The sequence below is a fragment of the Macaca fascicularis genome, chromosome 4 (assembly GCF_037993035.2).
Source record: "Macaca fascicularis isolate 582-1 chromosome 4, T2T-MFA8v1.1".
Lineage (NCBI taxonomy): Eukaryota > Metazoa > Chordata > Mammalia > Primates > Cercopithecidae > Macaca > Macaca fascicularis.
Window position 1 is genome coordinate 161,454,757 of NC_088378.1, and position 72,089 is coordinate 161,526,845.

The 72,089-nt window shown below is 41.0% G+C and overlaps 1 long non-coding RNA gene across 1 annotated transcript; it reads right to left on the reverse strand.

Annotated features, from left to right (window-relative positions):
• Positions 1-17,285: 17,285 nt before the first annotated feature.
• LOC141410170 (uncharacterized) lies at positions 17,286-49,002 on the reverse strand. The gene is made up of 3 exons (XR_012434246.1): positions 45,871-49,002; positions 37,914-38,096; positions 17,286-17,653 (listed from the first exon to the last, which is right to left on the reverse strand). It is a non-coding gene; the product is annotated as an uncharacterized lncRNA (long non-coding RNA).
• Positions 49,003-72,089: the final 23,087 nt, after the last annotated feature.

The following is a 72,089-nucleotide window of genomic DNA, read 5'->3' on the forward strand; positions in this document are numbered from 1 at the left end:
ATGTGTGTGTGTTTGTGTGTGTGTGTGTGTGTGTGTGTGCGCGCGCGCACACATGTGACAAAGGCATATTTAATTCATCAATGAGGGAACCAGCAAGATGAAGAAAGAGAAGAAAAATTACTATATATAGTTAATGAACAAAAAGAATGCTGGAATAAGATTGCAAGTTAGATTGAAACTGGTAAATTATGAAACAACAAAACTATAATCTGTAGGATTTATATTTTCTACTGGACAGAAATGAACTGCAACATAATGATCTTCCACAAGTTAACATTTAACTTTACAAGAGTCTCACGTTAATCAATAGCTAATAATCAAAGTAAATTTCTTCCCGTAAAACTTCCCAACTGGGGGAACATTTGCCCTCTCCCCACTCCAGAGATATTTGACAATGTCTGGAGACATTTGTGATCATCACAACTAAAGGGATGAGGGAGTGCTACTGGTATCTGGTGGGCAGGGGCCAGGGATGCTGCTAAATGAGCCATTATGCCCAGAACAGCCTCCAGAGCAAAGAATTACCCAGACCAAAATTTTAATAGTGCCAAGACTGAAAATCGTGTATAGATGACACTTTTGATGGCTTATTAGGCAATGCTGTAGTATGACATTAAAAGGGCATAAGAAGAAGATCTTTAATATTAATTTCTGCTTTCACTTAAATGTAAAATTGGGATAATGATAGAAGCAACTTCATTTAGGGTGAAGGATATTATTAAATAAAACAATTGCGGTTGACTGTATTTTTACAAAGATGATGCACAAATATATATCCCATCCCACATGCTCTTCTTCTGATGTGACACTGACATTCCTATATTGAGGGGTGGAGGCTGTGTTCCCTTGCCTTGAACCTGGGTAGACCTTTGCAACTACCTCCATCAACAGAACACAGCAGAAGTGACACTTCCTGACCTCTGAGGCTGGATCATAAAAAGCAACACAGCTTCCTCCTGGCTCTCTTTCTGGGGACACCACCTTGGATGTTCTGAGCCAACATCAAACAAGTCTGGTTATGCTGGAGAAATCCTAGAGAGGGACTACATAGAGACCGAGAGAGGCTCCCACCCAGCCTGTCCAGTCTTATCAGCTCAGACACCAGACATGGGAGCGAATGAGGCTTTACAATAACTCCCTAGTACTGTCTGACTGCAATCTCCTGTGAAAGAAGCCTCCAGGTAGAACCACTCGACAGAGCGGCTTCTGAATTCCTGGCCCACAGACACCGTGGGAGATCAATGATTTTGTTGTCTTAAGCTTCTCTATTTTAAAATGATTTGTTCCATAGCAATAGACACTAAAACAACAATACAAACATAGTCCTTAGCACCCTGCATGGAAAGTGGGTTAACTGGTCACTCTTTTGGGGTAGTTTTAGTATTTTTAAGTAGTATTTACCTAGCATGTTTACTGTTTCCGTGCGCTAGAGGGCACACTGTCCATTGACAGCCCTCATACATGGAGGTGTAATTTTCTAACCAAAGCACCAGGTGGAGCCAGCCCCTAATTTTTCACTGTCCCTTTCCGAGGGTGAACTTGACAAAATGGAAAAAAGGCTTCAGAATCAAAATGCTAACATGTTTAGGGAGATGTGTTAGAGAATGCTCAGTATTCTAAATTCTCAAATTCTAAAACACAAGGAAGCTTATTTTGATGAATAACTCATCCCTAGGCAGGGTGTGCACACATAGAAAAAGAAAATCCTTTTTTTTTTTTAATTTTTTTTTTTTTTACCTTTGTCGCATTCTTGTTAAATGCAACAGAGAAAGTTATGTTTTCTTTAAACCCTGAAAAGGAGAAGAGATCTGCAAGCCTATGATTTCTAAACAATACTGTACTTAATTTTAGCCATTATCTAGACACATAGCTAATGCAAGTCTGTTTGCTGTTTGCTTCTGACGGTAAGACGTTATTTCTGAATACTGATTTATAGGACTCAGATAACATCTGTACCATCATTTTAGCTTAAACATTTTTAAGTTTGCATGTTTTCTAGTCCTTTATTTTGTATACACAGAATTTAATGCTCTAGTGGCTGTGAAAATGGGCCATGATTCCGATTGCAGGAAATCTGGGAACCAGATCCCTTAAAATGAATTGGGTGAACCAAATACATTGTATCTCCCTCTCGTCTGAGAAATTCAGAGCAGACTTTATCCATCATCATTCACTGTAACCTGAGCAGGTTGGCCACCCGTGCTTATTATGACGATCTGCCAGTGTCTGTGTTACTCCTGAAGGCTGATGCCTCTACCCTGAGATGGCTCAGGGATGGTTAGGGCAATAGAGCAGTGGTCTTGAGAATAAAGATGGTTTGTGATCCGCTAATCGGATTAGAGGTTTATATTATAAGGTCAAGGCTTCATAGCCTGGTAGGGGATAAATCAAATGGTGGAAAGGATGGAGGCAGCTTGAACTCTGAAGAGCTGATTCTGTGAGGGTATTTCTACAACTTTTGGCTCCACCCAAACCCTAGCTGACTTGTTACCTTGCTGATTAACCACAAGAACTGAGGGAGAAAGTAAGGTGTGATCAGCTCAAACCCTATCTATCTCATGCTGGGACTGACACAAAACAAAGCCAAACACAATTATATGGTAAGTCAGTAGAATCATGTTCCTATGTAGCGTGTCTGTCAGGGATGAGACTGATTCCCTATGGCCCTGTCTCATCACTTTCTGCTCACAGAATGTATATGTAACGTATTTTTCTCTGACACACTAGTACTGGCAAAGGCTGTCTTCTTTGGCTTAACCACAAATTGTAGAGCATGAGAGCCTCAGAACACCTCCAATCTCTCCCAGCTACTTTTGGAAATTCCCAGGGACAATTGTGCACATGCTCTCAAGAAGTTCCCCTGGATCCTCAAAACAGCCCTGTGAATCCACAGTAGCAATGGTGACAAGCCTGCTGCAACCCTTTAGAGGGTACTTGGCTGGGTCCCCCGGTCACTGATACTGACAGCAGGATTTTCAGGTCACTACTAAGCACTTCCCACAAATGGCCATGACTTCATTCCATGCCCTTGGTAGCCTGTCAGTGCAGGGGCTGGAGCGCGATGAGGTAGGCAGGGAGGCAGCCTCTGTCCCTGTGACTATTATCCTCCGTTGCTAGGCTGTCTTCTTGGGGATCATCTCCTTAGGGTCCCTTATCAAGTCTATGAGGGGCTGGTCAGGCATACAGCAGTATGAGCAGCCATTCGTCCCACCCAGCCTCTCCAAGAATGATGAAAAACCATGGTGTGTGGCCCAGATCTGGATACTCTACCTGGGGATGACTTCTTTCTCATAAGTCATTCCCTCCTCGGGCAAATAACATACTATGGTAAGCTAAGCCCACCCTATTACCCTTGCACCCCAGATGCACCCACATTAGCAGGCTCAGCCCATGCTAGATCTCAAACGGACCTTGGATTACTCAAGCAACTTTAAACCCAAACCTACAAAGCTGATGTGTAGTTCACAATTTGATGACTATGCAAATTACATCCTGAAATGTCTCTACTAAACATGTGACTGGACACATCTGAATTTACAATGGGCACACGGCATCTTGGCTTCATAGGTGAAAGACTCTGAATCAGGACCTTTTATGCAATAGTTCAATCTGAAATGGATTAAGGCAAGATTTAGAATCTTTAAGCAGGGTAGTACTTTTTTCAAATGGGCATGTGTCCAAGAGATGGAGTCACTGGATGGAGTTTTCCAGCATGGCAGGCCTTCTTGGGTGGAGGCAGCTTGCTGAGATCAGGAGGGATGTTCAAAGCAGAAGCCGGCTCCAAGGTTCTGCTCCTTTTTATAACAAATTAGCATAATTCACACCCTCCCCCTCTACATGCCAGTGTTAGAATGATCTCACAGGCAGGCCAACTCCACCCCGTTCTGTACCTCTAGACTTCCATTCAACTCATAGAGCTATGCCCTCTTCCTGTACTTTTGCCAAACAAGGCCTTGCAAAATTATTCCATCACTCATGGGTGCTAATGAAGTGGATCAGAAATTGACTACCTGGATACAGAGAGTTTACTCAAGGCTACTGGAGTCATCTTTTCCTTGCCTGGCCCCTTTGCTCACATTCTTTCTCTCATCTCTTTAAAACAGTAACCAAACTGGCCGGCCACGGTGGCTCATGCCTGTAATCCCAGCACTTTGGGAGGCCGAGGCTGGTGGATCACCTGAGGTAAGGCGCTCGAGACCAGCCTGGTCAATATGGTGAAACCCTGTCTCTACTAAAAATACAAAAATGAGCTGGGTGTGGTGGCATGCGCCTGTAGTCTCAGCTACTCAGGAAGCGGAGGCAGAAGAACCACTTGAACCCAGGAGGCTGAGGTTGCAGTGAGCCGATTGCGCCATTGCACTCCAGCCTGGGCGACAGAGAAAGACTCCGTCTCAGAAAAACAAACAAACAAAAAAACCAAAACACGCACACACAACAACAACAACAACAAAAACCAGCAACCAAACTGTGCTTCACTGTGGTTTGGTAAAGTGGAGCATGTGTCTACCAGTTTTTCATGCAACCTGCCCAAATGGCCCTTTCAAACTCTTAACGGTGTGAGAAGCTCAGCTCTGGTAGGGGAGTATACATTTGATATTTCTCCCCTGTTGCTTACAAGTTCAAATGCTCTGACAGCAGCAGGAGGAGGAAAAGCCAAACACGGTGGTGTTTACTAGAGGAATCTGTCCTCTGTAGTTGTAATTAAGAGGTTTGCTAGACCATATGGGACTGCTGACCAAGTACTACAGCAGCTATGTCAAACACAACACCAGTGGTTTTATTTACAGCCAGGAAACCAGTGTGTTTCATGTGCTATCCCAACAGGGACCATCTCCACATCTTTAAAGAACAATGTGCTGATAAAAGAAGTAGAATGAAGGATTGCAGCTCCCCCCGCCCCCCCGCCCCAGCCCCCTAAGCCTCTCTGCCTTCTGGTGACAGATGCATTTTAATCGTCACCATCTGTAGAAAATGTTCTCTTCCTCCAGACAGGAATTCTACAGTGTGGGATGGAGAAGTATTTGGAGATGATGTGGTTGCAGTATCTCTCAAGTTATTCTGGAGAGGCCATTTTCACTCTTCCTATACTTTGTGTTGCCCTATTCCCAGTTTTACTTCACCATGTTTTGAGACATGTTTATGAGGTCCCAATCCTACACCCACATAATCTCTCTCTGCACTGCCTTTCTCTCCCTAAACCTGTGGCTACAGCTCCCCGCGCCAGTAGGCTCAGCCCACACTAGTTCCCAAACCAACCTGGGATTGCGTAAGCAACTTTAAACCTAAACCTACAAATCTAGTGTGAAACTCACAGTTTGATGACTCACAGTGTGCAATGACCCCAATTCTTGGCTGCCGTGTTACATCTTGAAATATCCTTACTACAGATTTAGGATGGGATATCCCCGAGGTATCCATTGAGATCCTGCATCCATAATAATAGTTGCTCTCCACAGGGAATTTCTGATAAGAGCAATCCTTTAATCCTGACAATAGGGACTTTCACCATCTTTGTCTTCAGGGGCCTGAAAGAGGCTATGTAACTTCCCCAAGTCAGTGTCAAGCTGGGACTAGAAGATGAGTGTTCTAAAAATTATACGCTGTGGGCTGTGATTCAGCCTCGAGGGACTCTACTTGGAACCACTGTCTAGTCCTCCAATTTGAGACTTGTTCTGAGCTTCTTCCTCTACCTGAGTCTCCAACCAGGTTCCTTCTTGGAAACTGAATTAGCTTAGTGACCAGGACCCTGGTTCTGGACCCAGGTTCATCTTACCTGGCATTCTATCATTCACCAAAATTTCTTACTGCAATGTCTCCCTTCTCTTGGGACACATGACTGCTTAACATAGGCTTTTAATGCGTGGCTCCTTGTCTGTGAGAGTTGGGAGCGAAGTAGGCCATGGGCATGAGGAAGGCTATATTGTAGCAGCCTTGCTATCAGGGTCAACATGGTGCAGGCAGGCAGTCGGTCCTCTGCAGCCCTGGAGGACTGCAATGCATACCCTTAATGACTCTCAGCACACACATGCGTGCACACACCACACACAACCCAATACACATCACATACACACACTCCACATACACCACACACTCACACAAACATACCACACACACCACACACACATCACCCTCCACATGCAACCCTACACACATCTTACACACACACCACATACACAGCACACTCACACATATATACCACACACCACACACATCCCCCACACACACAACCCTAAACACATCACATACACACACACCACATACACAGCACACTCACACATACTTACCACACACCACACACATCACCCCACACACACAACCCTACACACATCACATACAAACACCACATACACACCATGCTCACACATATATACCACACACCACACACATCACCCCCCACACACAACCCTACACATGTCACACACACACCATATATGCACCACGCTCACACATACATACCACACACACCACACACACATCACCCCCCACACTACTCTACACACATCACACATACACCATATATGCACCACACTCACACATACCACACGCACCACACACACAACCCTACACACATCACATTCACGTACGCACACACCACATACACACCACACTCACACATACATACCACGCACATCACCTCTGTACACACAACCCTACACATATCACATACACTCTGAATACACACCACATACCCACACATACTTACCGCACACACCACGCACATCACCCCCCCACACACCACCTACACACCACACACACATACATACCACACACACCACACACATACATACCACACACACCACACACACATCACCCTCACACACAACCCTACCCATATCACATACACACACACTGTATATGCACCACACTCACACATACATACCACACACACCACACACACATTACCCACACACACAACTCCGTACACATCACACACACATATACACACGACATATACACCACACACAACCACATACACACCACACCATACACAAACAACCCCATACACATCACATACACACACACCACATGTACACCACATTCATACATACCACACATACCACACATCACCCACACACACACCACCCTACACATATCACACACATATACTCACCACATATATACCACACAACCACATACACATCACACACACCATACACACACAACCCTAACACACCATACACATACAACCCTAATGTAGCAGCAAGTTGGAGGAGAGAAAGACACACACATATACACACCACACACAAAACTCTACACACATCACACAAATATACATATACACATCACACACACACCATATACATACACAACCCTACACACATCACAAACCTATGCATACATACACATACCATATATACCCACACACACAACCACATACACAGCACACACACTACACACCATACAAACACACACAACACATACACACGACCCTACACCCATCACACACATGCACATATCACGTGTATACCACACACACCATCACATACACATCACACACACAACTATGTACACATCACACACATAAACACGCATATACACACCACATGTGTACCATACATACAACATACACAGCACACAGCACATGCACCATAAAAACACATTCCCACACATGCACATACCACATACATAGCTTATACACTACACTCATATACACACATGCTATGCATGCACATAGACGCACACACACACATTTTCTTCCTAGATTCCCAAGTCTTACACTGCACTCCCACCTCTCCTGACTGGGATAGAGGGCTGATTGTATCAAAGCCTGGCTGAAATGAAAAAACCTGGTTCGTTTGGTGGCTGTGACAATGGCATCATCAGGCATCTAAGCTGCAGTCGATGTTCCCGAGTATTCCTCTCTAGATATAAGCTCCTTTGCTTCTGAAGCAATCTCAAAGCTCCTTTACAGTCTGGGTGAACGAATTCGCACACTTGTACAACGTTCAGTCCATAAGTAGTGAACATCAAAGCCAACAGAAAACCCTAAGCATAGGTCCGTCTAGTCAGAGATTATCTCAGTTGACAGCAAGTGACTTGACCCACCCAAACCAATGAGTTCCATGACGAATTCTTCTCCAGTACCTAATATCTTCGGGATAATGCATTCATTCACTGAACAACTCTTGGCTGATTGCCTGTGTTAGTTAGGTCACTGAGGGAGACGTACATCTATGATTCATGTGACCTCAGCCCTCCAGGACCTACCTTCCAGTTTGCTGAGTGTCATAGCAGATGCAGTAGGCAGCCTGCTTGGACCAGCTCCACATCCATCCTCCATTCATAAGAAAGGCTTCTTGCTGTGAGTACCTGCAGTTCTCTGCTGGAGGGGTTTTCTTTACTGGCCAAGTGTGCCTGTGCTGAATGCAGGACAAAATAGAAATACCCAAGAATGATTTTCCCTGGAAGCCCTCAAATAAATAATGGGCAAGGCATTGGTGAATAAACATTTTAGCCTCCCTGACCTTGGTTGGGATAACTGTGTTCAACACTGTCCTCCAGTGCGATTGAGGTCTAGTCCTCCACATCAGTAACTGAACTGATAATACATCCTTAATTGATTTCCTTCGCCTCCCACTTTTACTAACCCCCTCCCCTACTGATGATTCCTGGGATCACCTCTCAGCTAAACTACTCAGATTTGAATCCTTGTCTCAGAATCAGCTTCCAGAAGAACCCCTACTAATTAAAGGGCTAAAATACATGTATAGATAGTTATAATTCTAGAAGAAATGAAGTAGATGACATTAGAGTGCTTTACTTAAAATCCTGTAAGAGTTCACAGGAAGAGTAAATTACTTTTGAGTTGGGAAATTAGATTCATGAAGGAGAGTCCTTCCATGGGAAGTAGGATTGGGGTGTTCAGTGATGGAGCAAAAGACACTCTAAGTGGGGCTGGGTAATTGGAGGCATGACAGCAGGAATTGAGTATGGTATGTTTGAAAACAGTTCAGTCTTACAGAAGCATTATATGAGGAAAACAGCAGCTGAGGAGCGAGGTAAAGATAAGATTTTAAATCCTAATGCCAAGGCGAGAAATGTTTGTCAGGCTATCTAGCACAGCTCTGTCCAATAGAAATTTCCAGAATGATGGAAATGTTCTAACTATGAGCTGTTCAATATGGCAGCCACTAGATACAGGTGGCTATTTAGCATTTGAAATATGGCTAGTGCCACTAAGAATTTTTAATTTAATTTAATTTAATTTTAACGAACTTAAGTAGTCAAATGTCTGAGGGCTACCATTTTGAACAGTGGATTTCCGGGCAGTGCAATATGACAGGATCAGAAATATGCTTCAGGATAAGTAATCAGAGAACTGACTCTAAGATCGATTGTATGGGAGGTGATCTGAAGATAGAGACCAATGATGAGGCAGAATCAGTAACTGGATAAGTGTCGTTTCTTATTAAGGTTAAAAATAAAATATTTTCTTCAAGTAAAAAAAACAAACACATAAATAAAACAGATGAAAGTGGAGCTAACCTTGTTAAAATGAAGAGAAATCCCTGAGGAATCTCCCTGGAAATCCCAAAAGCTGCTCAGAACTCAGCTCATTAACTACTAGGCCAAGTCAAAGGTGGTGAAGAGTTCTACCAAGGTAATAAAAATGAAGGAGGAATAAACCTGGGAGACATGATAGAAGTGGAGTTAATCTCTCTTAGCATCTAATTAGGTATAAGAAGTAAGCCTTCAATATCTACACATTTATTCTCTTATTCACCTAAGCCCAAACCCTGGTGTTATCCAAAATTCTTCCCCATTACTCAGTCATCACAAATATATTCTTCCCCATTACTCAATCATCACAAATATACTAGGTGCACAAAAATAAAGCTTATTGAACAAATTTAACATGCACAGTGTGACATAGATAGTGAGTATTGAGAAAAATCAGGACTCACATCCAGATTCATTGATGAAAGGCTTTCCCTGGGGTTTGCTGCCCACCCCCAGGATAATGCAGTCATAGAAGCCAAGGTAGGGGCCTTTACAAGTAGGGTTGTCAATCAGTAGTTTTAAACACAGCAGCAAGTTGGGGGAGAGAAAGACAAATGGATATTAAAGTTGGGAGTTAATTTCAGTTAGAGTTAAGAGAAAGAAGGTAAGCTCTCAGATGTCAGACTGCCAGGATTTCAGGGATATGGTAAAGAAATGAAGTATAAAAAAAGTGAAGATGCAAAAGTGAAGGCAATGAATATAAACTACTCTTTAGCTTTTTAGTAAATGGAAGAAAAGGATGGAATACCCTAGGAATACTCAGTGAGGTGCTTGCTGACTTGCATTTTCTGCATCTATGAAATCTTAAAGTATCAAGAACACCTAATGTCTGGTTTTTTTGGGGTTTTTTTGTTTTTTTTTTTTTTTTGAGACCGTTTCTCTCTTGTTGCCCAGGCTGGAGCCCAGTGGTGCAATCTCGGCTCGCTGCAACCTCCACCTCCCGGGTTCAAGCAATTCTCCTGCCTCAGCCCCTTGAGTAGCTGGGATTACAGGCATGTGACACCACATTCAGTTTATTTTGTATTTTCAGTAGAGACACGGTTTCTCCATGTTGGTCAGGCTGGTGTCGAACTCCCGACCTCAGGCTATCTGCCCGCCTCGGCCTCTCAAAGTGCTGGGATTACAGGCATGAGCCACCGCGCCTGGCCAACCCAATGTCTTTTCAAAGAAAGTCTTTGGTCATCTCACTTTACTTAAAACTAAGTGGCCTCATCGTCAGGTTGATAGGACCAGAGGTAAACAACTGAGGGAGTCATCTCTTTTAGTCTCACTTGTGAGAATGGAATGGCCTGGTAGAAGAGTTCTTTCCAATAGAGTCAGGGTGCACTGATGGCCAATTGTCCACAGCACTCACCCTCCCTGTCAAAGAGTTGGAACCCACCAAAGACACCAGAGAGTTGCAGGTAGAAGCAGGGAAAGTAGAGCCAGAGACATAAATGGAGGATCACTTTGTCTCCTCAAGTCACCTGAAGCAGAGAACAATCAATTTATTCCCTGAAGAAACAAGAAGACCAGATGCGTGCAGCTTCATGGTGTCTTGAACGATGTTGCATTCTCCACAAAGCTTTGCTGAAAGTGGCTGAGATCTTGCCTTCCTTATCTTCTCTTGCATCCTTATGAAAAAAACAGAACACGACAAATTCTGTCTTTTGCAATCTGAAAGAACATAGCCAAGGCATGGGATAGTCCTGAAGACAGTGAGGTGAAAGTGTTGATGCCCTTCAAAAAGTAATCCTAGAAAATTCTCATAGGCAAGCCTCTTTCAAAAGAGTTTCCAATGGCCATAGGCGCAATGGTCTCATTTTTGAGAAAGTACAGAAATTTTAGGTTTACTCACAGACTCTCTGGAACAGTGCCCTCTGCCCTACAGAATAGCTTTAAAAAACAAACAAACAAACAAAACGGAGTCTTGCTCTGTCACCCAGGCTGGAGTGCAGTGGTGTGATCATAGCTCACTGCAGCCTTGAACTCCTGGGGGACTACAGGCCCACACATCACCATGAGCAATCCTCCTGCCTCAGCCTCCCACAGTTCTGGGATTACAGAGATAGGCCTCCATGCTGGGCTTGGAATGGCTTTGTTTTAAAGAGACCAAGGTTACAGATAGCTGAAAAGTACAACTTCAGTCCTTTGCAATCTTTTCTAAACATAGCAGGCTGAATCTTCCCTGTTAGTATTGGAAAGATAAATTAATAAAAAATCAGTACTTGAAAGAGAAAAAATTCCAGTAACTCTGGAACGGAAACCAACCTTGGAGATTATTATCTGAAGTGTATCCCTTCCCAAATTTGTATGTGGAAGTCCTAACCCCTAGTTCCTCAGAATGTGACTGTATTTGGAGATGGGGTCTTTAAAGAGGGAATTAAGGTAAAATGAGTTCACGTGGTGAGCCAAAATCCAACCCGACTGGTGTCCTTATAAGAAGAGGAGATGAGGATGTAGACATAACAAAGGGAAGACCGCGTGAGGACGCAGGGAGAAGACGTCATCTGCAAGCCAAGGAGAAAGGCCTCAGGAGAAACCAGCCCTGTCAAAGCCTTGAGTGAGGACATAAATTTCTGTTACTTAAGCTGCACAGTGTGCAGTACTGTGTTACTGCGGCCCGAGCAGGCAGAGACCATGCAGCCTAACCTTTTCACTTCACTCTCGAAGAATCTGAGTTCAGAATCACACTGCTTGTATTAGCACTAAGTGCAAGCCTCAAGGGTCTTCAATCTCAGCCCAGAGGCCTTCCCACTTACCATACCCCTGACTTTGACAGACGTGGTTTTCCAGAAAGGAGAGAGGATGATAGAGAGAGCAAAGACACAGGGATAGAATCTAGTTAATCATGAGAAAGGAATGGATGGGAAAATGACTCCCTGATTCCATAGCTTCACATAAAAGCCTGTAACTCTTGGGCTACCTTCTTCTTAATGACTTTTGCTTGTTTTGCATTCTTATGCTCAGTCCTAACTTTGTTCTTAACTGGGGCAAATGACTGGTTGCAAACATTCCAAAGTGACTCCAGCATGAATTTTAACTATCTGAAGCCAAGTTGGACTAATGGGCCTAAACTTAACCAAGAAAGTCTTATTCTTTCCTTTGGTGTTTGTATCTCCTACCTGTTGATTCTCTTCCAGCACCTCCTTTTGTGAGAGACATCCAGGGCAGCTGGGAAATTTATGAGGGGGTGTGCGTTTAAGTATTTATAATTACATTTAATTTAGATTTAGTTTCTGGGTTTTTTTTTTTTTGGAGCAAATTTTTTTTAGTATTTTTTTAACACTAGGTCCTCAGAATGTCAAACTAATTTTCTTTCTCAATCCTCTGTTAGTTTCAGATGACAAGCTTTTAAAAGCACAGCTCTGTTAGTTTTAGGGAACCTTAAGCCTCATTGTCTTGGAGCCTTCCTGTCCCCTGCTATACTGTTGTTGTTGTTGTAGCCCAGGGTGTCCTAAATCTCTGATTTCCACCCCCCTGAGTGGTTGTCTTCCATGTATTTTATTTAGAGATAAGGCCATGCCTTTGAGTTTGAATGAAGCATGGCTAACTGAGCTTGGTTTATTGGGAAGTATCTCTGGATCATCCCAATATCCCAAAAGAAGGAGGAAATGGCCAGACAGTATTTCGGCCTCTGTCAAAAAACCCATCATTTTCCCCATGATGCTATGGGTGAAATTCAAGCTTCTCCTCTTCGTTTCCATGGATTCATGTAACTGACACAATGCCAGGCATTGTGCTGTGAGCCTGGTAGCTTGTGACCTAGATTCTGCCTGTCACAGATACCGATATACGCAACGGAGACCACCAATCCAGTCTGCACAAATTATCTGTGGTTATTATGCTCGTGAACACTATAGATCAGAGCTCTGGTGGCCATGAATTGTGCTTCATATTCACTCTCAGTAAATACAGAATCATAAGAATGAGTAACACAAAGGTAGTGCTCAGTTAAAAACAGGATCCAAAACAAAACATTCTAACCAAGGCTTTTACGTTGGAACCATAAAATAGTTTCACTGCCAGGAAGGATGTATTATAGAACAAAATACTGCTTTTAATTGGTGGGTTCTTTTTTATTTTTCTTTTGAAACACAACTTTAGAGCATGTCTTAATTTAAGTTATAGCCCCAGAAAAATTTTCTCAGTTATAAAATTATCAGCAAGTGATACATGAGTTAAATAATAATACAAGCTTTTCAAATTAGCTATTTAATAATAATAAATGTGTGCACTTTTTTCCAGCTAAGAAATAGGTATTCTTCATTACTGAATTTCTTTTATACCACTATACCGAGACATGAAAACAGTCCCCGTCCACCTAATTTCTTATTAATGTATGGGTTTCTGCCCCAGTAAAGAGAATAAAGTGAAGCTGTGAATTAAACCAAGAAACTGCCTTCCTCAGGTTTTATTAATCACGGCCTTGAGGGAAAGACAGGCAGAGTTCTTGTTGCTTCTATCTGCAATCACTCAAGCGACTTTTGGAGAACTTTCTTCAATGCATGGCTCAACTTTTTGGAACACTGGAGAGCATTCAGGAAAAGAGAGCAAGTGATAAATAGTTTGGAAATGAAGATCAAAAAGAAAGCATTAGGAGAACTAGGAATGTTTAGTCTAGAGAGAAGGAGAATGAGTAGAGACGTATTTTTCCTTACTGTCATAAACAGGACAAAAGCAATTCTTCTTTTTCACAAAGGGTAAGGAAATAAGAACAAGTGAAAAGAAGCATAAGCAAGGAATTTGACTTTTTTTTTTTTTTTTTTTGAAACAGAGTTTAGCTCTTGTTATCCAGGCTGGAGTGCAATGGCACAATCTTGACTCACCACAACCTCCGCCTCCCAGGTTCAAGCGATTCTCCTTCCTCAGCCGCCTGAGTAGCTGGGGTTACAGGCATGAGCCACCACGCCTGCTAATTTTGTATTTTTAGTAGAGATAGGGTTTCTCCATGTTGGACAGGCTGGTCTTGAACTCCCAACCTCAGGTGATCCTCCAGCCTCGGCCTCACAAAGTCCTGGGATTACAGGTGTGAGCCACTGTGCCCAGCCTGATTTTAATTGATATAATTTCTTTCTTTAAAACAGTAATGGAATGCTTAGGAACTTGGGAAATTATCCTGGAATAGCTTCAGAATGCTATTCTGCAGGTCAATCTAAAGATGAAGATATAGCGATATCTATCAAGGGGAGTGGAGAATTAATGTCATCCGTATAACACAGAGTCAAGAATACTTTGCATGGATAATTGCAGTAATGACAGTGTTTACTTCTAACTTTAACATTCATCACACATTGATCAAATGCCTTTTCAGGCCAGACACTGAAGCATTCATGATCACAAGCACAGTGTGCTCACCACATGGGTACTTTCTAAGTGCCTTACACACAAGTTAGTCCTCGCCACAGCCATGTGAAATAGATGCCGTTCTTTCCCTACTTTTGCAAATAAGGATACTAAGGCTGAAAAGAATTTAATTATTTGCCCAAAGTCACACATTGAGGTTGCAAATAAGAGTCAAGATTTGAACCTGTGTCCTCTGAGAAGCAAACACCAAGATGAGATGAGAGATGCATGAGCTTTATTGGGAGCAACACCCATGGAGGATAAAGGGAGCAGAAACAGGAGGAGGGGGCAGGAGAAGCCTTCAGACTGAGATGCAGGTGTGAAATCTGTGAAGGGAGAGAGGGAAGAAAGGACTGGGTAGGAAGAGCCTCAGATGACTTCACAGATCTTCTTGGCTGGGAGCAGCCTAGAAGTTTGTGTTGCCATGAATGCTCTGGTGAGGGGCAAAGCAACATTTGGGGTCTTGGCCTATGTAGTAGGTTCTTGTGAAGGGAGGTCTGAGTGGGGCAACACAGAACCCAAGACATCTGGCACAAAGCCATGCTTTCGGTCACTCTGGTGGGCTTTTTCTGTGGGCCACATCCTTTAAGGGTGTGTGGTGAAAGATGTAACCCTGTGGTTATGAAAGATCCAGGTAGTAAAAGGGGATGCTGCATTACAAAGCTCTACAGAACCCTGTTCACATAGTGTACAGTGTCTGCAGTGCCTGCTGAGTCCAGCAAGCGGTGACCGGTAGTGAAGAGTTTGATCATAATCTTCCAATCCAAACATACTTGTAAGTTTTGCTCTGGGACACCTTCATCGCATAAACTCTCATAAAACTTCTCAGCCAATGTTTAAATATTTATGCAGCACTTACTAAATACAAAGCACTGTCTTAAGTGCAGTGGGAAATACTGTTCTAAGACCTAAAAGCCTCAACCCTTCCCTCCAGTGGTTTATCCACTAGAGAAGATGTCACTCCTATACATAACCAGAGACATTTGAGGTGAAGAAAATTGCCACATTGGGTACAGATATGGTGCTGAGGAAGTTTAGGGATTAGAGGGCCTACTTCCTGTTGGAAAGATTGGGGAAGATTTCATGAAGGAAAAAAGCAATGATATAATTTCCTCAAATACAAATATGGTGCCTGGGAGAAGCAATATTTAATGCAATGGGAGGAAGACACGTAAGGCTGTCACTGACGTAGGAAGCCAAGCATTAAATGACAGTATCATGATTATCATAAGTATAAGAAATTTCTCTTTTAAAACTTCAGACCCTAAGGGAGCTAGAAATCTACTCATCTGTTTTAGTATATGCAGAAACAAAGAGATTTACTTTCTATCTCTAGTCATTTTTTAGGGCCGTTATAACAAAGTACCACAGAAAGAGTGGCTCAAGGCAACAGAAACTTGGCGAGTGCGGTGACTCACACCTGCAGTCCTAGCACTTTGGGAGGCCAAGGTGGGTGAATCACCTGAGGTCAAGAGTTCAAGACCAGCCTGGCCAACATGGTGAAACCCCGTCTCTACTAAAAAAATACAAAAATGAGCTGGCGTGGTGGCGGGCACCTGTAATCCCAACTACTCGGGAGGCTGAGGCAGGACAATCCCTTGATCCCAGGAGGCAGAGGTTGCAGAGAGCCAAGATCATGCCACTGCACTCCAGCCTGGGTGACAGAGTGAGGCTCTGTCTCCAAAAAAACCCAGACACTTACTGTCTCACAGTGCTGGATCCAAGATCAAGATGTTGGCAGCACCATATTCCTCTAAACCTACAGGGAAGGACCTTTCTCTGTTTCTTACAGTTTCCAGGTAGTCCCAGATGTTCCTTGACTTGTAGAAATGTCTCGCCAATCTTTGCCTACATCTCGATATGATGTTTTTGTGTGTCTCTATCTCCATGTGGCCATGTTCCTGCTGTGTCTTTGTCTATTTGTGAGGACACCAGTCCTGTTGGATTAAGGACTCACCCTAATCCAGCGTGACTAACAAAAACTGTGCTGTGCCTATTTATTTATTTGTTTATTTATTCATTTATTTATTTACTTACTTATTTTTGAAATGGAGTTTCACTCTTGTCGTCCAGGCCGGAGTGCAATGGCGCGATCTTGGCTCACTACAACCTCCGCCTCCCGGGTTCAAGCTATTTTCCTGCCTCAGCCTCCCAAGTAGATGGGATTACAGGTGCCTGCCACCACACCCAGGTAACTTCTTTGTTTATATTTTTAGTAGAGACGGGGTTTCACCATGTTGGCCAGGCTGGTCTCAAACTCCAGACCTCAGGTGATCCACCCACCTCAGCCTCCCAGAGTGCTGGGATTACAAGCATGAGCCATGGTGCCCGGACACTGTGCCTATTTCTGAATAGGATCACATTCTGTGGTTCAGGGGCTTAGGACTTCAGCATGTCTTTTGGGGGGTACACAGTCTGACCCATAACCTTATCCTATTCATTAAACTTTGGCACCATTCTTTGTTGTTTTATTAAATTTAATTTTGCATGAGCAACAGTTTTTTCCTTGGAGTTGCTAGGTACTGAGAGCTCTGCAGTGAAAACAGGCTTGAAGCCCTTCATCTTCATATCACTAAATTAGTATACATCTCTACACACTACAATATTGAGACTTCTGAATAAAGTTTTAAAAAAATACAAATAGTTTTCAGACATTTGACAAAAATAGACATCATCATTGCTTCCTGCTCTTCCCCAATCAGTCCGGATTCACACTCAAACACGCTGTGAACGTTTGCTATAGTTTCAGAGCAGATTCTTCATGTAGAAATTTCCAAGGTAAGAGTTGAGGTGCCCTTTCAGGTCATAAGAATCTGTCCTGTCTTTCCTGAGAAACAGAAACAACAAGATATCCTTTCCGACTCCAGGCAGCTGGAGGATACTAGGAATAAGGTCTAGATGCAACTTGGGACAGGCCAGTAAACTGGTTTAAAGATGAAGTTACCCACTTTTGGCAGATCGCATTTCCCAAAGATTGCCACAGAAAAACATAGCCCATCCCACATGCTCTGTTTATAATGTGAGGCTGGCACTCCTCCATTGAGAAGTGGGAGTTTAAATCCCCCCTCTTGAATATGGGCAGGGTTTAGTGACTAGCTGCTAATCAACACAATGTCCTGGAAAGAAAGCTAGGTGACTTGCAAGGCAAGGTCACAGAAGCTGATATGGTTTCTGCCTTGTTTTTCTCTCTCCCTTTTCCTCCCACTCCTCCCTGCGCATCTCCCTCTGTTCTCCCCACTCCTCTTTTGCTCTGTCTCTCCCGATCTCTCTCACCATGCAGAGCTCAGGCACAAGCAGAGGCCACACATGGGTATGTGAGCCGACTCCAACTACCTTCTTGGCCATCAGCCAGTGTCAGGCTCCCAACGAGGACATGAAGGAGCCTTCAGATTATTCCAGCTGAGCCCCCCGACATTAGGAAGCAGAGATAAGCTGTCTGCATTGTGTTCTGTATACATTCCTGTCCACAGAATCCATGGACTTAATAAGTGGTTGCTTTATGCTACCACGTTTTGGAGTAACTATTACATAGCCGTAGTCACTGGAATACCATATATCCAGCAAAATAACAAGTTGTGAAGCTAGTTTCTTAGGTGTCATATTTGTTGATGTTTCTAGGATGTTCTCCTGACATCTGAGAAAGATAAGCCTTTAGAAGCAAAGGGGAAGGAGCAATAATGCTTAAATGACCTTAAAGCCTAAGAAGTTTCAGGCTGTCAACGTGAAAAAGCATTTCGTACAGATACCTCTCCCCACAGGGTCCCATGGCCTAACTACTGCTTCTTAATCTGTGGTGGTCCAGGCAAGCGCTTAACGCCCTTGAAATGAATTAATATCAGTTTCATCTCAGGTAACCACATGCAGAATATTTATTAATCATTTTTACAAAGAGTGTAGCTTGCTAAAAAGGTGACTCTAATTTGGGAGATTTTAAGCTTGTTGGGATAGCTAACATTCTCTGTCGTCCTGTTAAGAAAAAGTGTGCTCTCTTTTTCCTTTCCTCCCTCCTTTCTTCCATTTCCACCTCATCCCCCTTAGTTCCTTTTATTTATTTATTTATTTATTTGAGTGGTTTCTATCTGCATACAAAAAGCAAAGATAAGTGAACAAAAGGTAAGGGGGAAGGAATAAACTTATTTTCTATTAAAGTTGGTGTTAATATGTTTTTGAGTTTATAAATCACCTTTTTGTGGACCTTACAATTTGCCCCCTTTTCTACCTGGATGTTATTGAACTTTTCAGTTGAAATAACACATTCATCTCAACCTTTCATTTGAAATGTATAAAACCTCCTAATTAAGTGCAATGATGCATTAACATGGAATTCAACAGTTCCTTTTAAATCATGGTCTCGACATCTGCAAGGTCACCACCACTAACGCACTGTAGAATGATAAACTGTTAAAAGTGAATAAAAACTCAGAGGTTGTCTAATTAACCCCTTTATTTTACCTGCCATCAAAGCGAAGTTATTTGCCCAAGATTAGAAATTTGAAGCTGTCTTTAAACTCTGTATCTATCTAGTTCTCATCATCTTATGCATCAGTCTTTGGGAAGCTCATGGAGACAAATACCTTAGGTTAGAAAGTTTGAGTTCAGATCTTAAGATTGAGAACAGTGACATTCTGGTGGTAGTGGTGGAAGGCTGGAGGGAGACCAGAGATGGGAAAGAAAATATAACAGTCTGACTACTTACCATTTTCTGTAGCAATAGTAGTAGTAGTAATAGTAGTAGTAGTAGTGTCTAATCCTGGAATTCATTTTAACATCAGAGTTATGCTTCAAGAAAGTGCCACATTTAATATTCACTGCACCTGAACTGTAGCAAAAATGTGTGATTTTCTGTGCCTTCTTTAGATGCTGTATAATACACTTTCTTGTTTTTTTAACATTTATTTTAGGTTCGGGGTACATGAGAAAGTTTGTTACATAGGTAAACTCGTATCACGGGGGTTTGTTGTACAGATTATTTTATCACCCAGGAATTAAGTCCAGTACCCACTGGTTACCTTGTCTGCTCCTCTCCCTCCTCCCACCCTCCACCCTCAGCAGGCCCCAGTGTCTGTTGTTTCCTTCTTTGTGTTCATAAGTTCTTGTAATTTAGCTCCCATTTATAAATGAGAATATGTAGTATCTGGTTTTCCGTTCCTACATTAGTTTGCTGAGGATAATGACCTCCAGCTCCATCCATGTTCCCACAAAAGACACAATCTCATTCTTTTTTATGGCTGTGTAGTAATCTGTGGTGTATATTTACCACATTTTCTTTATCCAATCTGTCATTCATGGGCATTTAGGTAGATTCCATGTCTTTGCTATTGTGAATGGTGCTGCAAAGAACATTTGCCTGCATGTATCTTTATGGTAGAATGATTTATATTTCTCTGGCTATATACCCAGTAATAGGATTGCTGGGCCAAATAGTAGTTTTGCTTTTAGTTCTTTGAGGAATTGCCATACTGATTTCCACAAAGATTTAACTAATTTACACTCCCACCAAAAGTGTTCCCTTTTCTCTGCAATCTCGCCAGCATCTATATTTTGACTTTTTAGTAATAGCCATTCTGACTGGTATAAGATGATATCTCATTGTGGTTTTGATTTGCATTTCTCTAATGATCAGTGATATTGAGCCTTTTTTCATATGCCTGTTGGCCAAGTTTTCTTTTATATGTTTTCCTGGTGGCTCAGTGGGATCTTCCCAGGTCCAAGTTTCTCTCTTCTTCTAGTGAAATAGTGATTTTAAAAACACATGATTAATTTGTCAGAAGTTGTTCCGTAATTTTTTAAAAAATGTAATACATTTTGTTGATTTTTTCTTTTGTGTGTTTTTTTGTTTCCTCAGCTGAGTTTATATTTAATCAGTCTCTAAACTTAGAGCCATTTCATTCAAGGAAAAAAATTATTTTATTTTCAGACATTTCCCAAGGTGAGTGAGGATCTAAGTATAGGGAATGGCATCCTCTTGTATTTCAGATTAAACTTTGAAAAAGCATTAGCAACTTTTAGATCTCATCTCTTCTCACTTATGAGCTACTACAAATAAGTAGGAGAAATGAATATGGTATTTATGAAGCTTTGAATATGAGAGCTAAAGATTCTTCTTTATATCATTGCTATATGATTTTAGAAATTTTAGAAGATAAGTTGTAGCACTTTGATTCAGATTTTATATTTTTATTACAGAAGTCAAAAGATGTGTCTTAGAATACAAGTGTCAGGCTTGGATGTTTCCTACGTTTGAGAACTCCTGCTCTCATTTGGGTAGTGTAATCAACTCTGTTATTGAGGGCTGGCTCCACTTCTGCAATTACACACCTTCCTGCACCATCAGCCCCACTAGGTCATTCTTCTCAGCATGCTCATATGCTTCACTGTCTCTCATCTTTAAACAGAACATGCAAACAAACCAAATCCCTCCTTTGACCCTACATCTTCTTCTAACTGTTGCCTCATTTCTCTTCTCCCTTTTCTAGCAAAATTCTCAACAAAGTCACTCATGGTCTCTGGATCCACTTCCTTACCTACTGTGATGGGGTTTTGGTCCCCATAACTCTTTTTAAATATTCTTGTCTACATCCCAAAGAATTGCCACGTTGTCAAATCCAATTGCCCTCTCCAAGCCCTCTTCTTACCAACCCCTTCAGAATCTCTCTGCACAGCTGATCACCTGCTTTATTGAAACCTCTTGCTTCTTTTCATTTGTATTCATCTGGTTTTCCTCATACCTCTCTGGAAGTTTCTTCTGTCTTCTCTGCTGGAGTCTCCTCTTCAGCTTAACCTCGAATATGTTGAAGGACTCCCAGGACATAGCTCTAGGCCAGCCTCTCTACTTACATTGTCTCTCCAGTGAAATAGTCTGGTCCTAAGGCTTGAGATGTCATCAATATGTCAGGGACTCCCAGACTCTCCTTTTCATCCCTGGCCTCTCTCCAGGGCTCCAGACTCAGATATCCAACTCAGTATCTCCATTAGGTTCTTTAACTGGTGTCTCAAATATGAATTCATTCTCTCCTACCTTCTAACCTGTTCCTCCTCCAGTCCTTTCAGTCTCAGGTAACAGAATCGACTACCCACTCAGGGACTCAATACTTGATTTTTCCTTTCTAATCCATCAGTGGGTCTGGTGGCTCTGTCTTCAACGCATATTTCAAATCCACCTGCCTCACCCATCTCCATTGCTGTCACACTGATCTCAACCACCGCCATCACTTCCTTGGATGACCACAATTGTCTCTGCATGTCCTTCTGCTTCTACTTTTCCCTCCACAGTCCATTCCCACACAGCAGCCAGAGAAGTGTTTTTAAAATATAAATCAGATCATGTCGTTTCTGTGCTTGAAAGCATCCAGATATTTCCTTTCCAAAAGCACTTAAAATGCAATGTGCAGCTTTCCCCCAATTCACAGTACTCTAGTTGACTTAGACCCTATGAAACTCCATTTCACCTTGTACCATTTGCTGCCCCCTCCCTGTATCCCAGCCATTCTGACTGTCTTTTTGCTCCTCCAATATGCCTTCCACTTCTGGGTGCTTGCATATTCTTTCCCCTTTGCATAAAGTTGGGCCCTTCTCATTTGTCAGATCTTAGTTTAGATGTCACGGCCAGCTCCTTGGAGCAAACTTCCATGATGACTCTTTCAAAGCAAGTGCCTCCTCTCATCACCATGCCTGGTTCATTCCCATTAAAGCTCTTACCGTAATTATAGGCTTATTTTCTCATTTATTCTTGTCCATCCCCCGCAAGAATGTGAGCCCCATAACAGCGTGGACTTGCTTGGTCTTGTTCATCCCTGCATCGCTGCTGCCTAGAACAGTGTCTGTCCACACTAGGCATTCAATAAACATTTGTTGAATGGATCCATCAGTTTTTAGATTACTCAAGCCATTTGTTTTTCCTTGATTGCTTGACAATCTACTTGTTGGCAAAGTATCCCTCTATTAGAGGAAATAACATGCTTCATTTTCACCTTAAACGTGTTCAAAGAGGACATAGGATTGTAACAGGTTAGAGGGAGATCTTCGCTTTTAAGTCTGAGCTTTTAAGTAGTATATCCCTTAATGATGGCAAATAATTAAAGATTAAGTTATGAGACCAATCAGATTTCCACTAGCAAACATCACCAAATATTTTCTATTTTTCATCCCTTTTGTGAATTTTGTTTTATCTGACTATAAACATAGTCATAACTATGAAAGCTGTTGCTTAAATATAATTTTCAATTGTTGGCATTCTAGAAATGCTACAAAATTCACATTTGTGATTATTTCAAATTCATTAATCTCAAGACTATGTGATGCTAACTCTTATTCTCAAGAATTATAAAGTAAAGATGATGATATGGAATGTATTGCTACAATGCCTTGGGATATGAAATTGTATCTATAAAACACTGATGTAATGCTATGAGCTCATATTATAAATAGATACTAAATCATCTGTGCTTTGTGGAACATTGTATCTTTATAATATCTTTTGTATATAATTCTAAAGAAAAAATAAAACAAAGTTGCAACTAACAGGTGCGTTGCTTCAAACATACAACTCTTGGCATTCCAACATTCTGACTCCAGGAAATGCCTGCAAAAGCTGGTAGTCAGCTTAAGATAGCACATTTAGTAACAAAGTAATTTTAGAAATCAATTTCAGAGGAGAAATAGAAGACAACATTTTCTGTAATATGCCATCTTGCTTCAGTATGAAGTGTTGACATTGTTTTATTTTTTAAAGTGAAAGCAAAGGATGGAAAATAAGTATGTTGTGAAAATCCAACAAAAAATACATTGAAAAATTTTAAGATAAATTTTAAGATAGCATGTTTAACACTCTAGAAAATAGAAAAGAATAAAGTACCTCTAAAACGTCTTGGGGGAAAAAAGGTAAATGTAAAACTTTGCTGATCAAGATAAAGATCCAATGTAAACTACTCTTTTATTGGAAGAAAAAAGAAAAAGAGAAAAGAAAGGGCTAAAGAAAGACAGGGTTTGATTAAGCAGTGCCACGCCTGAGCTAGTTTAAGTGGTTGAACTCAATCTCCTGAGCTGTGCAATCAGAAAAATCATAGTCTTTGTTAACCATTTTTCTCTGTGTTTCCATATTTTGCAGGAGTCTTCAGCCATGAAAAGTGTGAAAGCATGGTCAGGATTACAGGTACAGCTGGAGCTCAGCGAGGAGCTAAGGTCAGAGTGGACTGGAGACGTTGGGGACTATTTTCTGGGAGGGACTGGTCTGCAGCTAAATCCTATTGGATGCACACTGATTTTGATAGAGAGAGAAAGAAGTGGGTGGTGAGGCAAGATGGGAAGATAGAGACACGTACAAAACAAAAAGCAGTTAGAAAAACTAAGTTAGACTTTCCTACCTCCAGGAAAAAGGGTTTAAAAGGGCACTCCGAAGGAAACAGGCAACATTTAATATAGTCATAGAAGTGGAATGGGATGAAACTGTGGTGGGTTTTGAGTTACAGCTGGTACGGACAGGCAGTAAGAAGCTACTGGAAACGTCAAGCAAGGGTGGTATCAAGGGGGTGGTGTTTCAGGAAGGGAAACGTTTGTCTGTGTCAGGCTAGTTGCAAGGACATAAGCTTGGAGTCATTCCTTGATACCGTTTCTGCAACTGGGATGTGAAGTGTAGTAAACTGGAGATCTGCATTCTGATGGTAATAATTTTAATAGAGATAAAGGAGTAATTCCAAGAGGCAGTATATGGTATTTTACTTAATTCTCATAATAGCCCCCTCCAAATAGGTATTATTATTCCAATTTAGAGGTAACTGAGTCTCAGTGATTTATTAAATAAGTTACTCGAGGTTAAACAGTGGAAGCGAGGTTCAGAACCGGCAGATTCAATGAGTGGTGGATGAGGATGAACTGAAATGTTTTTATTAGCATGTTTTATAAAACTGATTTTTATTTTTTATTTTCCTTATTTCTCCTAGGCCTGGGAGCCTAAAATTGGTTTCTGTACGTATGTATATCAAAGACAAGTGCTGGGTAGGTAATGCCAAAAGTGAAAAAGGATGGCCAGGTATTTTTTAGTTTGAAACTAAGTATTTGGTTTGACATAAATCAAAGATGAGTATCTGATAATAAACAACAGTCTAATAAAGACTGATAATAGGCGATTACCATCTGGTTAAGGCAAGCACCCTTCACTAAGTTTGCTCCAAGTGTGTCCCTCTGGGTAATGGTGACTCTGGGCTGAGAGTAATCGCAACCAGAGGTCTCAAGAGCACCTACTCTGAGCAATATTGCAGTGCTGAGGGGAACCCGGGCAGCCCACCTGGCTAATTCAGAAGCAGCACAGCATCAACTTGCAACACCAGGGTGACAGGGCAAAGCTGAGCTGAGAGTTGAAAACACAGCTCAAGTTTTAGAAATCCAGATTTTTAAAACTGGGAAGCCCTCTTTCTAAAGAAAAACAGAAGCTCGCAGTTTTGTTTCATTAGCCACCGGTGCCTTGGAGCCATGAACTTTCCCCCACTTCGGAAACGTCTCTGGAAAATTCATTTCATGCTTGTCTACTCCAGTAAAATCCTTGACTGAACTGTTACAAAACAGGAGGCTTGGTCCTGGGAATGTGAGAAATCACCCGATACGGTGGAGCCAGTTGGCATCCTCGGGAGCCCTGGGCTTCTGACCTTGGGTTTACCTGTCATCTTGGACCATGACCTTCTCCCAGCAGAGGTGACTTTCTGATTGTTCCCGTGCCACGGGACAGGGAAGTGGACAGAGCACATGTATCACATTCTTTGACACCCTAGAAAATATCCCCTAGCCGAGGGAGGGCTGTCGGTGCCCTGGCTTCAAGGCTCTGCATTCACCAGCATCTGAGCGGCAGTCTTGGAGACTTACTTGGTAACTATCAAATCTCTCTGAAGGCCTCACCTTGTGTTTTTTCTCGTATAAAGACGAGTCTTCATCCATTACCTTATTGCTGTGAATGCTGCTCTTAAAAGAATGTAGTGAACATCCCTGTCTCCTCTGGTGTAGATTTTTACCCAACAATCTTTGAATAGATTCTTGGGCAGCCACCTGCTGATTTCCACCACACTCGTTTCAGAACTCAACTCCTCAAGTTCTCACCCTCGCACTCTCAGAAAATGATTGAATTTCTACTTCCCTCAAGAAAAAGTGTGGATTCTCAATAAGAATGGATTGAGCATCTGCTAAGAAGCAGGAATTGTGCTAAGTTCTCAGAATACGGAGAAAAGTAAACGTCATCTCTGCCCTGGATGGGCTTATGGCTTGGAGAGGGAATAGGCATGAAGACACATACTGGTGTCAAACTTTGTAGGTGAATTTAATGGATAGAAATACAGGGGGCGGGGCCGGGCGCGGTGGCTCAAGCCTGTAATCCCAGCACTTTGGGAGGCCGAGGCGGGTGGATCACGAGGTCATGAGATCGAGACTATCCTGGCTAACATGGTGAAACCCCGTCTCTACTAAAAATACAAAAAAACTAGCCGGGCGTGGTGGCGGGCGCCTGTAGTCTCAGCTACTTGGGAGGCTGAGGCGGGAGAATGGCGTGAACCCGGGAGGCGGAGCTTGCAGTGAGCCGAGATCAGGCCACTGCACTCCAGCCTGGGAGACACAGCGAGACTCCGTCTCAAAAAAAAAAAAAAAAAAGAAAGAAATACAGGGGGCGGGGTAGAGGAGGGGTCGCCATTTCCACTTAGGAGGGGAGGACAACCTTCCTAAGGACTACTTGGGATGAACATCCTAAATTCCCTTCCCTCTGCTCCCTAAATAATCCATAGCTGTATGTTTTCCTAACATCTTTCTCCCTGTCTTAGAAGAGGTGTCTACAGTTTCCTAAGGTTAACCCTTTACGTATCTCTTAAAGATAAACTTCATCTTCTAATGTAAAAGCGGGGCAAAAATTACAAAAGTATTATCAACAACAACACAGAAAAAGTTAAGAAAGAAAAATATCTACCATTACCCAACTGACTTTTTAATAGCCCTGCCATGGTTCCTTTTTGTCTGTTTTAATCTGTGTTTTCCTCTATGGTTTTAAAAAGCTGTAACCAGAACCGCCTGTGTTCATTGCTCATCCTCTATGCCCTCCTTTGGGACCTGACCTGACCTCCTGACCTTGTGATCCGCCCGCCTCGGCCTCCCAAACAGTGCCGGGAGTACAGGCGTGAGCCACCGCACCCGGCCAATTCCTTCGTTTATTAAATCTTTTCTGCTAATTAAAATGGAGTAGCAACACAAGTATCCACTGATGGGAGAACGGATAAGGAAAATGTGGTCTGTACATACAATGGAATGTTATTCAGCCTTAATAAGGAAGAGAATTCTGACCCATGCTACAACATGCACGCACCTTGAGGACATCTCAACCTGTTTAAATCAAAGGATTTAATCCGCACTGCAGCACACAGCTTATTTGTGATCATTAAGTGAAGTCGTGAAGAGGGGAACAAACGTGTACTCAGAGACGCAGCCAATGTCATCCCTCTGTGAGACGTGCTTACTGGCTTGTGTGTTAAAGAGTGACTGGACCCCTATTCCTGTAGGCTGAGGTTTCTCTAAACTCCAGTTCTGCCTTCCCAATCAACAGAGGCTAAAGATACTAAGCAACATTTTTCGTTTTGTTCCTCTCTGTACATAGTCTTTCAGGCACCCAGGTTTTGCAACTTCACTACCTCTTCTTTGCTATTGTTACGAATAAATATCAGGGAGGTGGTAAGGGGACCAAAGAGCATACTGAAAAGGGGATGAGAGAGGAGAGAGGATGACAGATCCAAAGCTCGGGGTGGGGAAAGAGCTTACCTGAATGATTTAAGACCCAGAAAAAGATGAAGACAGATGCCCTGGGTGAATGTATCAGAGACTAGAGGCTGGTGGATCACCTCCGGAAAACCTGTGCCTCAGGCCTGAATGAAGCAGAATTCCTAAAGTCAGCCAAAGGAAGACCAGTCTGATGGTTCACAGAGGTGACCCAAGGAGGCAGCCGGCACAGAGGCCAGGTAGGAAGTGCCGCAATACTGGCTGGCCCCTGGCAGTGCAGGAGAATCATCTGGAGCTTTGGGAGACTGCCAAGGCCTGGAGAAACACATATCTGTTATGAAGTTCAGAAACAGGCAGAAGTAAATAATATATGTTTTAGATATACATACATTTGCATATAGGTATAATAAAAGCATTTTCAAAACAAAGACGTAAAAATTCAGGGTCATGTTTACCTCTGGTGTAGGTAAATGAATGCGTTAGTTGAGGATCACATGGATAATGAACTAATTATGATGTCCTGGCTCTTAAAGCAGGTGGCAGGTTCACGGGTATTTGTTACATTATTAAAATCGGACTATATGAAAGATGTGTCCATGCAGTGGTGATGCCTGTGCCATGAATCAAGATTCGAACTTTTCCAGTTCTAAGCACCTGAGATCTGATTTAGAAATTTACTAATGCTACTATTAAAAAAATTAGGACGGCTACTATTAGGCCATCCTAATTTGGATGGCTACTATTAAAAACATTAGAAAATAAGTGTTGGTGAGGATGTAGAGAAGACAGAACCCTCATGCACTCTTGGCGGGAATGTACAATGGTGCATGCAGCAGTGTGGAAAATAGCGTGTGATTCCTCAAAAAATTAAACATTGAATTACCACATGCTCTAGCACTACCATTTCTGAATATATATCTAAAATAATCACCACGCGCAGTGGCTCATGCCTGTAATCCCAGCATTTGGGGAGGCTGAGGCAGGTGAATCACTTGAGGTCAGGAGTTTGAGACCAGCCTGGCCAACATGGTGAAACCCCATCTCTACTAATAATACAAAAATTAGTCAGGCATGGTGGTGGGTACCTGTAATCCCAACTACTTGGGAGGCTGAGGCAGAAGAATTGCTTGAACCCAGGAGGCCAAGGTTGCAGTGAGCTGAGACTGCAGCACTGCACTCCAGCCTGGGCAACAGGGTGAGACTCTGTCTAAAAAAAAAAAAAAAAAAAAAAAAAAAGTAAATAAAATAAAATAATTGAAAATGGGGTCTTTTCAAGATGAGAGAGTAAGACTTCCTTTATTCAGGGTTAGCCTGGTCCCCAGCACAGGGAGTCACCTTCTTGACGAGTTCAATTGTCTCTGGGGTTTCTGTCCATGTCCCGGAAAAGCTGTGCTCTCTAAAGACCAAAGAAGATGATGGTTGAAGTGATCTGCTTTTTGTTTGCCTCTTGGGGAAATCACATGAGTCCATGGGAAGAGAGTTGGGATATTCCTTCCTGTGGTTCTTTGGTTGTAACATTAAAATTTCCCCCCTCCCAGTCAGGTCTATGTGTCAGGAGCTTTCCAGTTCTACCAAGGCCAAGAACAAATGGACAGACAAGACGAATGAATTGAAATGAAATGTTCTCTATGCCATTGCATTGGGACCCAGAGGTTGAGTCCGCTGAATAAATCTAAAAGATGGCATGGGCAGGGTGCAGTGACACTCTGTGTTTAAAAAAGACAAAAACAAAAAATAGTATGATGTTTGTAAGTAAAGAAAAACTCTCAGTACTCACAGTGAATTTTTTATGGTTCAAATGAAAAATATTGGCGGGGCGCAGTGGCTCATGCTTGTAATCCCAGCTCTTTGGGAGGCCAAGGAGGGCAGATCATGAGATCAGGAGTTCAAGACCAGCCTGTCCAATATGGTGAAACCCCATTTCAACTAATAATACAAAAATTAGCCGGGTGTGGTGGTGTGTGCCTGTAATCTCAGCTACTCAGGAGGCTGAGGCAGGAGAATCACTCAAACCTGGGAGACGGAGGTTGCAGTGAGCCAAGATTGTGCCACTGTACTCCAGCCTGGGCAACAGAGCGAGACTCCATCTCAAATAATAATAATAATAAATAAAAATTAAAAAAGAAAAAAAGAAAAAGAAAAATATTATAACAGCTTAGAGTTAGTCTCAGAAAATAAAGAAGGTTCTCATTTGAGAAGCAAACGTTCACTATTACTGGAGTGAATTGGAAATCAGAGTTAATTAAACTGTCTTCTTGGAGGCTTCAATCTATTAAATAACATTTAAACATAATTTCTAGGCTGTGTGCGGTGGCTCATGCCTGTAATCCTAGCACTTTAGGAAGGTGAGGTGGGTGGATCACCTGAGGCCAGGAGTTTGAGACCAGCCTGGCCACCATGGTGAAACCCTGTCTCTACTAAAAATACAAAAATTAGCCGGGTGTGGCAGTGGGCGCCTATAATCCCAGCCACTCGGAAGGCTGAGGCAGGAGAATCGCTTGAACCCTGGTGGGTGGAGGTTGCAGTGAGTCGAGATGATGCCATTTCATGAAACTCCAGCCTGGATGAAAGAGTGAAATTCTATCTCAAAAAATAAAAATAAAAAGTAAACATCATTTGTAGGAATTTTTAAATCCCCAAATTCTTTCCTGTGACACCCAAGCCACCTACCAACCTGTTCCTTAGGGTTTTTAAGCAATAAAGTCTTTTTTTGTTTCATAAGTTGGGTGACCCCAGTGCTCCCCATTTCTCCCTCACACACGTGCTCTTTGCGGAAACATGCGTATGTCCTACATCCATACCCACATGGCTGGCCTGTCCATGCCCTGGGTCTAAAAGAAACCCTGGCATTTAAGGTTGTTTTCTTTTTCCTTTAAATCATTATCTTAATGTTGAATCCAAAGCCCAAACAAACATGATGCCAGGGCGAGGCACAGCAGGGCCATTTGAAGGGATTAGATTTCTTTAAATTACAAAAACAGTAAAAGCAGGAGGCCTTTAAAGTCAACATTTAATAATTTGAGTCATGCTCATGTTTTTGCTTCTTGGCTTAAAAAAACAATATTGCCAGAGTTGACTCCAAACCTCCTTAGCAATGCCTGTGACAGTTGAGAGAGGTGTGCAAACACCAAGTAGCATCTAATGAAGGGCCCCCTGCCCTTTGGATCTTGGCCAAGGCTGGAAGTTCTGAGACTCTTGAGAATAATGTTTATTCTCTTTGCTCACAGGAAAACAAAGAATAGTGTATTAAATGATATTTTTATTTAATAGTTTTTAAAAGGTTGTCTTAGTCCATTTGCATTGCTATAGTGGAATGCCTGAGGCTGGGTAATTCATAAAGGAAACAGATTTATTTGGCTGATGGTTCTGCAGGCTATGCGGGAAGCATGGCGCCAGCATCTGCTCAGCTTCTGGTGAAGTCCTCAGGAAGTTTCTACTCATGGTGGAAGGTGAAGCGGGAGCAAATAAGTCACATGATAAGAGAGGAGGAGGCCAAAGAGAGGGGAAGGAGGCAGCAGACTTCTCTTAACAGCCAGATCTTGCAGGAGCCAAGAGTAAGAACTCACTCCATCTTGTGAGAATGGCACCAACCCATCCCAAGGAATCCACCTCATGACCCAAACACCTCCCACCAGGCCCCACCTCCAGCACTGGGGATCACATGTCAACATGAGACTTGGAGGGGACAAACATTCAAGCTATATCAAAGATTCACTATTCTGAACAACAAAAAAAAATGAGGATAAGTGAACAGATCTGCCAACAACACTCTACCAGCAAAATTGTCTCTGAACTATTTAGTTCCAGGAGCAGCGACATCAGCATCACTCAGGAAGTTGTAAGAAATGCAGATTCTCAGGCCCCTGCCTGGACTTACTGAATCAGAAACTCCAGGGGTGGGACCCAGAAACAGGTGCTTTATCAAGCCCTCCAGGTGGTTCTGAGGCAAGCCCGAGGCTGAGGACTGTTGGTCTCACACAATTCACTATGTGAAAGACCCAAGGTGTCTGCGTATAAGCCAAGCATAAGGCACTGCTTCATTGCTTACTGATGAGACAGGTGAACCAATAGGATCTCAGAGAACCTGACCTATATTGCTAGCATTTTGTTTGTTTGTTTTTGTTTAATTGAGACAGTCTCGCTCTTGTTGCCCAGGCGGAGTGCCATGTCACGATCTTGGCTCACTGCAACCTCCGCCTCCTGGGTTCAAGCGATTCTCCTGTTTCAGCCTCCCAGGTAGCTGGGATTACAGGCATGCGCCACCATGCCCAACTAATTTTGTATTTTTAGTAGAGATAGGGTTTCATCATGTTGGTCAGACTGGTCTCGAACTCCTGACCTCAGGTGATCCACCCATCTCGGCCTCCCAAAGTGCTGGGATTACAAGTGTGAGCCACCTCACCGGCCTACCATGTTTTTCATGCCAGAGGAAAGAGAATCACGTGGAGGTGAATACACTGTTTCATTTTGTTGTTTTCAACCAAGGCCCATTGGTGTAAAATATATAAAATCAACTGAGTGTCACAAAAAGGTAAAAAACAAAGCCACTTAGATGATCTTTTTTTTCTTTGCAATAGGAAATGTAACATACTTAATTTTCTTTCTCTTTTTCAGTTAACTGTGAGAAACATAAGACAAAGCCAGGAAAGATTACTCAGTTTTCTATCATGGTTAATTAAAAGAGAGACAACAGATTTTACAAAGGTGCTGATTTTCTTGAAGGGCAAAGACTTTCATTCTATCTCTTTAGTATCCAGCCCACTCTTTAGTTTGAAATAGTTGTCCAATAAATATTCACTGAAATTATGGCAAAATGTAAATAAGAGCAAGGAAACAAGTAAAAAGAAAAAACATAGAAAAACAGCCCAGAGAGAAATATAAACATGAGATAAAGAAAAAAAAATGATAGAAACGTATACAGAGAGAAAGAAGACAACAAGGGGAAAATAAAGAAAAAAATGACAGAGGTAAAAAGCAAAGAGATGACACCTTGAGATGCAAAGGACTAAACTGATTTATAAATTATAGGGGCAAGGCTCATGATCTTCCAGTTCAATAATCTAGCAATGCAGTATTTCCCTTTTAAAAAATTATTTATGAAAACTCTTGTCCCAAAATGCTGGCCAATGTCAAAGCCCAAGAAGTAGATTCTTAGGGGCTCTCCCTACTGGGAGGAGCACGTTTTGTCAAATGGAGATACTGGATCTGCAATGAGTTGCTGTCCCAGGGTGATCAAACCAAGGAGGGTGACTAGCTATGAGAAATGGGGCAGATTCTTGTATGAAGAGAAGAGAGGAAGGGAGATTTTGGTTCTTTTAAAGTATTCCACTTTGCGGAGAATATTTCTCAGAGTTTCAACTGCAGCTGTTTCACAGATCTGTAAGCATGGGAAACATGGCTCAGTGGACCAAAGTCTGTGAATTCTCACCTTGAACCGCAATTCACTGCTAACCTCTCAGCCAGTCAGTATCCTATCTCATGCTTAGTTTTGTCTCTACAATGGGAATAGACTCTAATATTATAAGGTGCAGAATAACCAACAAAATTGGTCCTGAGAACTTAGAGATGCAAATAGTAATTACGTTTTAAAATTTGTGAATAGTGTTTTATAGCAGTAACCTAATAGTTCAAGAGTGATTGTAGGCAGAGTTGGCCTAAGGGAAAAATATGATCTGATGTAAATGTTGACAGGAGACATCCAGTCACTCCAAAGGAGGGATATGGTTGTTCAAGAAAAGATCATCAGAGCCAGGCGCGGTGGCTCACGCCTGTAATCCCAGCACTTTTGGGAGGCCGAGGGGGGTGGATCACTGGGTCAAGAGATAGAGACCATTCTGGCCAACATGGTGAAACCCCGTCTCTACTGAAAATACAAAAAAAAATTAGCTGGGCATGGTGGTACGCTCCTGTAGTCCCAGCTACTTGGGAGGCTGAGGCAGGAGAATCACTTGAACCTGGGAGGCAGAGGTTGCAGTGAGCCAAGATCACGTTACTGCACTCCAGCCTGGTGACAGAGCAAGACTCCGTCTCAAAAAAACAAAAAAAAAAGAGAGAAGGAAAAGATATCAGAAAGCACAAACTACCATAATACACAACAAGAGCCATGTCTTAAAAGTTGTAGGACTTCATCCGTTTCCAGGTAAGGGAAGTTTTTCCAGTTAGCACTTTCCTTCAGTAAAGCACCAACCCTCCATGCAGCGTTACTGGAGGCTGGACATGCATTTTGCCAACTGGAAATCAACAAGAGAGTCCAATGAAGAAAAACAACCCACACTTCCATTCCGACCTTTCACACTCAATCAAATGTCCTTATCTCTCTGTAGGCTGGAACTTCCAATAATGTGGATAACAACATATTTCATCCACAAACAGAAAATAGAATCCATCTTATAGACAGTTCCATAGCTTCTTAAGCTTTTTTGAACTTTACGATTCTTTTGATATTTAATGGAAATCAATCACTAAACATCATACAGAGGAAACAAATTGAAGAGTTAAACTTTTTGCTCAAAGAAAAACATTACAAAGAAAAGGTAACAGTGAGAAACAACATGGAAATATTTGTTGTCTACACATGTATGGAGATGCAAGTATATCCACATAGAGAAATATGCTATCCTTTAATCTCAGTGAAGAAACTTCTTTATCTTCCTTTTAAGAGTGGCAGATCTGAATTTCTGTGCATCTCACATTGGTCTCTTGGTGGCTTACTGTGTACATCTTCAAAGCAAAGAGTACAGGGGCACTGGGAAGACATTTTTCCTTGTGAAACATTATCCTAACAAGTGTGGCTATTATTGAATCAATTAAGCTTATAAGGATCATTTTTGAATCAACTTATCCAACTGTACAAATAATATCTAAGCTTCCATGTATTATTTTTTATCAAAAAAATGTACTTATACCATTTTCTATTGATCAAATTGTTACACTATTTTTAAAAAATAAAAAGAAGAGGCAAGACTTTGATTATGTGATGGCTAAAATGTAATGATGACCTTGGGTGAAGCCTGGGAGACAGCACTTCCCTTGCTGACTTATGACGAATATTCAAAGGCATGGAATTCTGGGGCGAAGGGAAAGAGAATGTAGGTTTAGCTCATTAATAGAGTCCCTGTCTTGTCATTTAAAGCTCTTTCTTCGCTTGAAGAAAATACAAGGTTGATTTTACTAGGACCTATTGTTAGGTTTCCAACATCACATGTCTCTTGCATTTGTGAACAGATTTTGGCAGAATGCAAAAGAGAGAGGAGGCAATCCAAATGTTAAGTTCCTCGTACACGAGGAAAATAAAGTGGTAAGTGTTCATATTTAATGGCAATAATTTTAAAAAGTGTTTATGCAACATATGCCTTTATGAAAACGTATTTCTGTTTTGTTTTTGTTTTTTTGAGGCAGTCTCCCTCTGTCTCCAGGCTGGAGTGCAATGGCACGATCTCAGCTCACTGCAACTTCCGATTCCCTGGTTCAGGCAATCCTCCTGCCTCAGCCTCCCAAGTAACTGGGATTACAGGCACGGGCCACCATGCACAGCTAATTTTTGTATTTTTAGTTTCACCGTGTTGGCCAGGATGGTCTCTATCTCCTGACCTTGTGATCTGCATACCTTGACCTCCCAAAGTGCTGGGATTACAGGCGTGAGCCACCACACCCGGCCAACATATTTCTGGTTTTTGAGATCATATTCTTCTCTTGCCCCAAAAGACTGAAGAGAACTAACATTTATTGAGTACTTACTATAAGCTAAGCACTTTACAACATTATTTTCTTAATTTTCCACAACTGAGTTATGTGAATATTATTATTCTTATTTTCACATAAGGAAACTGAAGCCAAGAGAATAAAAACTTGGTCACTGTTATCAAACAGCCGCTGGCTGAGTTGGGATTCCAATTAGTTGTGTGCAATTTAAAAACCAGAGGACTTTCTATTTTATGTTGTTGCACCATTTTTAAACAATATTGATTTGGAGTTCTAAGATGTCTCCTCTCATTGTTGATTGTCAAAAAACCCGATCATGCACTTTCTCAGATACATCTATCCATATATATCCCCAGTGTCATGGTCAAGTGCGTGAACTCTGGAGTGAAACTACCTGCATTCAAACACCAGCCCCGACTGACTTCACACACTAGGCAAGGGACTTAACCACCCAGACTCATTTTCCCATTTGTAAAACAGTTATGATGATGATAGTGTACGTAGCTTAAAAATGAGGTCTAGAACATTTTAAACACTATGCAAGTGTTAGCCACAACTGTTCTATCAATAAGGGTGGAACTTTTGGGTAATATTCATTCAGTGTATCTTGGCTGGAACAGTCTGGGCAATGAAAATTTAGTGGTAAGGAGGCCAAGATTTAAATTTACATCAACTTTTAGACTGGTTCCCTTTCTTTCTGCTCTATGCCTACAGATTCTCTAACTCCACTCAGCTATATTAATGAGTATCATGGGTCTAAAGGGATCCCTGAATTAGAACAATCGTATGCTGTCTACAAAACACGTGACTTATTGAGGATCATAGAGTGGGTTAGTCATGCAATGGAATATGAGCCTTTTAGTGTTAGAATTAAATACACTGATTCTATGCCCCCATTCATAGCAGCATCATTCACAGTCTCCAAAAGGTGGAAGCACCCACATATCCATTGACAGGTAAATGGATAAACCACATGTGGTATATTTATACAATGGAATATTGTTCTGCCTTTAAAAGAAGGGAAATTCTGACACATGCTACAACATGGATGTACCTTGAGAGCAAAATGCTCAGTGAAACAAGTCAGTCACAGAAGAACAAACACTGTATGATTCTGCTTACATGAGGTACCTAAAGTAGGCAAATTTGTAGAGACAGAAAGTTGAATGGCAGTTGCCAGGGGCTGTGGAGAGTGGGAAATGGGAATTGCTTAACGGGGATTGAGTTTCAGTTTTGCAAGATGAAAGAGTTCTGGAATTGGTTGCACAACACTGTAAACATACTTAACACGACTGCACTATACACTAAAAAAATGGTTAAGATGGTACATTTTATGTTACGTGTATTTCACCACAATTTAAAAATATTGTTTAAATACTGATTTCAGTCAAACCAACTATGGCGGTCACAGTGGCCACCAATTAGCGGGAGGGTATTCTGTTGTTAGTGGTCTATGAGACCTGATGAAATTATCAATGCTTTTCCCTATCAGCAGCCAATCTCAGTGATATGCTGCAGCTGTTGCCTGTACTCCCCAGTATGAGAAAGAGTCTGGGCCACCCACCTTTGGCCTTTGATTCTTTGCTAGAGGAGCCACACATAGGACCCTTGAATTAAGGAGGATGTGTGGAGAAAATGCGTGTATGCCTCCCTGAGAAGGTCACCCTGCTGAGCCACTTTACGTATGGGAGAATGAGCGGCAGTGTTAAAACCTTCCATGTAGGTCAATAGTGTCAAATCTCATGGTTGTCAAATGGAACGTTTCTGTTTCTGATGACATCTTTGGAGCTCTAGGAAATAGCCTAGGGTCTCTGTGTTTGAATCCATGTTTTTTCATGGCTTATGAATGTCAAGTCTACAGTTTGGAACCTGGGCAATTTCCTCAAGCAGAAAATGGTTGCACTCTCTCATTAATTAGGACCTATTTAGAGATCTATGATCAGTAGTTTCGATATGAGCCCTTTAGGTTAGAATTGCTGCCTATCAATTCTTTTAAAGTGTGTTTAAATTACACTAGTTTTTGTGAGTTGCAGATCTTTCATGTTTTCCAGGTGAGAGGGAGAAGGAGAGAGGACAAACATTTCATGTTTCAACACAAATGAGTCTCCTTCAAGTCCAGTGTATTAATTAACAACTGGTTAACCTTAAAAATTGTAGTATAGTACAAACAGGAATCTATTTATTTCCACTAATTAATTCATTTATTTAGACATTAGTATGAATTCTTTATTCTTCCCTCTCTGACTGCCTACACACTTCCACTCACACACACACACACACGTACAAGGAAATTTAATTTGTATTAAATTATCCATCATATATTACAAGGAAATTTAATTTGAAACAACCACAACTTACACCACTAAAAGAGTAGACACTTTATCTCTGATACCTTTGACACCTACTATTACAGGCTTATTTCAAGAACACAATTTTCAAATACATTGTAGTTGGCTCTACAAAAATCAAAATGCAAAATGACAGGTTTTTTTTTAAACCTCAAATGTCTCATGATTCAAACCCTCTTGAACAGTGTAGGCCACTCTGAAGATCAAGTGCCACCTGTTACGGGAAAGGGTACAAAAGACCTTTGACCTGTCTGCTGCTGGGGAGTTTTGGCCACATCTGGGATTTCCATCAGCACTCACCTTCTTCAGCCCATGAAGAGGCCATGGCAGGTGTTGGTTAAAGAGGGGAAGTTGCTTTCAAAAGACTGAGATGAAAGAACTACTGGAATCAAATAGCTTACTGTAAAGACTGATTTTCTTTTGCACAGTCCTAAGAAATGACCTGTCCTTGGCCTTCCAAGATCTTGCTTCCAGAATATTAACCTGTCAGGACTGGAAAGAAGCAAAAGCAGGTGAGACCATCCGAGGCGATCAGAGGGTCTTGATGGCAAAAACAAAGTGACTGTGTCCCTTTCCCAGACCCCAGACTCCCAGCTATGGTGGGACTAAGAATGCTGAATGCTGGTTCTCAGGCCAGTGAACCTAAGAAACTGAAGAGCGCGAAAAGTGCTCTTGGCAGGAACTATTTTAGTAGTGCTCAAAATACTTTTAATGAGAAGGGGAAGCAGGAACTTCAAATAAAGTTTCTCTTTTGCATTCCACCAAGAACAGATGTTTGCTTTATTCAAAGAAAAGTTTCATGGGGGTGATTTCATGCATAGCTAAGAGCAGTAGTAGGGTTTTTTAGCTGTTAGAGCTGGGGTTGATTTACATAATCAGGGTATTACCACTCCTGTGGCTTTCTACCTATATGCTATTAAACATATGTGTGTGTGTGTGTGTGTATATGTGTGTTCATAACGCTGGAATCAAGTAAAAGATCCACCATTATTTCCTCATCATTCTTGGGAATATTTACAGTATCAGGGCTGCTCTCTTATCCTGCAGTTGTAATAAAAGCAGCACTTTGTACAAAACATCTCATTTAATTATTATGACAATCCTATGAGATAGGAATTACTGTCCCCACTACATAGATGGGAAGACCGATGCTTAAAGAGGTTGAATACACATGCTGAGGTAGCATAAACAGGAGGTGGCAGAGTTGGGATCTGAGCTGAGAAAGTCCAGGGCTCTCAATTGCACTCCCACAAGATAAAGAGCATACATTGTACAGGCTGCACGAAGTCATGAAGAAATCTTGGGTAACCATCTGCAAGCCCATTTACTGATTTTCCTCCCTTTAACAGGACTGACCCACAAGCCCACACAGTGTGACATCCGCTGTTCGCTACCACTTCACCCTGCGTCTCTCTACTTATGCTGATTTCCGTCCTTTCCAAGATTAGCATTTGGCCTGCCTTCTCTCTATGGCCTTACTGGCCAACCCTGTCAGCAGTGTGCCCTGAATAAAATAATCAGGCATAAAGTCCTTGTCCATCTTTCCTAGTAGAAAGGGGATTCCTCCATGGACTTATGGAGCTGCCCAGTTTATGTAACCATAGCTGACTGCCTAGTCTCTTCTTTCACCGGAGCTCCATGATACCATATCCTGTTGAAAATGACACAAGAAGGAAGAAAAAGTCCCTTTAGCTGGTAGTCATCAACGTTTCCTTTCCACCCCCTCCAGTATGTCTTCATTCTTTCTCTTTCAGCTCTTCAATCTACTGGATTTTTAAAGAGGCTGTGCTGTGTTGCTATGTTCCAGATAGGTAGGTAGGTAGGTAGGTAGACAGATTAGATAGATGGATGGATAGATGAATAGATTAGATAGATAAATAGTAGATACATAGATGAATTGATTAAGTAGATGAATAGATAGGTAGGTGGATAGATGAATATATTAGATACATGATAGATAAGATAGATAAATAGATTACATAAATAGACAAATGGAAGATAGATGAATGCATTACATGGATGGATGGATGGATGGATGGATAGATGTAGATAATAGATGGATGGATAGGTGAGCAGATAGATAAATAGAGAGATGCGTATTCTTGGCTTGGGTTACCCCAGAAGCAACCTGAAATAAGAATTCACATGCAAGTAGGAAACACTGGTAGGGGAATAGAGAAGTGAGAAATAGGCAAGGGAAGAAAACACAACCAAAGGAGAATAATCAAGAAAGTTACCATTGAGGGCAAATGAAGCTTCATTCCATTGGAGGATTCTGAGAGACAGTGTAGAGCTTGCTACTCAAAGTGGATCATCATCATCATCATCATCATCATCATCATCTGAAGCTCTACCACAAATCCACTAAATCAGGATGTGAATTTTTAACAGGATCCCCAAGTGATAAACTTTGCAAAGTACCAAAGTAGAATATCCCTCAAAGTTAATCAGATGAAGGGGTGAGAAAACTGTGTCATTACTAGCTTCCCCCTTGATACTGCATGTGAGCTGTTTCTGAAGTTAATTCCCCTAAACTCCTGGCTTAGCCTTTGTATGAGCAGGGCATTCATGCCCCAGTGGTCAGAAAGAAAGTCCCCAGACTGAAAATCAAAGGTATTAGCATAGTAGAAAGCAGCCCTCAACATGTGCAGCTATTATGAGTTCAGCTGTTAAATAGTTAGATCTAAATATGATATTAAAACTGAGGTTAAATTATAATAATAATAACAGCCACAACTCTAATGCTGATTCAATGTTAAAGATACATTAAATAGATTGAAATAAGCAGGATTTCATTTAGGCATTTATTCTCAATAAAGCAGTTGATTTACCTAGTAGAAAAATAACCATTATCACAATTAACTTTAGGAGAATTCAAGTAAGATTAACATTATTTCTTACTCAGTAGTTATTTCAGGCCCTCTCAAGCAGGCCATGAGTGAGATCATGAAATATGTTCCCATATTTCATTGACTTATTCTAATTCCTAATATTAACCCCCAGGAGGGGTGGGGAGGCACATGACTGAGGTTTTGCATTGCAAAGACAAACTGTGTACTACATTTATTAAAGAGTACGTTCAAGATCTGAAACTATAGTGGAAAAAAAAAAAGACTTGACTCCTATTATAATGCTAAACACTGGTAAAGACATTTGGAGAATATCCAGAAAAATCAGTGACTTCTCCCAGACACAATATGCGCAATAAGGTAACTACAGAGGAAAAGCAGTTTCCACAAAGATGTTAGCTCTGTTACCTGATACTTGTATTTTAAAGGAGTATCAGAGTACTTTATAGCACACAAAGAAAAAATCTATTCCTTCAAAAAAATTTAAGATGCATTCAAAAATTTCTAAATCAACTTGGAAAAAAATTAAAATAGGAACTTCTTAGAAACATTGAACTTAAAAAAAGTTCCCAAGAAGATTTTCATGTTAAATAATAGGACTATAGAAAAGTGTAAATCCATCATTTTTAGGCATGACAGGATATATTAATTGATGAGCACGAATTATACCTTCACACTTGAACTTCATGAAATATAATTGAAAAGAAAACTGAGCTCTATATCCTTTCATAAATTTTTTGCTTGAAAACACCAAATGAATTCTAAAATATTCTAAATATTATAGTATAAAATTATTGCTCATTTATTAACCAAATACCAAAATCAAAAAACTTTTGCTCAGAAAATGAAAAGTTAATGCATACAGTATATTCTTAATATACCTAATTAATAAAATCCTACTGAATATAGTCTTTTTTATATATATACTTTAAGTTCTAGGGTACATGTGCACGATGTGCAGGTTTCTTACATAGGTATACATGTGCCATGTTGGTTTGCTGCACCCAGTAACTCATCATTTACATTAGGTATTTCTCCTAATGCTATCCCTCCTCTTACACCCCACCCCACGACAGGCCCCCAGGTGTGATGTTCCCCTCCCTGTGTCCAAGTGTTCTCATTGTTCAATTCCCACCTATGAGTGAGAACATGTGGTGTTTGGTTTTCTGTCCTTGTGATAGTTTGCTCAGAATGATGATTTCCAGCTGCATCCATGTCCTTGCAAAGGACATGAACTCATCCTTTTTTATTGCTGCATAGTATTCCATGGTGTATATGTGCCACATTTTCTTAGTCCAATCTATCAGTGATGGACATTTGGGTTAGTTCCAAGTTTTTGCTATTGTGAATAGTGCTGCAATAAACATATGTGTGCATGTGTCTTTATAGCAGCATGATTTATAATCCTTTGGGTATATACCCAGTAATGGGATTGCTGGGTCAAATGGTATTTCTAGTTCTAGATCCTTGAGGAATTGCCATGCTGTCTTCCACAATGGTTGAACTAGTTTACACTCCCACCAACAGTGTAAAAGCTTTCCTATTTTTCTACATCTTCTCCAGCATCTGTTGTTTCCTGACTTTTTAATGATTGCCATTCTAACTGGTGTGAGCTGGTATCTCATTGTGGTTTTGATTTGCATTTCTCTGATGACCAGTGATGTTGAGCATTTTTTCATGTATCTGCTGGCTGCATAAATGTCTTCTTTTGAGAAGTGTCTGTTTATATCCTTTGCCCACTTTTTGATGGGGTCATTTGTTTATTTCTTGTAAATTTGTTTAAGTTCTTTGTAGATTCTGGATATTAGCCCTTTGTCAGATGGGTAGATTGCAAAAATTTTCTCCCATTCTGTAGGTTGCCTGTTCACTCTGATGGTAATTTCTTTTGCTGTGCAGAAGCTCTTTAGTTTAATTAGATCCCATTTGTCTATTTGGACTTTTGTTGCCATTGCTTTTGGGGTTTTAGTCATGAAGTCCTTGCCCATGCCTATGTCCTGAATGGTATTGCCTAGGTTTCTTCTAGGGTTTTTATGGTTTTAGGTCTAACATTTAAGTCTTTAATCCATCTTGAATTAATTTTTGTATAAGGTGTAAAGAAGGGATCCAGTTTCAGCTTTCTACCTATGGCTAACCAGTTTTCCCAGCACCATTTTTTAAATAGGGAATCCTTTCCCCATTGCTTGTTTTCTTCAGGTTTGTTGAAGATCAGGTGGTTGTAGATGTGTGGTGTTATTTCTGAGGCCTCTGTTCTGTTCCGTTGGTTTATATCTCTGTTTCAGTACCAGTACCATGCTGTTTTGGTTACTGTAGCCTTGTAGTATAGTTTGAAGTCAGGTAGCGTGATGCTTCCAGCTTTGTCCTTTTTGCTTAGGATTGTCTTGGCAATGTGGGCTCCTTTTTGGTTCCATATGAACTTTAAAGTGTTTTTTTCCAATTCTGTGAAGAAAGTCATTGGCAGCTTGATGGGGATGGCATTGAATCTATAAATTACCTTGGGCAGTATGACCATTTTCATGATATTGATTCTTCCTATCCATGAGCTTGGAATGTTCTTCCATTTGTTTGTGTCCTCCTTTATTTTGTTGAGCAGTGGTTTGCAGTTCTCCTTGAAGAGGTCCTTCACATCCTTTGTAAGTTGGATTCCTAGGTATTTTATTCTCTCTGTAGCAATTGTGAATGGGAGTTTACTCATGATTTGGTGCTCTGTCTGTTATTGGTGTATAGGAATGCTTGTGATTTTTGCACATTGATTTTGTATCCTGAGACTTTGCTGAAGTTGCTTATCGGCTTAAGGAGATTTTGGGCTGAGGTGATGGGGTTTTCTAAATATGCAATCATCTCATCTGCACACAGGGACAATTTGACTTCCTCTTTTCCTAAAGAAATACCCTTTATTTCTTTCTCTTGCCTGATTGCCCTGGCCAGAACTTCCAACACTATGTAGAATAGGAGTGGTGAGAGAGGGCATCCTTGTCTTGTGCCAGTTTTCAAAGGGAATGCTTCCAGTTTTTGTCCATTCAGTATGATATTGACTGTGGGTTTGTCATAAATAGCTGTTATTGTTTTGAGATATATTCCATCAATACCTAGTTTATTGAGAGTTTTTAGCATGAAGGGCTGTTGAATTTTGCCAAAGGCCTTTTCTGAATCTATTGAGATAATCATGTGGTTTTTATCATTGGTTCTGTTTATGAGATGGATTATGTTTATTGATTTGCATATGTTGAACCAGCCTTGCATCCCAGGGATGAAGCCAACTTGATTGTGGTTGATAAACTTTTTGATGTGCTGCTGGATTCAGTTTGTCAGTATTTTATTGAAGATTTTCACATTGATACTTATCAGGTATGTTGGTCTAAAATTTTCTTTTTTTGTTGTGTCTCTGCCAGGCTTTGGTATCAGGATGATGCTGGCCTCATAAAATGAGTTAGGGAGGATTCTCTCTTTTCCTATTGAATGGATTAGTTTCAGAAGGAACAGTACTAGCTCCTCTTTGTACCTCTGGTAGAACTCGGCTGTGAATCCGTCTGGTCCTGGACTATTTTTGGTTGGTAGGCTATTAATTATTGCCTTGATTTCAGAGCCTGTTATTGGTCTATTCAGAGATTCAACTTCTTCCTGGTTTAGTCTTGGGAGGGTGTATGTGTCCAGGAATTTATCCATTTCTTCTAGATTTTCTAGTTTATTTGCATAGAGGCGTTTATAGTATTCTCTGATGGTAGTTTGTATTTGTGTGTGATTGGGGGTGATATCTCCTTTATCATTTTTATGGCATCTATTTGATTCATCTCTCTTTTCTTCTTTATTAGTCTTGCTAGTGGTCTATCTATTTTTTTGATCTTTTCAAAAAACCACCTCCTGGATTCATTGATTTTTTGAAGGGATTTTTTGTGTCTCTATCTCCTTCAGTTCTGCTCTAATCTTAGTTATTTCTTGCCTTCTGCTAGCTTTTGAATTTGTTTACTCTTGCTTCTCTAGTTCCTTTAATTGTGATGTTAGGGTGTCGATTTTAGATCTTTCATGTTTTCTCTTGTGGGCATTTAGTGCTATAAATTTCCCTCTACACACTGCTCTAAATGTGTCCCAGAGATTCTGGTATGTTGTACCTTTGTTCTCATTGGTTTCAAAGAACATCTTTATTTCTGCCTTCATTTCGTTATTTACCCAGTAGTCATTCAGGAGCAGTTGTTCAGTTTCCATGTAGTTTTGTGGTTTACAGTGGGTTTATTAATCCTGAGTTCTAATTTGATTGTGCTGTCTAATAGAAACCTAACGCGAGCCACAAAACCAAGTCACTGTGCAGTTTTAAATGTAGTAGCTCCATTTGAAAACTAAAAAGAAGCGTTACAACGCTTTTAGAATTTAGAATTCTAAATTCTAAAGGACTAGTGTTAGAATTTCTGGCAGGTTTTTGGGTTTTCACTGGAAAAACCCCATAGGAAAATAAAAGTAAAAATAAACAGTTAAAATTATAATAGCATATTATTTAACCCAATATGTACAAAATGCTGTAGTTTTTAATATTTGGCTTTCTTGTTGTTCATTAGTCTTCAAAATCAAGTGGGAATTTTACATGTACAGCACGTCTTAAATGACCCAAAGCCGCCCCACGGGTCAGCTCAGGTCTAGACAATCTATTAAATGAACCAAATTGCCTTTAAAATCTTTACAGGATTTTTAATAGCCAGATCAAAAGCACTAGCTGAAATCATGAAGCTAAAACTGCATTTTTATCATAATGAGGTCTGACCCCTTTCATTTATACTTAGATTCCAACCACCTAACAGGCTTTCCCTAAGGATTATTTTGTCACCCAATTCAATTTCACAGGCTCGTTCATCTAAACTCATGTTATGAGCAGCATCACGTTCCTCCACACCACCCCCATGCACCACACACGAACACACACACACTCCCGTGCCCTCTGCAGCATCCCATCCTCTAGACCTTAGGAATTGCTTTAAAAATTATGAAACTACTTTAATTCTGATTCGCTTTTTAAGTACAAAAAGTATCAATATGTTCTGCTTTAAAATGTGATTTGCCTAAGGTGCAGCAAAACCCTTAGGTCAAAGCCTCATCTAGGTATTTGTGTGGCCACAGGGAGGACCCCAAAAAGTGAATGGCTCTGTAATTTGAAAAAGTTTTACAGTTGGTCCTCCGTATTCATGAGTTTCACATCCATGAATTCAGCCAAGCATGGATTAAAAATATTTTTAAAAAATGAATGGTTGTGTCTGCACTGAAAATCTACAGACTTTTTTTCTTGTCATTATTCCCTAAACAATACAGTATAACTATGTACATAGCATTTACATTGTATTAGATATTATAAGTAATCTAGAGATGATTTAAAGTATACAAGAGGATTTGCATAGGTTATATGTAAATACTACACTGTGTTATACAAAGGACTTAAGTATCTGTGGATCCTGGAACCAATTCCCCAGGGCCACTGAGGGATGACTGTATTTGCTAGGATTCATTTTTGTGTACTCCGGGCCTCTGTTCAAATTTTGGAATTAGAAAGGAGACAAAGGGCAGCCTATCACTTGTGGACAAAATAATATATATTGTCATCGGCTGTGGGAGCAGCCTGAGCACAACTGACTGTCATTAGAGAAACTTCTCATCTTTATTACAAATCTCAGTTGTGATGTTTCTGGAATTTAATGTCTCTCCTGAGACAAGAATTACCTGTGAGATGACTGAGGAAGGCATATTTGTACATTACACTACCAGGGAGATCTCAGAGAGCACTGACCTGATCTCAGAGAGAACTCAGAGTGGCAATATTTGTCTTGACTGTCCTTAGGAAAACTCTTACGTCCCAGTGATATCCTAGCTTAACTTGGGAAGCTTCCTACCAGAAAATATTGTCCTAGGGATTGCACTGGTTGAGATGTGGAAATGGGTAGGATGAGAATTCTTGGACATGACTGATACCAGTGAGTAGGGGAGGGGTTTTTCCAAGGGAAGGATGAAGACTCACACTCTGGTTGTTACAGAAAGAAAAGCCTCCTTAGAGGGAGGTAGACCCAAGGGTCAGGGGGCAAGGCTGGATATGTGGTGTATATCTATGAAGGGTTTAACTCTGTGTCATTTTCTCTTGGACTATGGAAAGTACTCTTGTGAAGCATACACTATTGATTAATTTCCCCTCCTGTACTGTATTCCTTTACAGTTTTTTAAAAATAAAATTCTTGTATAATTAAATAAAATCAGGACCAGCTGCATAATTTTCAGGACTGGTGTGAAATGAAAATGTGGGAACCCTTTTGCAAAAATATTTTTCAGAATTTTCACCTAATGTGCTATATACATAGAGTGGAATGTTATTCGCCCTTAAAAGGGAAGGAGATGCCACACGTGCTACAATATGGATGGACCTTGAGGATATTATGCTAAGTGAAAAAAGTCAGCCACAAAAGGACAAACACTGTGCAATTTCACTTATATGAGATACCTAGAGTAGTCAACTTCAAAGAAACAGAAAGTAGAATAGGAATTAACAAGGGTTAAGAGAGAGGAAATGGGAGTTGTTTAATGGAGAAAGAATTTCAGTTCTGCAAGGTGAAAAGAGTTCTGGAGATTGGTTCCATAATGTTAATGTACTTTACTGAATATAGATGCAAAAATGGATGCAATAGTGCTATGCTTTGTCCCCACCAAATTTCATGTTGATATTTAATTTCCGTTGTGGTGGTGTTGGGAGGTGGGGCCAATTGGAAGGTGTTCGGGTCATGGGGGTGGATTCCTCATGATTAGATTACTATCCTCGCTCAGGGGTTAATGAGTTTTCACGCTTATTAGTTCCTATGAGAACTGATTATTCAAAGGAGCCTGGTCCTTCCCACACCCCTTTCCTCCTCTTTCACTGTGTGATCTTTGCACATGTCAGTTCCCCTTTGCCTTCCACCATGAGTGGTAGCTTACTGAAGCCCACACCAAAAGCAGATGCTGGTTCCATGCTTTTTGTATAGCCTGCAGAACTGAGAATTAAATAAACCTCTTTCTTTATAAATTACTCATGTTCAGATATTCTCTTATAAGCAACACAAAACAGACTAACACAGATGGTAAATCTTACGTTGTGTGTGTCTTACCACAATTAAAAATAAAATTTAAACAAATTTAAATTATTAGGAATTACAAGATGGTAATTGCAGAACACTAAAATAAGTTTGGGACCCACTTAAATGTGAAGTTCTTTGTGATAGCATAGGTTGCAGGCCCATGAAGCTGAACCTGGGTATATGAAACAAAGTAATAAAAGAAAATATGGCCTTTTCAAGATTACTTGCTGTCTGACTCCCAAGCGGTGGTAGCAGCAAGAAGGATTAAAGTACCAGAATTCCAGATGTTGATCAGTAGCATGCAGCAGGCTACTAAAGACAAATGAAAATTTTAAAAGCAATCAGTGTAAAAGCTAGATTATTTACAAAAGAAACAACTAGACGAATAGCAAAATTCTCATTAGCTATACTAGAGTCCAGAAAACAATAAAATAATGTCTTTAAGCATTAGAAGAAAATAGTTACCAACCTGGGAAGTTTTACCTAGCTAAACTATTATTCATGAGTAATGGTAAAATAAAGACAATTTCAAATGAATCAAACCTGAGAGTTTATGACTCACAGTCTTTCCATCACTGAAAGAACTACAAAAGGATGTATACTAGTATGAAGAAAACCAAACCCAGAAGAAAGAAACAGAATGCAAAAAATATTCTATAGTTTTCCATTCTACTCCATTTCATAATTCTTCATATTTTCTATTTCTTTTTTCCTGTGATACATTCTGAATATTTTCTTTGTTTTTTCCTCGTTTACTAATTCTGTATTTATTGGGTTGCTAACAATTTTCCATAATTATTAAGACTAAGTTCAGGTAAAGGAATAGCATTTATGGCTTTAAAAAAAAAAAAGAAGGAGGAATTCAGCTTACATCCAAGAACAGTAACACAGAGTGGATTTGTCCTCCTGTCTGAAAAGAAAAGAAAAGAACAACAAAAGCAACAGTTTTTGAGATACTGGATATAAGAAAATAGAGTACAATGATCCTGACTGATGAGAAACATATAAGGTAAGCCCTATAATTGCCCCAGCATGCAGCTTTGAGAGAGTTTTTAGGCTGTGCCACTGGGAGATAAAACTCAAGGGGAGCCTACTGGACTCATTGAGTTGAGGGGATGGAGCTGAGAGTCTCAGGAGAAGAAGACTGAGCTCAGGAGAATAAAGACAGAATGCTGGAGAGAAGTGAGCTGCAAAGAGAGACAGGTTCCCCATCAATAGTCAGATGTATTCTCTCTGTTAAAAAGTTAAGAAGTAGCATGGAAAATGTATTCAAATGACCCAAACCCAACTTCAAGAGATGAAAACTAAAATGTCTGTAATAAAAAATACATTTCATAAGACTTACAGCATTACATATTGTAGAAGAAAAGTTTAATGAACTTAAAGGCATAGAAATAGAAACTAAAATAAAACAAAAGAAAAAAATTTAAAACAATAAGAAGAGCATCAGTTAGCTGTGGGACAACTTTAGGTGCGTTAACATACATGTAACTGGAGTCTCCAAAGAAGAGGAATGAGAAGAGGGAACAGACAGAAAATATTTAAGAAAACAATAGACAAAAATTTGATAAAAATTAAATCCACAGGCAAATGATCAATAAATGCCAGTCACAAGAAATATGATAAAATTGCCACACAATGTGTCATAATAAAATTTCTCAAAACCAGTGATAAATAGAAAACTTGAAAAGCAGCCATAGACAAAAAATGTATTACCTACAAAAGAACAAAAATAAGGACAGCAGCAGATTTCTCATCAGACACAAAGCATATGAGATGACAATGAAATAATATCTTTAGACCCTAAAAGAAAAAAAAAACTCTACTAACTAGAAATCAATACTCATTAAAAATATCTTTTAAGAAATCTACACCCAGCAAAAATGAAGAAAATAAGAACTTTTTCAGACATACAAATGCTGGAAGAATGCATCATCATAATATCCACACTATAAGAAATTAACTATATGGGTAAATATGGTATTATTAGTGCTTAAATATATCTAAAAGATAATTGACTAAATAAAAATAATATCAATGTAGTATGAGGCTTTATACATATAAGTAAAATATATGACAACAATAGCAAAAAGGCTGGGAAGGTAGAAGTTTAAGTATACTATTACAGGATTTTTATACTCTACTTGAAGTGGTATGTTATTTGAAGACATGATATGTTAAGTTAAAGATGTATCATATGAATAAGAAAGAAACCACTAAGACAACAAAACAAGAAGCTATTGGTAACAAGCCAACAAAAAACATACACTGAAGCTTTAAAGATACTCAATCCAAAAGAAAGGTGTAAAGAGGGAAGTGGAATTTAAAAAAAGAGGACAAATAGACATCACATAATATAATAAAAATATAATAATATTTACAATAATAAATAAAAAATTTAAATATAATTTAAATCTAAAAATATCAATAAGCACATTAAATGTAAATGATCTAAACACCTGAATTAAAAGACAGAGATTGTCAAATTGAGTAGAAGAGCAAAACTCAACCCTTTGCTACCTATCAGAAATACATTTTAAATACAAAGATACAAATATGTAAAAAGAAAAAAAGAAAAATATTTACTGTACTAACATAAATAAAAATAAAAATAGACCGGCTATACCAATATCAGATAAAGTAGTTGTCAGAGCAAAAAGTATTATCAAAGATAAAGAAGGTCCATTTATAATGATACTTGGGTCAGTTCCTAAAGAGGACATAACAAAACTTTATGTAGCTAATAATAGAACCTAAAACTTTATAAAGCTAATAACAGAAGCTAAAAATATGTGAAACAAAAACTGATAAAAACCACAAGGAAAAATAGACAAGTTCTCAATTATATCTAGAGATTTCAATACTTCTCTTTCAATAATTGATAGAATGAATAGACAGAAAATTAGTGAAGACATAAAAGACATGCACATCGCTATCAACCAACTTGACCTAATTGACATTTAAAGAACTCTTCACCCAGCAGAATGCACATTTTTAAAAAAGTGACAACTATTTAATAAGATAGGTCGTATTTCAGGATACAAAACATGTTTTAATAAATTTGAAGGAATTCAGGCCATGCAAAGTAAATTCTCTGACCACAATAGAATTAAACCAGAAATAAATAACAGAAATCTTTGAAAATCCACAATTATTTGGGAACTAAATAACACACTTTTAAATAACCCACAGGACAAAGAAGAAATCAAGGGGGGAATTGAAACTATATTTAAAAGAATGAAAATGAAAACACAACGGATGAAAATTTGTGGGCAGCTACTGAAGCAATACTTCAGGGGAAATTTATACCACTCCACACCTGATTTAGAAAAAAAGAGGGGCCTCAAGTCAATAACCTCAGCTCTCACCTTATTGAGCCAGAACAAGAAGAGCAAATGAAACTCAAGCAGATGAAAGGAAATAATGAAAATCATGATAGAATTAATGAAATAAAAAAAAACAGTAAAGAAGATCAATGATATGATTTGCATCTATATCCCTGCACAAAGCTCACATCAAATTGTAATCCCCTACTGTTGGAGGAGGGGCGTGGTGGGAAGTAATTGAATCATAGGAGTGGATTTCTCATGAATGGTTTGGTACCATCCCCTTGGTACTGTTCTCATGATAGAGAATTCTTGCAAGATCTGATTATTTAAAAGTGAGTAGCACCTTTGCTCTCTCTCTTGATTGTTCTATGGTCATGTGATGTGCCTGCTCCCCCTCCACCTTCTGCCATGATTTTAAGTTTATTGAGGCATTCCCAGAAGCTGAGCAGATGCCAGCACCATGTTTCCTATACAGCCTGCAGAACCATGAGCCAATTAAACATCTTTATAAATTACCCAGTCTCAGGTATTTATTTATAGTCATGAGAGAACAGAATAATACAATCAATAAAACCCAAATTCAGTTCTTTAAGGTAATAAAATTGACAGAAGTCCAGCCAAACTGATCAGGAAAAATGAAGACACAAATGGACAATATTGTGAACACAAAGGTGACATAGCTACAGATTCTATGGATATTGTCTTAGTCTGTTTTCACACTGCTGATAAAGACATACCTGAGACTGGGTAATTTATGAAGAAAAAGAAGTTTAATGAACTCAGTTCCATGTGGCTGGGGAAGCCTCACAATCATGGTGGAAGGCGACAAGCACATCTTACATGGCAGCAGGCAAAAAGAGAATGCAAGCCAAGCAAAAGGGGGTTTGCCCTTATAAAACCATCAGATCTTGTGAGACTTATTCACTACCATAAGAACAATATGGAAGAACCACCCATGATTCTATTATCTCCCGCTGGGTCCCTCCTACAACACATAGGAATTATGGGAACTACAATTCAAGATGAGATTTGGTTGGGGACACAGTCAAACCATATCATTCCACTTCTGGCCCCTCCCAAATCTTATGTCCTCATATTTCAAAATCAATTATCCCTTCCCAACATCCACCAAAGTCTTAACTCATGTCAGCATTAACTCAAAAGTCCACAGTCCAAAGTCTTATCTGAGACAAGGCAAGTCTTTTCCACCTATGAACCTGTAAAATCAAAAGCAAGTTAGTTACTTCCTAGATACAATGGGGGTACATGCATTGGGTAAATACAGCCATTTCAAATGGGATAAATTGGCCAAAACAAAGGGGCTAAAAGCTGCATGCAAGTCTGAAATCAAGCAGGGTAGTCAAATCTTAAAGCACCAAAATGATCTCCTTTGACTCCATGTGTCACATCCAGGTCACACTGATGCAAGAGGTGGGTTCCCATAGTCTTGGGCAGCTCCACCCCTGTGGCTTTGCAGGGTACAGCCTCCCTCCTGGCTGCTTTCATGGTCTGGCATTGAGTGTCTGCAGCTTTTCCAGGTGCAGAGTGCAAGCTGTGGGTGGATCTACCATTCTGGGGTCTGGAGGATTGTGGCCCTCTTCTCACAGCTCCACTAGGTAGTGTCCCAGTGGGGATTCTGTGTGGGGAATCACACCCAACATTTCCCTTCCACACTGCCCTAGCAGAGGTTCCCCATGAGGGCTCCACCCCTACAGCACACCTCTGCCTAGTCATCCAGGTGTTTCCACACATCTTCTGAAATCTAGGCAGAAGTTCCCAAACATCAATTCTTGACTTCCTCGTGCCTGCAAGCTCAACACCATATGTAAGCTGCCAAGGTTTTAGGCTTCCACCTTCTAAACCCATGGCCCAAGTTGTACCGTGGCCCCTTTTAGCCGTGGCTAGAGAAGCTAGGATGCAGGGCACCAAGTCCCTGGGCTCCATAGAGCAGGGAAGTCCTGGGTTCACAAAACCATTTCTTTCTCCTAGGCCTCTGGGCCTGTGATGGGAGGGGCTGCCATAAAGTTCTCTGACGTGCCCTGGAGACATTTTCCCCATTGTTTTGGCGATTAACATTTGGCTCTTCATTACTTATGCAAATTTCTGCATCTGGCTTGAATTTTTCCTCAGAAAATGTTTTTCTCTTTTCTATTGCATCATCAGGCTGCAAATTTTCCAAACTTTTATGCTCTGTTTCCCTTTTAAAAGTGAATGCTTTTAACAGCACCCAAGTCACCTGTTGAATGCTTTGCTGCTTAGAAATCTTTTCCGCCAGATACCCTAAATCATCTCCCTCAAGTTCAAAGTTCCATAAATCTCTAGGGCAGGGGCAAAATGCTGCCATTTTCTTTGCTAAAACACAAGAATTACCTTTACTGCAGGTCCCAAGAAGTTTTTCATCTCCGTCTGAAACCACCTCAACCTGGATTTCATTGTCCATATCATTATCAGCATTTTGGTCAAAGTCATTCAACAAGTCTCTAGGAAGTTTCACACTTTCCCACATTTTTCTGTCTTCTTCTGAAGCCTCCAAACTCTTCCAATCTTTGCCTATTATGCAGTTCCAAAGTCACTTCCACATTTTCTGGTATCTTTACAGCAGCACCCCACTCTACCAGTACCAAATTGTTGTATTAATCTGCTCTCACACTGTTGATAAAGACATACTTGAGACTGGGTAATTTATTTATTTATTTATTTATTTATTTTTTTTTTTTTGAGATGGAATTTCATGCTTGTTGCCGAGGCTGGAGTGCAGGTGCAATCTCGGCTCACTGCAACCTCCGCCTCCCGAGTTCAAGTGATTCTCCTGCCTCAGCCTCCTGAGTAGCTGGGACTACAGGAGTGTGCCACCACACCCAGATAATTTTTGTATTTTTAGTAGAGATGGGGTTTCACCATGTTGGCCAAGCTCGTCTCGATCTCTTGACCTTGTGATCTGCCCACCTCAGCCTCCCAAAGTGTTGGCATTACAGGCATGAGCCACTGCACCCAGCCAAGATGGGGTAATTTATAAAGAAAAAGAGATTTAATAGACTCAGAGTTCCACGTGGCTGGGGAGGCCTCACAATCACGGCAGAAGGCAAAAAGCACATCTTACATGGCAGCAGGCAAAAAAAGAATGTGAGCCAAGCAAAAGTGGTTTCCCCTTATAAAACCATTATATCTTAGAAGACTTACTCACTACCACAAGAACAGTATGGGGAAGACCACCCCCATGATTCAATTACATCCTCCTGGGTCCCTTCCACAAGTGGGAATTATGGGTGCTACAATTCAAGATGAGATTTGGGTGGGGACACAGGCGAACTGTATCAGATCTTAATAGGCTATTAAGGGAATATTGGGAGTAACTTTATGTCAATAAACATGACAGCTTAGATTAAACAAATTTCTTAAATGGCACAAATTACTACAACTTATTCAAGAAGAAACAAAACTGCATAGGCCTCCACCTACGAAAGAAATTAAATTTGTAGTTTAAAACTCACAGAGGAAATTATGGGCCCAGAGGGCTTCACCAGTGCATTCTACCAGTCAAGAGAGAAATAATATCAATTCTGTACAAACATTTCCAGAAAGTGAGAAGCAGATAACACTTCCTAACTCATTCTATGAAGCTTGAATTACCTTGATAAAGACATTATAAAGCATTGTAAGATAAGAAAACTGTGTATCAATATTTTTCATGAACTTAAATGTAAAACTCCTTAAGAAAAATTTAACAAGTCAATCTAACAACAAATGAAAACGATAATACACTGTGACCTAGTGAGGTTTATCTCAGGAGTGCAAGAGTGGTTTAACATTTTAAACACAATTAATGTAATTCGCCATAACAAACAAAAAAAGAAAAATCGTGATCATCTTTGTAGATGCAGAAAAAGTCTGAAAAATCCAACCTCCATTCCTGTTAAAACGTTTTAGCAAACTAGGAATATAAGGGGCTCTCCTCAACCTGATAAATGGCATCAACAAAAAAAAAACCCTGTAACTAACATCAAACTTAATGATGAAAGACTGAATGCTTTCTCCCGACATAAAGGAAAAGACAAGGATGCTTGCTTCAACAATTTCTATTCAACATTGTATTGAAGAATCCAGCCAGTGTAATAGGGCAAGAGGAAGAAACAGAAGGCATCAAGATTGAGAAGGAAGAAAAACTTTTCTTTTGCAGGCAATAATTGTCTATATTTAAAAGACAGTGTAATCTATAAAAAACTACTAGAATCAGTAAGTTAGGTTAGCAAATTTTAGAATATAAAATCAATATACAAAATTTAATTGTATTTCTATAAACTAGCAATGAACAATTGGAAATGGAAAAAAACGTTAAAAATGGCGTTATTTACAATTGCACAAAAAATACAAAATATGTAGGGATAAATCTGACAAAAGATCTGCCTTGAAAATGATGCGACTTTGCTGAGAAATTAGAGGGGAAAAAATGAAGAGACTTTGTTCATGGGTTAGAGGATTTAGTATTGTTAAGACATCAGTTTTCCCCAAATTGCTCTGTTTTGATCTCAATCAAAATCCTGGAGGCATTTTTTTAATCTTTTTCTTTTTTCAGAAAATGAAAGCTGATTCTAAAATTTATTCAGAAATTCAAGTGACTTAGAGTATCCAAAGAAAATGCGGAGAAGAAGAACAAAGTTGAACACTACTACTTTGTTTTGAAATGTAGGATATTACTAGTGAGGGTAAGAAGAAGAACAAAGCCTAAATAGTAAGTTTTCCCAAAGTTTCTTCAAACAAAAGGGTGTAAAACACCTGTTGTGTTGGGATATAGTAAAAGATAAAATAGAATTGCTGTGACCTCACAAGTATCAAACTGACTAAACCCACTAAATATTTACTGGCTATAATCGAAGTCTATTGGGCAGTGAATGGTCTTGAATGTTACAAACAAGCTGCTTTCAAACTTGATAAATGCAATTTTATTCACTTCCATATAATTTTTATCTGACCCACTTCTAAAAAAACTTGAAGTAGCTAATAATGAACTAGGAAAACTGCCTAAGATTTATTACCTTACTTTTACATACGTACTTTATACTCTTGCATACTTCCTCAATTCTGCTTTGATTAGGGGGAAGATTACTGAGTGATTTCCATTCTACAATACTAAATAATAGGGAACAAACTCAAGTTTTATGTACGTTTTCCACTGTCTAGACTTCTTATTTTAGATCCATCTAATGCATGAAGGACAATGGGACCTTTTCCAAATCTAGGAGGAGCAACATGTAGTTGTCGTCATAGTCTTTCTTATGGTAGGAAACTTCCCATCATCGTTCCAAAAGGGCAAACACATGGGAACCACAGTGCAGGAAATGAATGGTTTCATAGAGTAAATGGCCATTTGCCATGCAGACCACAGTGTCATCAAATGTCTTATGATGATGGCATCTCCTACTCAGCATCTTCCCTTCTTGAGGAAAGTTTGATTCTTTCTAGAGAAGAGATTGGTGACTGGGGATTTAAATTTTCTCTTGGAGTGAAGATTTTCACCATGTTTATGAAAAATAATAGTAGCAATAAATGATACTTAACATAAGGCCTTAGGGCAATATTTCAGGTGTACCAGTGCTTTTCATAGGAATCAGAAAAATCTTATATGAGTGAATCTTATATGTTGAAGAGTGGGAGGAAATTTAATGGTGTCTGAGTCCGTGAGCTTTAAGTATACTTCTTTAGGATAATAAAGAGGGCTTTTCATTTAAAATTTTTAAATAATAATATAGAAGACAAACAAGCAGCTTACACTTTCTTCTTCATGGCCAGCATAAGCATCTTTATCTGTTACAGAGTTTGAATTTTGGAAAATTAAGGGCTGATTGCATTTGAATCCTGTACTCATTTGTGTGCTGCCTATAATAAATATACTTTCAAAATATAAATGTTTTCTTTCTGCCCCCAACTGACTATTGTTCAAACTCCATAGTATGTTTCACCAGAAACTTCATGTTCTGGTAAACCTTGTTTACCTCTAGCTTCATTTCTTTATCCTCCAAAAACACACACACGTTGTATTTTTCTCTAATTTAGTCATGAGGTCTCTCTAGAGTGGCTAGGAACTCTAGCCCTGTGCTGATGGGGCTCCAGGGGATTTGATTATGGGTGTTTACAGTGTGCCTTTCACAGGGGACTTCTTTATCCTGGCTCATTGCCTCATGCTTAAGTGTCCAACATGTGACCAGCTGTCCCTCAAACAGGAAACTCATTTGTTCTGGAAGATGCCCTTGTGCTCTTGTCTAACTTGTGTCCAGTTTATTCCTGCCAAGATAGCCACGCTCTAGAGAGCTCTGACTAGGAAAGAAGTTAGGTTCAGGTGTGTTTCTCAGGTGAGATACAGAGGAAGCAACTCAACAACACACAGTCTACCAGAAGCAGTGTATTCCTTACAGATCCCAGAGAGCACAGAGCGTGTGTCTCACAGGGCCAAAGGAAAGAGGGCAGCTATCCAGGACAAACATGCACGATCCGCAAATGGGGAGCAAGACACAGAGAGACCTGTGGGCCAAAGCTTTTACTGGCGTCCAGGGCCTTCCCCAAGCAGGTTTCCCATGATGAGTTCTAAGTGGTGGGTTTACAGCAAGCAGGTATGAGCTCTGTGGTGTTGCACTGTGACTGAGAGGTGGTCACTGCACAGTCCATGTGGGGTGTGGGGGTCAGTGGGGAGAGTCAAGCAGGTTGTATCTAGCTGACCCACGGGGAGGTGGTCACCAGGCGGTGGTTGTTTAAGGCAAATATCTGGAATGACCACTTTGAGGAGTTGAGAAGACAAAGAACTGGAAACCATGTCAAGGGTGGTGAAGCCCTGGTTTGGGCATGAAAAAGTCCAACTTTTATTCCAAACGGATGCTGAAGCAACACAAAATTATAAGAATTCACTACACTATACTACACTCCCTTCTACCAACTTTGTCACACCCTCCCTGACTACATACCACCCTCATACCCTATAAGGCAGCCACAGGGACACTATTTCAGTTCCACATATGGCCTAGGCTTTCAACAGACCCTTGGCCTTCACCCATGTTATTTCATTTGCTTAAAATACTATGTTACATGTAATTTTTGTTTGGTTAATTTCCACTGGTCCTCAGCTTGGTGGACATTTTCTTTGAAAAATTATTGATTGACTTTCCCAATGAGGGTTAAGGGTCCTCATACGTTCCCCTCTCTTCCCCTACCATAACACTGTCATTTTTGCAGGTTGTATTTTCTACAGATGCCCACAGCTGTATCTCCTATCACATGGGCTCCTACCTTGCCTCTCCTTCATCATTAGCTGTGAGCAGACATTAAAGGACTCAAATTCTCCATCCCCAGAGTCTATTCAGCCTTAATAACCAATACAATGTGAGAGAAGTGATGGCCAATGATTTCCAAGGAAGGGCCAGAAAAAGCCATGCATCTTTTGCCTGTTTCTATTGAGATGCTTGCTCTGGGGGAAGCCAGTTGCCACCTGAGAAACACAGTTACCCTAAGGCTATCCTGTTGGAGAGGTCACATAATGTAGGTATTCCTGGCAACAGCTCAACAGGGTTCCCAGATAACAGCCAGCAAGAACTCAGCCAAGTGAACAGAAACACCTCCAGATAATTTCAGCCTCTGGTCACTGAGTCTTGCTAGCTGGGCCTCAGGCATTAGGGAATGCTGTGCCCTGTTCAAATTCCTGAACTGCAGAGCCATGAGCATCATGCAAAGGTTGTTGTAAGCTGGTAAATTGGGGGATAATTTGTTACACGGCACTAGTAGCTGAAATATTATTAGATAAGTGGATGTTTACTCATCAAGGCCATAAAATTCCAGACCAGACTATAAATGCATGAGTATAGGGATTCTATGTGATTCGTTTACCACTACAACCTCAGCTTTTAGCCCAGTGCCTGTTATAGCAGGGATTATAATTATAGAGATTTAGCGAACAGTCTTAGCTAAATGATAATCTTAACTAAATAATAGTTTCATAGATTCAAAACAAATAATAATAATGTTAACTAAATAAATAGATGAATAAATAGATGAATGTGTTCTTCATCTAGTTTTGTGTTTATCTAACTCTTTCTTGCAGCTTAAATTTGGTGACCTAGCTACAAATAGTTGGTGTGCACAGGAATTGTTTTTCCTGTCTGCCAAGTTCTCCATCATTAATGTCTACTGTGTTCCTTGTCCCAGCATTTAGAATATGAAGTAACCAAGAGAAAGGCCTTGGACCATGTGGATCTCAGAAAGCCCATCTGGTAGGGCCCCTGGAGTGAGCAGAAGGGGACCAGGGTTGGGTGAGGCGTGGTTGGAGGCAGCACCCCTCCGAAGCCCATTAACTTGAGAGTGGTCTTTATGAGGATGCAGAATCATCCATTAGTAAAATGCTGCCTCTCTCTTTCCACATACCGTCCTAGGGCACAGGAATTGAGGAGACTGCAGAGAGATAACAATTAGACCAAATCAGCATATCACCAGCTCCCTGCTCAAGGAGTGCTAACTGCTTGGGCAGGGGCTATTCAGGTGCTGTGTTATGTGAGATAATATCCCTGCCTCAAAAACTCTGTGCCATCTTCCCCTTCTACCTCAAATCTTTTTCTTGCCTTTACATATATGTGTGTGCACGCACACAAGGCCATGAAGAGGCCTATGGCCTTCCTCACACCTGATTCTATGCAGGATGGATGTAGCCTTCCATGCTGGAGTACTTTCCCCAGTATAGACACAGAATAAGAAGATTAGGAAGAATAGGGATAAGAATAAGAATAGGAGGAGAAGATCAAGGAGAAGGAGGAGAAGATGGGAGAGGGAAAGGAAGAGGAGAAAGAGTTACCTTTTATTTGATGTTTGCTGAATGGCATGAATTATAATAAGAGCTTTTTGGCATAATCCCATTTAATCTATAACAACAATAACTCATAATTTCCGATTTGTAGATGAGGAGACTAATGCTGAAAGAATTTAAGTAACTTGCTCAAAATTTCACATAGTTGGGAATTGTTGGAACCAAAATTTTTAGCCGGGTTTGGCTATCTCTAAGTTCCTTGCTCTTTCCATTCAGTGAAGCTACAGAGGGTTCTAGTATCACCTGGAAGTATCCAAATAGCCCACAAGGAGCAGTGCTCAAACTGGATCATGATGTGGGAGTCACTTTGATTCTGACACTGTACAGAATTGAATTCCTTGTTATAACACCTGTTTGAATTTTGCTTCTCCACACACTGCTCCTTGGGTGCCTAAGCACAGCCAAGAAGAACTCCTAACTTACCTAAAGTCCAATGTCCTGGCCATGCCTTGAGGACAAGAATTCAGGGTATCAGATTCCAACACAGTGCATTGCACCAAAGAGGAGCTGTTGAGTAATTCAGTTGATGGCTGTCAGCCATACATTGCTTCATGCACAAGAATGCATGTGTTACTGGCAAAAGAAAAATGACTTCCTAAGATCCATTCTAGTCAACCATGTTAGTTGTCCTGATCACAGCAGCCACTGTGAAATCGGTTGGTTTTGTTAACTCCCCATGATGCAGTATGTACACAAACTCTGTTTGCTAAGGCAACACAAAGTCAGTAATTTATTCAATGTTTACAGAGAGTGATAAGAAAATTAAGGACCAGAATCAAGTGTCTAGGCTCTGGATCAAGTTACTCCAAGGTTGTAAGGAATGTTCAGAGGCATTTCATAGCCTCTGGAGAATGCTTTCTTGAAATAAAGACTGGGGCTGGGCACAGTGGCTCACACCTGTAAATCCCAGCACTTTTGGAGGCCGAGACGGGTGGATCATCTGAGGTCAGGAGTTTGAGACCAGTCTGGCCAACATGGCAAAACCCGGTCTCTATTAAAAATGCAAAAATTAGCTGGGCGTGATGGCGCGTGCCTGTAATCCCAGCTACTTGGGAGACTGAGGTAGGGGAATGGCTTGAACCTAGGAGGCGGAGGTTGCAGTGAGCTGAGCTGAGTTGAGATTATGCCACTGGACTCCAGCCTGGGAGACAGAGCAAGACTCCGTCTCAAAAAAAAAAAAAGAAAAATGAAAAAGAAATAAAGCTTGGGTTGCTGAGATTATGGCCAGGGTTCCATAACTGAGTCTAGAATTGTAAAGCAAAGAAGCACCAACACCTCCTTTTAATTGTTTTGTTTTATTTTTCCAATTCAGCAAACATTCCTGGTCATCTGCTATTTTAGAGCACTGTGCTTCACCACTTAGCCCTATAGAGGACACTAAGCAGTAGGAAACATAATCACTGCCTTCAGAATATTACAATCTGTTGACAAAAATAAGTCTTCAACTAACACATGCCCCAGAGGGTGAGAAAAGCCTGGCCCTAAAGACACTCCCAAAATGTGAGAGAAGTACGCATCTGGGAGAAGTCTATTCCAACAGGCAGTTATGTATTTCATTTTGATCATGTGTTTATTCTTGTGGTTTGATTCAGTATGACCTTTGGAGCCTCACTTTGGACTAGACATTGAGCTACAGAGTGGAAATAATTGATCTCACATTTTTTGTTTAACTAGTTCACTATACCTAGTAATTTTGGAAAAGTTACATATTTCAACAGATTCCTTTGTCATTTACTAGTCTTTGGTGGGTCAGAACAAAATAGTTCATAACATATGCATGCTGATTTTTAGATCTCAAAGTCAGAATACACGGTTGAATATGTAACTATAATAGATAACTTATATATGTTATGATAACTTATATATAAGTTACTATGCCAATAAGTTGTACTTAGGCCCTTCAGTTTTAATATACTTCATGTGGCTACTTTCTCTAACATTGGGGAAAAAAATATGAAACCTCTCTCTTAAAATTCTACTATTTAGAATAGACATAAGAAGTGGAATTGTACCCGCCACCTGCTCAGCTGAGTGGCAGAGCTCTATCTTTAGAATGAAAAATCCAGACTGCTGAGTGGTAATAATTTAAATTCTCCAAAAGAGAAAAGGGGGGAGTTAGAACGAATATGAAAGAAAGGAATGAAAGAAAATAAAACATTAGCTCCCAAAGAAAAGATAGAGGAAGTTAGGGAATTGAGAAAGAAAGAAAAGATAGACCAAACACTGAAACAGAACAAAAAAAAATCTGAACAGAAGCCTGACTTACTATAATCCACTATATCTTTGCTGATATACCCAAAATAGGATTCAATTTAGTTCCCAGTAAATGACACCAAACACCAAAAGCAGCTAGTGACTCACAGCTTAGAAAATCAGTTGAAAGGGCTTTCCAAATGGATCTGAGTTTATACTTAGTATTAATAGAACTGTTTCCTTTTCCTCTAATAATAGGTCAGAATATACAATAGCATTCTCCAAGGTCTAAAAAAATTTTTTTAAATATGACATATCTATTTTAACACGAAATTCTCCTCTTTTGATTTTTTTTTTCTAGTTAAGTGCAGAGAGCATTAAAAAAGCACTCAAAAAGCTATTGAATCTTGACGTTTGAGAAAGAGGAATGAGTTATAATTGTGGCATGATAGTAGAATGAATTATAGAATGAGTCAGAGCAGTAAAAATAGTATTACAGATGGTGCTTTTTGCTTTAATACCTTAGTACTTTTCCAGTCTTCAGGAATTCACTGTCAACACCCCCAATTGTGGTCCACTATAGTGGTGGCCACATTTTAAATAGCCCCTTCTTTATTGAGTCAGTGTTTTATTGCACTACCAGTGCCTTTCTCACTTGACTTTCAGCTTGTAGTCATTCACCACATAAAAATACCAGAAGGAATAAGATGATTGGATGAAGAATGCAGAATAATAACCATGTAAGATGTAATGTGCCATAAATGCGGTGTACACATATTACATATTATGGCAAAACCTTAGTAATTGCCTGTCTGGTTTAATTTTCAGCTGAGTAAAGGGAAAAAATTCTGAGGTTGTGCTATCTTTTCCTCTATTATTATTATTATTACAAATATCTGTATTGGTCAGGGAACCACATAAATCCATCACTACAGTTTTTATAGTTTGCAGAGTTTCTGGACTTGGAAGCTAACCTAAGGTAAAACACCCAAGCTCAGCTTTCCAGAGTGTTTTTTCACGTTTTTCATCAGAAATGAATTTCAAGTTAACCTTTAGATCCTAAGAAACAAGAGTTTCCTATGAAACTGTGGGGTAGCTAAACCCCCAGGAGGGAGAGGCATGACCAGGGCGAGGACATACTGTTCTCATTCCCCCTGTTGGCAGATGTGTCAGACATGAACGGCCTTCTTGAATCTGGGAGTCTTGCTGGGGCATCCAAACCCGGAAGAGAAAGAGGCTTCATGATTTGGGGGTGAGGAGAGAGTGGGGACGGTAAATGCCCAGGAAAAATTCTGGTGTGTACCAAATCCAGCCTCTCATTTTTCTCCCCATACCTCTCTTATCTTCCAACTTAGAGTCTGAGGAGAGCTTGACTTGAGAGAGCAGCTCAACTTTCTCAAGGACACAACTCAGCCCAGAAAAGAGTTGTTGTTCAGATGGATAAATATTCTACAGTCTCTGATGGTCCATATTGAACTTCATCTCCTCCTGACATTCTGCACTCTGGACTTGTAAAATCAGTTCCATTCCAGACTCCTCTGTTACTTCATTGCCTTTATCTCAACAGTTCTAGAAATATTTGGGGCCCTACTTTGACTTGAACGTCCATGCTGTACTCGAATCTGCTCCCTAACCCCTGCCCAGCATTCATTCCCCCTGGTCCTTTCTTGCATAATGACATCCCTTTATGTTGATGACTTAAGATCTCTGCTCCAAGGGCTCCACTGACACGCACATTTTATTCAGTAAACACTTTTTTATGCCTGCTGCTCTAGATTCTACTCTTGGAGCTCGGCACATACTCCTGCCTTCAATGAGAAACCCACAGTCTAGTGAGAGGGAGTGAAAAGTGAAGCACGGGAGAATAGAGGCTTTGGTAGGAGGTGACACAGAGTGCTATGGGGATGTGCAGAATCCAGGCCAGGCTAGGGGTGAGGGAGAGGAGGGCATTGGGAAGCTTCATGCAGGAGGAGACACCTGAGCTGAGTCTTTTTATTTTTTTTCTGAGACCAAGTCTTGCTCTGTCACCCACGCTAGAGTGCAGTGATGCGATCTTGGCTCACTGCAACTTTTGCCTCCCAGGTTCAAGCAATTCTCCTGCCTCAGCCTCCCAAGTAGCTGGGACTACAGGCATGCGCCACTATGCCCGGCTAATTTTTGTATTTTTAGTACAGAAGGGGTTTCACCATGTTGGCCAGGCTGGTCTTGAACTCCTGACCTCATGATCTGCCCACCTCGGCCTCCCAAAGTGCTGGGATTACAGGTATGAGCCAAGCCACCGTGCCTGGCCCTGAGCTGAGTCTTGATGCACATGCAGTAAGATGTAGCCAGGCGATGACATAAAAGGGGAAATGGGCAGGAGGGTGGAAAAGGATACCGGAACAGATAGAAAGAGAATAGAAGTGTGCATAAAACGATGCTGATTAAATACTAGACATTTTAAGTGCATAAAAGTGAATAAGGAGAAGAGAGAGGAAGGTTTTTAAAAGAGTTGGCTATGAGTCCTTTCCTCTCCAATGGATTCAAATAGCTTGTCTTAATCGGATTAGGTTTGTGTAACACAATACCATAGACTGGGTGGCTTAAATAACAGAAATTGATTTTTTACAGATCTGGAGGCTGGGAAGTCTAAGATCAAGGTGCCAGCAGATTCAGTGCCTGGTAAGGGCTTACTTCTTGGTTGGCAGATGACTGTCTTTTTGCTGCATCTTTACATGGAGGAGAGAGCAAAGGCTCTGCTCTTTTCTTCTTTCTTTTAAGGGTACTATTCCCATCATGAGGGCACCATCCTCATGACCTCATCCAAACCTAATCACCTCCTGAAGGTCCCACCTCCAAATATTATCATATTGGGGATTAGGACATAAACATACAAATTTTGGGAGGACACAAAAATTCAGTCTGTAACGCAGCTTTTACTGATACTAACAGAGAAATAAATGCATGATGCAGAACTGACTAATTTCTCACCTGGATGCCATGGACTGGATCACAATAAACCACAAAACTGCTCTTTCTTTATTTAATCAAACCTGTGATCAGTTAGCTGGGCTCTAGTTGTGGTTGATCGCACTGTGTAATTAGAGACCTGTCTAAGATGGGCTATGTATTGAATGTGTGCCCCAAAAGTTCATGTGTTGGAAACTTAATTGCCAACATAACAGTATTAAGAGGCAAAGCCTTTCAGGGGTGATTGGGCTGTGAGGGCAGAACCCTCACAAATGGCTTTATGCCATTATCACAGAAACACGTTAGCTCTCATGAGAGTGTGTTGTTCAAAAAGCAAGCTCAGCTCACTCTCACGGTCGCCTGTGCTCATGTCTGCCTCCTGCTTTTCCACCATGTACAGCAGCACGAAATCTGTTTCCAAAAGCAGTAGCCATGCCCTTGGACTTCCCAGTCTCCAAAACCATGAGCCAAATAAACATCTTTAAAAATAAAATAAAATAAATTACACTGTCTGTGGCATTCAGTTATAGCAATAGAAAACAAACAAAGACAAAGATAGTCTTTTATTATTGAGGCATGCAAACAGAGGCCTCTCCAGAAATCCACTGCCTTGCCTAGCTCAGGGCTACAGAAGACTGACACAGCTCTTCCTGGCATGCGTGTTAACAGTCCCAGCTAGACTTGAAAGAATTGTTCCATATCCCCCCTGCTGTCAGGTGATTCATATGCTGCTATTGCTCCATCTCTCTGGTCACTTGATGTCATGGGACACCCCCACTCCATGCACCCCTAGAAACCTATGATCTAATGCTAGTTTAAGACAGGAAACCAACCTCACATTGCCTCCTTTACCTCAGAAGAAAACTCTTTTTCTCCTGATACCTTAAAATGCATATCTGACTTTCAGGTAAATGTCAAGGTTCACCAGGTTGTCAAGTAAACCACAAAATGTAAAGATTACTATGAGGGCTGAACATTTTAATTGAGTCTGCATGAAAGGAAATGTGCCAGAAATATAGATCTCATTGATTACATAACCATCAGTGTAGTTTTATAAACAAAATCTCAAGTTCCTTTAAAATAGTATGCTTATTAGGAAGGAAGTAGCTGATGGTGTTTATTTTTCTTCCATCAAGAACTGGGTCGTAAGCTGTAGAAAACTGTCAGCATACAAGTATTTGTCATCTTTCAGCACAATCCATGTTGGTGGGAAGAAGGCTGATTAGAAAAAGAAAAAGACACAGTGTACAAGTAAGAATATATGTACCAAAAAACAAGGTCAATAATGAAGCAATGTGGCTAACCATAACTTGGCTTCTGGGATTGAGATTCTGGACCGTTGAGTAATTGTGTTCCCTTTGCTCTAAGTCCCATCTGTCTTGTTTTCAACCCCTTTCCTGGTGGTTTGTGTGGTGAGCTAACCGCTGGACCAGCACTGGGCATCACTGATGTCTAAACACACTAACACCCTCAGGGATTCGTTTCTAACCCCTAGAGGGATAGGAAAGCTGGTATTTCACAGGTCCAGCTCTGGAATTCAGTACTGTCTCTAAACAGGAAGAAGAGATGTTGCTCAGGGACCAGCCTGTTTCTCTGGGATGTGTTTGGCAAAACCGGAATTCTAAATTTGATGCAGAAAACAATCACTTGATATTTAAAATAAGGACTAAATGTTTTCCTCTTCATTCCACATTCAGCCTTAGTTACTTAGAGGGGTCATTGACAGTGTTGTTTCAAACTCTGCTTGGCATTGTGTTAAAAAAGAATGTATTCATTTGTTAGTTAATCGGTCCAGTAAATCTCATTGAATTCTTAGTATCTTCTGAGAGGTGCAAAGAGCTCTTAGACCCAGTTTTACCCTACAAAGAACCTGCAGCCAGCCTGGGGACTCACCATAGAACAGGAAGCTTGTTCATGGTGTTGCTGTTAGCGCTGTATCTCCCACATCTAACATGGTGTCTTTAGTACCTTCTAAGTGTTCAACAAATATTTGTCAAATAAACAAATGAAATTAACACCCATGAGGACGGTAAAGCCTTTCCAGGCTGAGAAGTGACACTCCAGGCTAGGTGACTGGGGGAGGCTTCATAAAGAAGGCAGAATTTTAGCAATACTTTCCGGAGGGGGAAGTGGGGAGGGGAAATGGGTTACTTCTTCAGGTAAGGGGGTTCAGGTGAGTTGAGCCAGGAGACTGGGAGACCCAGGGTATTTTTGGGAGAGACGGTGGTCAGAGTGCAAGAGGCCAACTGTGAGGCAAAGCCTGAGAAAGGTCAGCTGGGGTGGACTGGGCAGGAGAGTGCGTGCTGGAGGGAGGCATCTGAAATCACTTCCCAAGCCACTTCACCTGTCGTTACCAAAAGAGAATTGTGAGTAAACAGAGAGGTATGGCCAGGGAGAACTGCAGAGAGAGCCAGACTGACTATGGGGACCCGGGTGGGCCCAGTTGCCACGGGCTTGGTACTGTGATGCTCTGCACTTCCTGCCTGATTTTAACCTTTAGAAAAAGGGAACATTGCTTAAAAACCAAACTTCTTATGTATGTTTCCAAGTGAGTCCTAGGATTGTTATGTTTACAGTCAATTTTGATATAAAGATGTGACTGGGAAGGGGGATAGGTCTCAGAGCCCCAGGAGGCTGCTCTTGTTGAAAATGGTCTGCGGCGGGAGACCCATCGCCCCATCTCCCCTCGCCTCGCAGTCATGTCATGGCAAGGAAGACTGCAAGGGGCCTGGTACGCACGGGCCTTCGCACTGTGGGGCCTCACAGCACAAACGGTGTGTATGTGTGATGTGTGGTGTGTGTGTGGGTGTATGTGGTATGTGCGGTGTGTGTGTGTATGTGGAGTGTGTATGCGTATGTGTGATGTGAGTGTGTGTATATGTGTGGTGTTGGGGGGTGTATGTATGGGGTGTGAGGGGTGTGTGTGGTGTGTGTGTGTATGTGGAGTGTGTATGCGTATGTGTGATGTGAGTGTGTGTATATGTGTGGTGTTGGGGGGTGTATGTATGGGGTGTGAGGGGTGTGTACGTGTGTGTGTGTGTGTGGAGTGTGTATGCACACGTGTGATGTGAGTGTGTGTATATGTGTGGTGTTGGGGAGTGTATGTATGGGGTGTGAGGGGTGTGTGTGGTGTGTGTGTGTATGTGGAGTGTGTATGCACACGTGTGATGTGAGTGTGTGTATATGTGTGGTGTTGGGGAGTGTATGTATGGGGTGTGAGGGGTGTGTATGTGGTGTGTGTGTGTGGAGTGTGTATGCACATGTGTGATGTGAGTGTGTGTATATGTGTGGTGTTGGGGAGTGTATGTATGGGGTGTGAGGGGTGTGTGTATGTGTGTGTGTGTGTGGAGTGTGTATGCACATGTGTGATGTGCATGTGTATGTGTGGTGTTGGGGAGTGTATGTATGGGGTGTGAGGGGTGTGTATGTGGTGTGTGTATGTGTGTGTGTGTGTGGAGTGTGTATGCACATGTGTGATGTGAGTGTGTGTATATGTGTGGTGTTGGGGAGTGTATGTATGGGGTGTGAGGGGTGTGTGTGGTGTGTGTGTGTATGTGGAGTGTGTATGCACACGTGTGATGTGAGTGTGTGTATATGTGTGGTGTTGGGGAGTGTATGTATGGGGTGTGAGGGGTGTGTATGTGGTGTGTGTGTGTGGAGTGTGTATGCACATGTGTGATGTGAGTGTGTGTATATGTGTGGTGTTGGGGAGTGTATGTATGGGGTGTGAGGGGTGTGTGTATGTGTGTGTGTGTGTGGAGTGTGTATGCACATGTGTGATGTGCATGTGTATGTGTGGTGTTGGGGAGTGTATGTATGGGGTGTGAGGGGTGTGTATGTGGTGTGTGTATGTGGTATGGATGTGTGGAGTGTGTATGCGTATGTGTGATGTGAGTGTGTGTATATGTGTGGTGTTGGGGAGTGTATGTATGGGGTGTGAGGGGTGTGTGTGTGTGTATGTGGTATGGATGTGTGGAGTGTGTATGCACATGTGTGATGTGAGTGTGTGTATATGTGTGGTGTTGGGGGGTGTATGTATGGGGTGTGAGGGGTGTGTATGTGGTGTGTGTATGTGGTGTGTGTGTGTGGAGTGTGTATGCGTATGTGTGATGTGAGCGTGTGTATATGTGTGGTGTTGTGTTGGAGAGTATGTATGGGGTGTGAGGGGTGTGTTTGTGGTGTGTGTGTGTGGAGTGTGTATGCGTATGTGTGATGTGTGTGTATATGTGTGGTGTTGGGGGGTGTATGTATGTGGTGTGAGGGGTGTGTATGTGGTGTGTGTGTGTGGAGTGTGTATGCGTATGTGTGATGTGTGTGTATATGTGTGGTGTTGGGGGGTGTATGTATGGGGTGTGAGGGGTGTGTATGTGGTGTGTGTATGTGTGTGTGTGTGTGTGGAGTGTGTATGCGTATGTGTGATGTGAGTGTGTGTATATGTGTGGTGTTGGGGGGTGTATGTATGGGGTGTGAGGGGTGTGTATGTGGTGTGTGTGTGTGGAGTGTGTATGCGTAAGTGTGATGTGAGTGTGTGTATATGTGTGGTGTTGGGGGGTATATCTATGGGGTGTGAGGGGTGTGTATGTGGTGTGTGTGTGTGGAGTGTGTATGCGTATGTGTGATGTGAGTGTGTGTATATGTGTGGTGTTGGGGGGTGTATGTATGGGGTGTGAGGGGTGTGTGTGTGTGTATGTGGTATGGATGTGTGGAGTGTGTATGCACATGTGTGATGTGAGTGTGTGTATATGTGTGGTGTTGGGGAGTGTATGTATGGGGTGTGAGGGGTGTGTGTGGTGTGTGTGTGTGTGTGGAGTGTGTATGCACATGTGTGATGTGCATGTGTATGTGTGGTGTGGGGAGTGTATGTATGGGGTGTGAGGGGTGTGTGTGTGTATGTGGTATGGATGTGTGTGTGGAGTGTATGTGCGTGTGTGATGTGAGTGTGCGTGTGTACGTGTGGTGTTGGGGGTGTATATGGGGTGTGGGGGAGCGTGTGTGATGTGTATATGTGAGAGCGTGTGTGTATGTGTCTTTAGGAGTTTCTGAGCACTGAGAGAGTGTGAGGAAGAGAAGAAGTGATGTGGGGCCTGGACTATGCCAGCGTTCTCCCAAGCAGGCCCTGTGTATGCAGAGAGCTGATCTTTCCGTGGTGTCTTTGTGGATTTTCAGCTAAACTCAATAATCTCAAAGATAGCAAAAAACAAAAACAAACAAACAGAAAAACACTAAAAAACCAAGTTGGTCAGGAGAGCTGCAAAAAACAAAAACCCTCATGAGCTTAGATTTCTCAATAAAATAGTTACAGGAAATTGTTCACACTGCAGGAGAAGGAATTTTTTCTATAGTTAGCTTTCATATCAATGTTGCAACCTTCTTATTCATCTAAGTTGGAACTATCAGCCCCCATCCCACGCCTCCCGAAGCTGTGTGTCCCTGCGCCTTAGCCTTCATGGAGTTCTTTTACATCTGAGCAGGCTGCGACCTCCTGGATGGTGGGAACTGATTTGTTTCCATAGAGCATTTCTTGGCACAGAGCAGGTGCTCAAAGTTTTGGGTCTGAATGGGATTCAGGAGGGACTCTAAAGTGCAGCCTCTCCCTACCATGAGCTACAGAAGAGGGACTTGTTCATTATCTCACAGATAACTGGAGTCAAATGCATGTGTGCATGTGCACACACACACACACTCCCCACACAACCATTACAGAAACTAGCATTACTTTTAGAGATCATGCGATCTGTTTCAGTGTCAAGAAATAGGCACATTTTCTTAATACTGCATAATCTATTCCATGCTAATACAGTGTAATTCTCTTCTACAGAATGCATGCTTTACATTAACATACTGAAAGGTGTCAGTGTCACTGGGCCTCACATTCTTCCTCACCCCACAATTCTGCTCACCCTCCAGTGGACTCCAGGTCCTCTGGACCGCAAACACCTGGTTAAGACACTCAGGGTCAGTCAGGACCATGGAACCATAGATAGTGACACGAAGCCCTGCAGAAGCTTTTGAAGGCTGCTTTTCTGTCTGCTGGGTACATCACTCTCCAGGGGGTCATTTTGGATACTTTCCTCCCATTAGAGAAAAAGGGAATATAAGAAAGTATAACCTTTCTGTGCAAGAATCACACACACCCTCTACGTTGTTGGGGTCAGTGGTGGGGAAGCAATGAAGGGAGTGGGGTGAAGGGACTTGGTTACAGAAACAAACTTCCAATGATAAAAACAGGATAACACAAACATGTCACAGAAGTTTAGAGTAAGTAGAAGGTAGGTCACTGCAATGCTTAGGGAAGGATTCCCCAAGTGCTAAGATGGGAGTCCAAATGATTGAGCAGAATTTGGGTAGATGGAGAGCCTGGGGACAGGGGAGGAGAGGGAGGGCATTCCTAGCATTCCTGAGTGGAGGGTCAGCAAAGGCCAGAGCTAGGAATGGGCACAGTTTATGTGGGGTCAGGGCTCCCACATGACCACTCTCTGTCCAGAGTCCAGAGGGGAGAAGTTAGTGCATGAGAGAGCCTTGTAAAGACTGTGCATGCACATGTGTTTGAATAGAAATCATTATTTGCACACCCTGCCTCTGAAATACCTTTACCTCCCTTTCCTTAATCTAAAAAATATAGCATGAGTATGAGTAATGACAACAATATCTCACATGTATAAAAGTGCAAACAATTTAAAAGAGGCTTTCATATATTTGCCTAATTTGTGACATTATATCATGAACTCGTTTGAAGCGCTGTGACATATACCCACTTCCTGCGGTGTGAGGAATGCTTATCAGTTTAGTGTTGCATTTGTAAAATGCCATTTATTTAAAATTATTGCTAAAATATTCCTTGTGTGCTCTAAGGAGCTGGTAAGATTCTGCATTTAGTACTTATTTGCTTTCAGAAGTGTGCTTCCTCCAGAAAGCCTGAGGAGAAGCAGCAAAAACATCTTTCTTTTATTTATTTATTCATTTATTTTGAGACAGAATCTTGCTTTGTCACCCAGGCTGGAGTGCAATGGCGCGATCTCGGCTCACTGCAACCTCTGCCTCCCAGGCTCAAGTGATTCTCCGGCCTCAGCCTCCTGAGCAGCTGCGACTACAGGCACCCACCAACATGTCCGGCTAATTTTTGTATTTTTAGTAGAGATAGGGTTTCACTAGGTTGGCCAGGCTGGTCTCGAACTCCTGACCTCATGATCTGCCCACCTCAGCCTCCCCAAGTGCTGGGACTACAGGCGTGAGCCACCGTG